This window comes from Magnolia sinica, chromosome 12 (assembly GCF_029962835.1).
Source record: "Magnolia sinica isolate HGM2019 chromosome 12, MsV1, whole genome shotgun sequence".
In the NCBI taxonomy this organism is placed as follows: domain Eukaryota; kingdom Viridiplantae; phylum Streptophyta; class Magnoliopsida; order Magnoliales; family Magnoliaceae; genus Magnolia; species Magnolia sinica.
In genome coordinates, this window is record NC_080584.1 from 47,957,820 (window position 1) to 48,029,908 (window position 72,089).

A 72,089-nucleotide genomic window follows, 5' to 3' on the forward strand; every position below is an offset into this window, starting at 1 on the left:
GGAAACCGTGGGGATTGAACGCTGATCCTTGGAAACCTCGGGAGGGCTATAGAATTTTTCTTCATCTAAGTCCATGTGATCTTATAATATAAACTGGTTGTATGGTAAATAAACATCACACTGAGATATAGGAACGTTTCAACGCGAGTCTCGTTGTCACCGCTCCTTCATTTGCAGTAGTCCACTCAAGTCTTCGATCCGTCTCAATTTCGTCGCTAAGTTGTAAAATGATCCCTAGATATAAATGAACCGCATGGATAAAACATATACATAATAATAACGGTATACCATGCGGGACGGTACCACGACCGCCATTTCTAGCATTGCCAATCCGGGCGAGAAATTTACTACTGTATGATCTGTTTACGGCCCGTTTACCTTTTCAGGTCCACTTCTTTTACCTCACCAGTATAAGCCCTAGCTGTAAAGATGACTTGCCAAAGGTCAGGAGCTTTTTCGGCTTTTTGAAAAAGCTGGTGCTTCCTATCGCTACGAATTCTAACCGTAGCAATAAGCTGGCAAGGGAACACCAAGCCAGGGTTGTCTAGGTCAAAGCTAGGCCTATGGCTATGAATTATAACCATAGCCATAGCCTTAGTGCTATAAACTTTTTTCTCTTTTTTTTAAATTTTTATTTTTTACATGGAGAACTTTATTCTACCTACATTTTTCTCTCACACATATTTATATAAATATGTAATATGAGCATGCAAAAAAAAATTTCTCTTTTTTTTTTTTTCTCATTTAACAGGAATATCTTCTAAACCAAAATTAGTTACTTAACATACCACATGATTTTGGGGTAGGAGAAGCTAGTTTAGCCAACCAACCTAATTATTTTCCAAGATTCCATCAGGTCGATGGTCAAAAATCCATTTCATTCACTTCGCAATCAATTTCAATCAGTTTAGGGTCAATTTCATCATTCACTTCGCGATCAACTCAATTCATTTCACGGTTAATTCCCTTCATTTCACGGTGAATTCCATGCATTTCGCGATCAATTCCCCTCACTTCATGGTCAATTTCATGCATTTCACGGTCAATTCCCTTCACTTCACGGTCATTTCCATGCATTTTACGGTCAATTCCCTTCACTTCACGGTCAATTCCGTGTATTTTACGGTCAATTCGCTTCACTTGACGATCAATTCTGTGCATTTCACTGTCAATTCCGGTGATTCCTCTTCACTTCAAGATCATTTCCATGCATTTCACGGTCAATTCCCTTTCTTTGAGGGTCATTTTCATGCATTTCATGGTCAATTTCGACGATTTCACTTCACTTCACGGTCATTTTCATGCATTTCACGGTTAATTCCCTTCACTTCATGGTCATTTCCATGCATTTCACGGTCAATTCCAGCGATTCCACTTCACTTCATGGTTATTTTCATGCATTTCACGGTTAATTCCCTTCACTTCACGGTCATTTCCATGCATTTCATGGTCAATTCCGACGGTTCTTCTTCACTTCATGGTCATTTTCATGTATTTCACGGTCAATTCCCTTCACCTCACGGTCATTTCCAGGCATTTCACAGTCAATTTTGGCGATTCCGCTTCACTTCGCGGTCATTTCCATGCATTTCACAGTCAATTCCCTTCACTTCACGGTCAATTTCGTGCATTTCACGGTCAATTATGGTGATTCTCCTTCACTTCACGGTCATTTATAGGCATTTCACAGTCAATTCAAGTGATTCCGCTTCACTTCATGGTCAATTCCATGCATTTCATGGTCAATTCCCTTCACTTCAAGGTCATTGTCATGCATTTCACTGTCAATTCCAGCGATTCCACTTCATTTCACGGTCAATTCCATGCATTTCATGGCCATTTCCCTTAACTTCACGGTCATTTCCATGCATTTCACAGTCAATTCCAGCGATTCCACTTCACTTCACAGTTATTTCCATGCATTTCACTCTCAATTCCCTTCACTGTCAATTCCATGCATTTCACGATCAATTACGACGATTCCCCTTCACTTCACAGTCATTTCCATGCATTTCAAGGTCATTTCTCTTCACTTCACAGTCATTTCCATGCATTTCACGGTCAATTCCCTTCACTTCATGGTCATTTTCATGCATTTCACGGTCAATTCCCTTCACTTCATGGTCAATTCCATGCATTTCATGGTCAATTACAGTGATTCTCTTACACTTCACGGTCATTTACATGCATTTCATGGTCAATTCCCTTCACTTCACGGTCATTTCCATACCAATTCCCTTCACTTCACAGTCAATTCAATGCATTTTACGGTCAATTACAGCGATTCCCCTTCACTTCATGATCATTTCCACGCATTTCATGGTCAATTCCCTCCACTTTATGGTCATTTCCATGTATTTCACAGTCAATTCCCTTCACTTCACGGTCATTTCCATGCATTTCACGGTCAATTCCCTTCACGGTCAATTACAACGATTCCCCTTCACTTCACGGCCATTTCCATGCATTTGACGGTCAATTCCCTTCACTTCATAGTCATTTCACGATCAATTCCATGCATTTCATGGTCAATTACGACGATTCCCCTTCACTTCATGGTCATTTCCATGCATTTGACGGTCAATTCCCTTCACTTCACAGTCATTTTCATGCATTTCATGGTCAATACCCTTCACTTCACAATCAATTCCATGCATTTCACGATTAATTACAGCTATTTCCCCTCACTTCATGGTCATTTCCATGCGTTTCACGGTCAATTCCCTTCACTTCATGATAATTTCCCTTCACTTCACGGTCATTTCCTCAATTCCCTACACTTCATGGTCATTTCCATGGATTTCACGGTCAATTCCCTTCACTTCATGGTCATTTCCATGCATTTCATAGTCAATTCCACGCGATTCTACTTCACTTCACAGTCATTTCCATGCATTTCACTGTCAATTCTGTTCACTTCACGGTCATTTCCATGCATTTCACGGTCAATTCCCTTCACTTCATGGTCATTTCCATGCATTTCACGGTCAATTCCGGTGATTACCCTTCACTTCACGGTCATTTCCATGCATTTCATGGTCAATTCCCTTCACTTCATGGTCATTTCCATGCATTTCACGGTCAATTCCCTTCAGTTCACGGTCATTTCCATGCATTTCACGGTCAATTCCAACGATTTCACTTCACTTCACAGTCATTTCCATGCCTTTCACGTTCATTTCCCCTGCACTTCACGGTCATTTCTATGCATTTCACTGTCATTTTCCTTCACTTCACAGTTGTTTCCATGCATTTCATGGTTAATTCCGACGCTTTTACTTCACTTCACGGTCAATTCTATGCATTTCGTGATCAACTCCCTTCACTTCACGGTCATTTCTATAAAAATGCATAGAAATGATTGTGAAGTGAAGGAAATTGACCATGAAATGCATGGAATTGACCATGAAGTCAAGGGGAATCGCTGAAATTGATCGTGAAATGCACAGAATTGACTGTCAAGTGAAGAAAATTAACCGTGAAATGCACAGAATTGACCGTGAAGTGAAGGCAAGTGACCGTGAAATGCATAGAATTGACCATGAAATGAAGGGAATTGACCGTGAAATGAAGGGAAATTGATTGTGAAATGGTTGGAAATGACCGTGAAATGAAGGGGAATCACTGGAAATGACCGTGAAATGAAGGGGAAACACTGGAAATGACCGTGAAGTGAAGGGAATTGACCGTGAAATGGATGAAAATGATCATGAAGTGAAGGGAATTGACCGTGAAATGCATGGAATTGACCATGAAATGAAGCGGAATCGCCATAATTGACCGTGAAATGCATGGAAATGACAATGAAGTGAAGAGAATTGGTCATGAAACGCATGAAATTGACCATGAAGTGAAGGGAATCGCCAGAATTGACCGTGAAATGCATGAAATTGATCGTCAAGTTAAGCGAATTGACCTTGAAATGCACGAAATTGATCGTGAAATGAAGGGAATTGACCGTGAAATGCATGGAAATGACCGTGAAATGAAGCGGAATCGTCGAAATTGACTGTGAAATGCATGGAAATGTCCATGAAGTGAAGGGAATTGACTGTGAAATGCATGAAATTGACCATGGAGTGATGAGGAATCGCCGGAATTGACTGTGAAATGCATGGAATTGACCGTCAAGTGAAGCGAATTGACTATGAAATGCACGAAATTGACCATGAAATGCATGAAATTGACTGTGAAGTGAAGGGAATTGGCTGTGAAATGCATGGAATTGACCTTGAAGTGAAGGGAATTGATCGCGAAATGCACGGAATTCATCGTGAAGTAAAGGGAATTAAATGTGAAATGAATTGAGTTGACCGCGAAGTAAATGAAATTGACCGCGAACTGATTGAAATTGACTGCGAAGTGACTGAAATGGATTTTCGACCATCGACCTGATGAAATCTTGGAAAATAACCAGGTTGGCTGGCTAAAGCAGCTTCTCCTACCCCAAAATCATATGTGGTACGCTAAGTAACTAATTTTGGTTTAGAAGATATTCTTGTTAAAAGAAAGAAATGAAAAAGAAAGAGAGAGATTTTTTTTTTTTTTTTTTATATGCTTATATATACATATTTATATAAATATGTATTAGAGAAAAATGTAGGTAGAATAAAGTTCTCCATGTAAATTTTTTTTTTAAAAAAAAAAACGTGCATAGCACTTCGGTTATAATTCGTAGCCATAGGCCCAGATCTTCTTCTTCTTTTTTTCCCTTATTGTAATCCCCACCAATTTTTGTGAGTCCGATTATAAGGTATGTGTTATATCCAAAATGTCCATCTATTTGGCAAACTTGTATTAAGGCTTGAGACCAAAAATAAGACGAATCTAGCTATCAAGTGGACCACACTATAAAAGGCAATAGAGGATCGAACATCCACCATTGAAACCCTTTTAAGGGTCACAGAGTTTTGGAATATTATGAAATTTGTTTTTCTTCTTCATCTTAGTCTTTGTGACCTTATGAATAGATTGGATGGAAAATAAATGCTATGGTGGGCTTTACAAAAGTTTCCACGGTGAAAATCAAATTTTTGCTACTATGTGGTGTGGTCCAATTGATCTTTGGATTTGAATTTTTTTTACTATTATTTTATAATACTCCAAAATGATCTCGGAATATGGATGAACGTTGTGGATATAATAAATACATAACTATGGGGCCATATAACTTTGCTCTCTTGTGAACCGGTCGTACAACTCGAAGTGGCCTTCGAGCAGCAACCGTGCCACTTGTAGGAAAAGCAGGGGCATTTTGGACCTAGAAAAAGCTGTCCATACAGCTGGGGCTTATTCCGGTGAGGTAAAAAGAAGCGGGCTTGAAAGGTAAATGGGCAATAAATGAGTCACACAATGGTATATTTCTCAATCCGGACCGGTCAGATCCCGCCAAGACTGGGATTGCGTCCTACCCCTACCATCACTATCCGGGGAGGACTACGTGGGGTACACTGTGATGTAAGTGTTTTATCCACGCCGTTCATCACTTCTAAAGTATGATCTTAAAAATGAGGCAGGTCAGCAGCTGTAGCGGAACATATCAAAGGAAGCTGAAGTGATACTGACACCCACAGCTGAAACCTTTTTACGGGCCGCTGTGATATTTGTTTACCATCCGACCCATTTATAAGGTCACGTATACAGGGATGAAGTGAAAACACAAATATCAGCTTGATACAAAATTTATCCATCTCCTAAAAGGTTTTTAACGGTGGACGTTCAATTCACACTTCGTGGGCCACTTAAGATTTAGACTTACCTCATTTTTTATATCATACCTTAAATTGATCCGAAAAAAACAATGAAGGCGCGAATAAAACACTTACATCGTAGTGGGCTTCACGTAGCCCTGTTTGGACCGATTACTGTACGCGCAGGAGTAGGACTGCGACCGCGAAAGCTAAGGTAGAGAGGGACGGTCCTGTCGAGGACCACATGTGGCCGAGATGATGTATGTGTTTTATCCGGGCATAGACAGGAAGGGGAGGTAGATTAAAGGCTCAAGTTAATCACATCAATGAAAAATTAGTAGGATTGAAAGATAAACGTCCAAAACTTCTCGGAGGCACGGATCAAGCTGTGTATGTGACCTGATGAACAGGTTGGATGGCAAATAAACATCACGGTGGGCCGTAGGAAGTTTTCAACGGTAAGAATTCAATCCCCCATTGCTTCCTGTTGTGTGGCCAACTTGAGCATTCAACCTAATACATTTTTGCATCGCTAACTAAAATGATCTGTAAAAATTGATGGACGGAGTGGATAAAAAATAGAAATCACGGTGGGTCCCACAGATCCTCTGACAGAACCGCCCGTCTCTAGCTAGGTCCTGGCGGGGGCACCCAATCAGCGTCCGCCTCTGACACGCTTGTGGGTCAGCAAAACTCTCGAAGATGATATCAGTGCCTGTTTTTGGCTCGCTCACAAAATTCCAGACTCTCTCTCTCTCTCTCTCTCTCGAATTCAGAAAAATCCGTTTTTTTAACTCTTTTGGAATTTCCTATAATTTCCACGGGCTCTCTCGTAAAGAAATTACTGCAGTTCTAATTCAGAAGTTTGGATTAGGGTTAGGGTTTTGTTTTGGGTTTCTGGATCTTCTCTGCAATGGCTCAAGCTGTTGAAGAATGGTACAAACAGATGCCGATAATCACGCGGTCCTACCTCACCGCTGCCATCGTCACCACCGTCGGATGCTCCCTCGAGGTATATCAATCTCCACCGGCGATTTTCCTTTTCCTTTTTCAATTAGGATCTTTTTGATTTTTCTGTTATCGATTTTTTTTCTGATTGTCTTTATAGAAATTACATGGTTTTGGAAATTTTTTTTCTTCTGAGAAATTTTGGGTTTTTAAAACCCCATTTAAAAATAAAAATAAAATCTGGACCTGATTTTCTGCAGTTTTGAATTGTTTTTATTTCCGATTCTTCTCTCTCTCTCTCTCATGAGTTTTGAGCGTTGAAAAATCGATGTGGACTAAGATATATTCATGATTTGAATTGGGGAAATTTTGTTTTGATTTAGGGTTAAAATATGAGTTTTGTATTGGGTACTCTTCTGGATGAAGGAATCGGGTAGCGTGTCAGCCTCAATCGGTGAATTTATGGGTCCCGCCTACACATGTTCAGTTGGTGACATACGAGTGGGCCCCACGGAATTTGATAATTTGGTTCTCTTCCACATTAGATTGAGCTATGAGGATCATGTGTGATTAGCCTTAGATGCAGATCACTGTTGGAGATTTTACACACGGTTTTAAGTATGGAAGTGATCAAGGTCTCTTGGTTAGGGAATGGATTGAGAGGAATTATATGATCCTTGACTGGAGGATATGCAGTATATACTTGGATTCTGCTTGTGCAAGTGGGACCCATAGTTCAGCAATCAAACCGTTGTGTGTTGGGTCCTATTCTGGATGGACTGTCGTTTGGATCAATGATCGATGGACATTATTACCCGTACAAAATGAAAAGAGTATACCATGCATGTGCTTTCGCAAGTCAAGGATAATTAATGATGTCATTGGTTGATCTGGCCAATAAGCAATTCCTCCAAAATCGCGGTGTGGAACATCTCTTTATACCAAGGTTACCTGAATCTCGGGTTGCTTTGGTACACGGTATAGAAATAGGTGTATGGTACGTTACTTCCATAGGTATGGGGTACTCTAGGGTTGGGATAATTTCGGTTGCTCTAGTAGATACACTAAGTAAATGCAATGTGGTTTTATATATGAATTGATACGATAAATGTGTATTCTCTATATGAAATAATGAGTATTATATAGGTCCTCATGCATAGATTATACTACACACATGTTATTGCATATATCAAAGTATAAATCTCTACAATTTACATTATGACTTGATGAGCACTAAGAGTATAACACCAAAATTTTGGATAAAAAAACAGCCAAATCTCAAATGATCCATAGTTCGTCGGTGCAATTTGGAATGGAAAATGTGGGGGGTTGGCGGTTTAGGTAACATTGCTTTCTACCATTTCTCCCAACTAAATTGTGATGGTTGGGTCATGACTTTTAAGCACATCGATGAACAAGTCATGAGTGTGTCCATAAGTGGTTAGACGCCAATGTTGTCAAATCGCATATGCAATTGCATGCGATCAGCATATGTTGTCACATATGCCATGGCACATATATATATTTTAAATAATTCAAAATTTGAAAAAAAAAAGAAAAAAAGAAAAAAAATTGAAAAAATTCTTAAAAAAAAAGAGAGAAAAAACTTGTCTAGTTAGTACACATGATTGGATTGGGTTATTTTACTTATTTCATTATAGTCTGAGTGTTTCATTAATTGATATATTTAATTACTTATATTATATTATATAAATTTTAACAAAACAATCAACAAGCTACATTAAAAGATAACTAATTATTATAAACTTCGAACAAAGAAATTTTACTGATAAATGGATAACTTGAAACAACTTACAAGTCATAACTTACAACTTAATTTACAAAAAGTAAGCACAACTTGTAAAATACAAAAAAAAACATAATTGAAATAATTGTAGAGAGATTAGAGTAAGAGAGAAAGAGGTGTAAGAGAGAAAGAGTAAGAGATTTAGGGCTTTGGAGTAAAGAATAGTGAAAATGGAGGGGATATGAGTGCCTATTTATAGCCAAAAGTTCTCCAAATTGGAAAAAATAAAAAATAATTTTTTTTTTCCCGCTCTTGGCTATTGGGAAATATGTGATGCATATTGGTCGCATATAAAAGTATGCCATCCCATACTTGCCAGGATCACATATGTCATGGCATATGTGATTTGATCAACAGTATGCGCATATGTGATCGCATTTGACAACAATGTTAGGTGCACAAAGCAAACACCTGTGATGTCAATGCAGACCTGTATTTCATTGATCTGTGTTGGAAAGTCAACCCCTTTAGCTCAGTTTAATTAAGGGAAATGATACAATGGGACTTGCTAGACTTTGATTTCAAGTGGTTCTAGTTGGCCCCTTTGTTAGGTCCTACCCAAGTTGCATCAGCTACTTTTTGTGAGACTCCACTGTAGATGCTTAATCAGTCCTATTTATTCAATGAAAGATGGGTACGTGCTATTGTGCTATCATGCCACAGCTGCCTTTTCTGTTGCAAATTAATCTATCCGGATTATGGGCAACTTATCATCTAGATCTCTACTTTACCAACTCAAATTATAGTTCCCATTGTTATTGTTGATTACACTGTGATTTAAGTTTTTTAATGTTGAATTCATACTTTCATTTATGAACATCATGTCATCATCATCATCATCATCTAAGCCTGATCTCAACTAAATGGGGTCAGCTACACAAATCTTATTTTGCCATTCCACTTAATCAAGGACCATATCCCCAGTTAAACCATAGGCCATGAAGTCTTTTCTTACTATGCCCACCCATGTCCTTTTGGGCTTTACCCATGCCCTTTTAGAGCCTTCAACCAACTCACTCCTAACTAGTGCAGTTCTTGGTCTTTGTTGCACGCGGGCGAACCATCTAAGTTGGCCTTCCTTCATCTTATCACCAATACCTATTAGTGCTACTCTCTCAAACAGTGTTTGTCAAAATCCTATGATTTACGATTTACGATATACGATTTTAGTTGAATCTTAAGCAAAACAATTTGAATCCCAACCTTGAATCCCTTTTTATATGAATCCTACGATTCTATGATTTGAATTCTACGATTTACGATTCAAATCCCAATTTATGAGTCAAATTATACTTGTTCTCTTCTATTTTAAGCTTCACTTGGCTATCATTATTTGTTTTTAAATTGCTGGAGGCTTTTAGAGTTGTTTAGAAATGGTAAATTATTTTATTTGTTCTTTATAAGATATTAAATGATATATATTCTCATCAATGTTAAATCATGTAGCTTTGTTTTGTGATTTCTTGCTTCTTAACTAGTCAAAGCACCAAATTGATGTATTACCTATAATGTTTTTATGGATGGTTACAATTATGTTAACTTATATGTATTATGGAATGATGTTTAGAAATCAAAATAATATATTTTTTCCCCTGCTTGATGATCCCAACCCCCATGGGGCTCATGCGTACCTTTTCTAGTTTTATGGGATCTTGCCTAGAGCAGTGGCATTCACTTGCTTGGTTGGAAGGAAACATGTGCTCACGATTGATAGCCTTCAAAAACAATCAATGCTGATTCCCAACATGTGCTGCATGTGCCTTCAAGATGCTGAAACCATTGATCATTAATTTATTTTTAGTCCTTATACCCAATTATTGTGGTACTGTATTTTGGCAATTTTTGATATGACTTGGGTAATGTCGGGCTCAGTTAGCGATCTCCTTTGGGCATGGCATGGCGGCTACGGGGTGAAGGAGATGAAGATTCTTGGCTCAGGGTGTACCTGGCGGTGTGGTGGGCTGTTTGGGGGAAAGGAATAGGCGTCGGTTTCAAAACTCTTCTATATTAGTTGACGCAATTGTGAGCCAAGTTAAAGGGTGGATTGCGGCTTGGAAAATAGCTGGGTGTTAGGTCTTTTCAGGGTGACCTGTGCGGGTCTTTTCCTTTTTTTTTTTGGGTTGTATTCTTTCCTTGTTTCGTTGTTATGAGCATCCTTTAATAAAAATTCCATTAATCTTAAAAAAAAAAAATCAAAATATCTTTTTTTTTGCCGGTCTATAGTATCAAAGGTAGCTTTTCCACTGTGATTCTACATTCAAGAAAGGTAACAAGATCATAAATTGTTAAAGGACCCTTGAATGTTTTTTTTAAGAGAAATTTCTTGAAAGACAAAAATAATGGAATAAGATTACTTTAACATTACCACAACATGGTATTACTTGTTGCACATTCATGGCAAAAGGAAGATTGATGAGTTAATAAAAAAATCTGATTTATTTATATTTTTCATATTTTTTTTTTCAAAATTTAAAGAAAATTGTAAAAAATCTTACGATTAACGATACGATTCAACCCATACTACGATTTTCAATATGATAACGATTTTGAAAACATTGCTCTCAAATACGTTCATTTCTAATTTTGTCGTACTTGTTCTTATCACTCATCCATCTCAATATCCTAATTTCAGCTATGCTATGCTCATCTTAAGCACATTGGCATGCGCTGTTCATAGGAAATTCCTGAAGCACATCTCCACTTCATCCACCTCTATGAACAACATCCTTCTCAATCTCTCCACGCTTCTGAATTATTGACCCAAGATATAGAAATGGCCTTTTTGGGACACTTCTTAATCGTCAATGTTAATTAACTCTTCATTTCCTCTCTTGTAGTTACTAAAATTGCATTATATATACTATGTTTTAGGCCCACTAATTCTAAAAGATTCTAAAGCATCCCTCTATTGTTTTAACTTTGCTTTTACCCCCTCATCTCATCCATTAAAACTATGTCATCTACACATAACGTACACCACGAGATTCTAAGACATTCCTCCATATTATTAACTTTGCATTGACTCATCCATAACGAATGCAGAAAATATGGGCTCAATTTTGAACCCGAATCTAAGCTTGCAGTAATTAGAAACTCACTTGTCTCTCCATGAGAATTTGTTGGAGGTTTGAGAATTTGCCGGAGCTGTTTGGCTAGAATAAACCAATACCTCTTGTGCACATCCAAACATCTAGTGTACTTCATGGTCTTAGGGCTTTTTTGTCTCCATCTTTCACAAGTCTTCTTTCATTTTAGAAATCCTAATCCTACGAAAGCATCTAAGTCTCTAGCCGCATGTGAGGTTACAATTCCTTCTATCTTCAAGTTCATAACTTCTCCACTTCTCATTGACCTCATCATCCTTAAATAATGCCCCCCTTGGCTATCACAGTATCACTGTTAATGCATTTAACATGATCTATCCCTAACCTTCATCTCTCTCATTTTTGCAAGTTTGAAGACATCTTTTTCACATTCTCTTATCCGTAATTTATTGTACAGACCATCATATGCCATAAGTTTTGCCTTGTTACTTTCTTAACATAAATTACAAACGTCGATTTTTTTATATATTCTATAATATTTGTGTATTTCAATATATGTACTGGAGTGACTCACACGACCTTACCCCTAGCATACCACATATGGGAGGAAGTAGCATATTGTGTACTTGTTCCTCTAGTACATACTAGAGCAACCCATGATCTAATAAGCTTGCATGAGATACATGCTAATTATGGACCTTCCAAATTATGGCCCCATTGTCGATAGAGCGTAACCTGAATATCACATGATTAGACAATCTTAACAATCTGATTTTTCTTGTTAATTTGGATTATTGACCAATTGGGCAATTGGAATTTTTTCATTAGTCTGGTTTGTCTCGAACCATTCTCTCTAAAACATCAAGAAAGCCTGCCTACTATATATGTCTCCTCTTCCTCACTTTGATCGGCAGAAGTGAGGAATATGGTTGGATTAAGAATGTAAGTACCCGGATACAATGTAGATAACATTTGGCTGCTCCATCTCCTATTTATAATATCTAATATAGGCCTATAATCAGTGTTCAAATTATCTCCGATATTATTGAAATATCTTCGATATTATCTTTATTTCCAGCTCGGCGATATCGATAACACTAGTAGCGATACCGATAATGTTGGTAGTATCAGAAATTCCAGGTATTAGCAATATCGCTAAGTATCGCCAACGTATCAATATCGCTAATGTAATCATCAATATATATATATATATATATATATATATATATATATATATATATATATATACACACACACACACACACACACACACACACACACACACACACACACGGAAACGCTCACCTGCGAACCAGTTCGTACGTACTACGTACGAACTTTTTTGAGAACCCATCCTACGTGATGTGGATCCAAAATCTGAACCGTTCATGTGAAGCAGCACCTCGTGAAACCCCCCGGGCCCAAGTTTTACTTTGATCTAAAACTTTGATGGCCCATGAAAAACGAAAACATTTTTCTCCCTTGATTTGCATTTCTCTTTGCTATGGCCCAACAGAATTTTAGATCAGGGTGAAAATTTATCACATGAGGTTTCATGGAATTCCGCATCACATGGATTGCTCAGATTAGACACCCATGACACGTGTGCAAAGGTGCGCACGTGCGTAGGTGCGCAGGGGAGCATGACTCTCTCTCTCTCTCTATATATATATATTTGAGAGATAACAGAGACTTTCATTAAAACGAAAAAGGAAAACAGGTAGGAAACCAACCCGCTGAGATAGCGAGTTCGTTGTCTCCATATAAAAGCAAGTTACAATCTTTTAAAGGCATTACATTGGAGGCCCACTCGAAAATATAAAACTGAACTCTTTTCACAATGGAACCCATCGAATTAGACTCCTCTTTAAAACATCTCCCAGTCCTCTCTTCCCACACTGCCCACCAAACTGCCATAAGGGAAATGCTCCAAACCATAGATCTTTGCTTTCCAAGGGAGACGCCGTGTGAAGCTTTTAGCAACCGCCTCGTCGAATTTGGGAATACCCAGGAAACATGAAACTAAGAGAGAATAGAAGACCAAATCTGGGATATGAAAGGACAATATTGCTTGTATTGCCAATGCATCAATTTCACCAATGCATTACCAATATTTTTGACTATGTAAATTCTAGGTAATGCTTGTATTATAAGTGTATCAACGATATTTCAATAATATCGCTAACGTATTGATATAATCAAAATTTTGTTTATTAGAAAAAAATTATTATTTTTTTCATGGGCACATGGTTGTTTATAGTGTTCAATTTGTCATTAATAATATTGATAACAACATCTCGATATTATCGATATCGCAACATACAAGATATTGAGACCACAATCTTTTGTTTCCCTTCCAATTGTTGATGATTTCTTCGTGAAAGATCATGTGGTGTTGATATTTTGCAATATCGATGGATGTTTGGATGGAAGGTTGGATGATTAAATAGGCTGGAGGGGATGGTTGGACTGATTTCTTACAACAGCACATGCTTTTAAGGTCCCATTAAATGGAAACTTGTTAGGTATGCAGTCTTTTTGCATTTAAAAAAAAAAATTAATTTCTAAATATGCAAACATGTATATTTTAACATCTCCTAAAGTTTCGTTGAAAATTCTACCGTTTTCCCTATGTTTCCCCGCATTTCCGATTATCAACGATATTATCGGCGATATAGATATTATTTCCGTATCCCTGACCAGCGAAACTTGTAGCGATATCGATACTTAGAACACTGCCTATAATTATATTCTCTAAAATTAAATTGGTCCATAATTTTGTTTATAGCCCTCTCCATCGCATCATAGATGTAACTCATTGGTGGTGGCTTCTCATCATTGTTTACCAATCTTAACACATTTATTAAGAGTTCCAATGATTTTAGTGCCTTTAGCACTTGTGTCCAAAATGATTGCAAAAGGAGGGTTTATTAGACTAACTTATGTTCTACCTTTTTTTTACTAAGGTCTATTATTCTAATCGGCCGAAACTACAAAGTTTTTAAGCTTAGTTTTTTTCCCTTTTCTTTTCATACAACCACTGTATTGTTAAAAAGGCCATTGCGAATTGAGTGCTTGTTGGATGAAGTAAATTACACCTAATGTGTTTTCTTATGTGATGGAGAAGAAGGGCATGCTTATATATAAAGATAGTTATTCTTTTAAACCTAGCAATCACTTTAATATATGGGAAAAAAGTTGCAAAAAAAAAAAGAAGGGTCCAATGGTCAAATATCTGGCCGTTGGCATTTATGCGTATGCAATGGCATACTTTGCAGATGGCTTATGCTATAACCGCATATGCAATTGGAGGGGGAGTATTCCATTGTGTGATTGTATAATCGCTTATGCAATTGCGCATGCCAACACTAGTGCTGGTTGGCATGTATACATGCCTCGTGTTTATGGGTGGGTATTAGCAACTTGGTAAGGTCCAATAGACATATCTCAACTTTTTCCTAAAAGATAACATCTTTATAAACAAGAAGAAGAGAAGAGGAATGAGAGTGGGGAGACTTGTATTTTCCCCTCAACGATGCACTAGCAGAGGAGATTACAGAATGAGTAATGTATTTACCATACAAGACTCAAAAGATACAAATGGTTTTAGAGAAACTAATCCTAATATAGGTCTAACTCGTCTTAATCACATATGGTACTCTACATGCGTACACAAATCTGTGCAGAGTGCAGGTGCATTTTAATCTTTGTAAACTAATACTCCCCCTCAAGCTGGTGCATGAATATCATTCATGCAAAGCTTGATATTGATGATCTTGAGGTGCATTGTTGATGTGGCTTTGGTGAAGATATTTGCTTATTGATTTTTTGGATGAACAAAGGGTGTATATAGAAGCTTGGTAGTTAATTTCTGTTGAATGTAATGATAGTCGACTTCAATGTGCTTTGTGCATTCGTGGAAGATTGGATTAGACACATGTATGGCCGCTTGATTATCGTAATGTAGTGGAATTGAAGAAGTCATTGTGAATCCCATTCCCATATCTTAAAGAATGGCTTTTACCCATAGTAATTCACATGTTGCATCGACCCTTGCCCGATGTTTGGCTTCGTGGATGAGCCGGCAATAATAGATTGCTTCTTGCTTTTCTAAGTAAATATATTTCTTCCAACAAACGTGCAATATCCTGTACTAGAGTGTCGATCAAAGGAACCAACCCAATCAACATCATAAAAAAAATTCAAATGACCATGATTTCAATAGAGAAGGCCATGACCAGGTGCAACTTTCAGATACTAAAGAATTCGATAGACTACTTCAAGATGACAACGGCAAGGTCGTTGCATAAATAGGCTTACAATTCCAACCGCATAAGAGATGTTAGGACGAGTAAAGTTGAGATAAATTAGTTGATTCACTAGTCGACAATACGTGTTGGGATTGTCAATATCGTTTATTGTCTTTCATGTAACTTATGATTAACTTCAATAGGTATGTTAATAGGATGAACACCCAGTAAACCAACTTCAAAGAGAAGATCCAACATGTACTTACGTTGGGATAAAAAGATTCCTTGTTTTGAGCGAGCTACTTCAATTCCAAGGAAGTAATTCAACAACCCTAAATCCTTCAATTCAAAAGACAAGGCTAAGAATTTCTTAACATTGTATATTACAGTTGCACTTGTACCAATTAGAATGGTGTCATAAATATATATAACAATAGGACAGATAAAAAATAACACGACAATTTAGTTGTTTGGTTAGAGAGCTTACAACAAGAAGACTAGATGGAAACGAGGGAACAATGAACATGGAAAAAATAGATAAGAACTCAGAAAGATGAACAATTCCCTTTCTGAGGCTTTGGAATTGGAACCATCAGCCAATCTAATATTACCAGAGATAGGTGAGTAGGAAGTATATCCATCAATCATATCCATCATGTGATTAGATGCCCTTGAATCAATGATTCAGAATGTCTGATGGACGTAGTGTGTAATTGTAGTACCTGACTATCTTATCTCTATCTGGTTAGTAGCAGAGATGGAGTCTTGGAGAGCCGCCACTTGTTGCAAGTCATTGACGGTCTTGTCCCTTAGGTATTGGTTACTATGGATGGTATCTTCAGTAATGCTCACATTAGTAGAAGACTTTGTTTTGGCATCCTTTGGTTGAAGAAGAGGATGAAGGACCCAACCATCCTTTAGATGTTATCTCTTTCCACAATGTCTACATCTATGTTTATCTTTATCCACGTTTCGTCGTCTTGTTCCTTGCCCCTTAGCATTTCTGGAGTCTGCAGTCAAAGCTGACTATTTTGGAAGAATAACATGGGAGACATTCCCTCGTCTAGCTTTTGTGCGTATGTAGTTATATACAGATTTGATGGCAGGAAGAGATTCTCCTAAGAACCTGTATACGTTGAGGCTCGAAATCTGAATAGAGACCAATAAGAAACTTAAGGATTCGGAGTTGACATATTTGATTTTTTTAGATCTTTCAGGTCAAGAGTGGTTTGACAATTATCCAATTCTTCCCATTTTTTGTTCAAGTTAGAAAAGTACTCTTCAATGTTTCCATCTTCCTGTTTGAGATTGTTCATCTTTGTATGGAGTTGGTAAAGGTTGGTTAAGTTTTCTTGGTGAGAGTAAATTTTGGCGACTTAGTCTCATACATCCTTCGTGGTTTCTAAGAGATAAAGCCCACGACTAATGTTTGGTTGTGTGGGATTTAGTAACTAAGACATTACAAGCCAATTTTCACTTTCCCATTCATCATACATGGGATCATTAGGATTGGGTTGTTCCTTGGTTCTTGTAATATATCTCAGTCTCTTACGAGCTCCAATATACATTTGGGCTGCCTGGGACTACTCTAAATAATTTGTGCCATCTAGTTTTATTGTAGTAATTGTAAGGCCGGGGCTATCCATTTGTCCAGATGAAAGGGTGTGTTTTTTTTATTTTATTTTATTTTTATTTATAAATCTCCCATTTAGAAAATAAATTATCATCTCCCATTTTGAAAATAATAATAAAATATTTTAGAGATGTTAAAGAGTACCATTGGAGGGTCTTGGAGGCAAAAATCCAATGCACGACGAAGGACCGCAAGTTAGATTTGCCACCAATAGTCGGTCTTGGTGGTTCAAGAGGCAGATTTAGTGATGGAAGAAGACACTTACGCCAGATCCAGTAGCAATAGATGGTCTTGGTGGTAGATAGAGTGTCTATCAGAGGACTGCATGTTAGATCCAATGGCAATAGGTGGTCCATGACGACGTCAGAGACATCTGAACTTGAGTCCGACGACATCAAGGGCTTTCAGGTTTAGATTCAGTGATAGAAATGATGACAAGACTGGATTCCGGTGATGTCAGAAGCTTCTAGTGATAGATTTGGAGCTGGAAATGGATATAAGGCTGAAATCTAGCAACAACTAGGACTCCTAATAATGCGGGGGCATTTTCACACCGATCTTGAGTGGAGTGGCCTGTGGGATGTAGGGGCACACTCGGGGTCAGCGGCCCATGGAACCCATTGATTTGGGGCCCGTGTGAGGCGGAATCCATGGATTTGGGGCCCACGAGGAGGGTTCGTCCGAGGACCTAACCAATGAATTTGGGGCCTGGGCTATGAGATAAAGGAATTAATTTGCCATGCTCTATCAGTTTGAGCTTTTAGAGCAAGTGGTTAATTATCTTACATCAAATTGGTATTGGAGTGGGAGGTCTCATGTTCGAGACTCCTCACCAGGGGTGATTAATGCAGGGGGCATTTTCACACCAGGCTCGAGTTGGGTGGCCTGTGGGATGTAGGGGCACACTCGGGGTGGGCGGCCCGTGGAACCCATGGATTTGGGGCCTGTGTGAGGCGGAACCCATGGATTTGAGGCCCACGAGGGGCGGAACCCATCATGGATTTGGAGCTTGGGCTATGAGATAAAGGGATTAATTCGCCATGCTCTATCAGTTCGAGCTTTTAGAGCAAGTGGTTAATTATCCTACATCACCTAATCCCAAATCTGGTGCCGATGATCGAGTCCTGTAGGAACTTCTGGTATAGATCTAGTGTCGGAAAAAGGGGTGGAACTCAAATCCGGTGCTCTAAAAGGGGGATCAAATCTTCTTTGGTGAGATTCCTTCTTCCAGAGATGGTAGCCAGTGGTGAAATCGCTTCCAGATGCTTGTAGGATGGTGATGGAGATAAATTATCCCTCTTTCACCATTTAACAGATTGAAGAAAAGAATATAAATTGCTAGACTCTCAACACGATTTTCTTAGAGAGTCCCCAAATACTTTTAGAGAATCAGGAAGACAACCAATAAGAAGAAAGGAAATTTTGGATCAACATCAGTAAAGCTCTCTTACCATGATAAACAAGAAGAAAAGAAGAATGAGAGTAGGGAGAGTTGTATTTCCCCCCTCCTTAATGATGTATTAGTAGAGGAGATTACAAGTTGAGTAATGCATTTACAAGAGAAGACTTAAAAGATAAAAATGGATTTAGAGAAACTAATCCTAATCTAGGTCTAACTCTAATCCTAGTCACATATGGTACTCCACATGTGTACACAAATCCATGTACATTGCAGGTGTATTTTAATCTGTGCACGCCAACACATCTCATGAAAGGTTGCGGATAAATTTCTTTTCATAAGATAGAAGGAATTCAATCATAATCATTGGTTTGCATATTTCCAACATTTTTTAAACTATATATGTGTGGATTTGTTCTTTAACTAGAAGATATGTGGATTTTGTGCTTTGGGAGTTAGTTGATATGCTTTAGAGCATGACAGTTATATGCATGCACTTAGGAACTGTAACACATGGCACACGTTGAACTCATCTAAAACTCTCCAAACTATGGGCCCTGATGTAGAAAGTTCAAAATAAGAAAATCATGCTGATTGGATGATTCTAACTTTAAAAAATAAAAATAAAATTAATGAACAACTTTTGTTGAATTAGCATGGTTGACTGTTTTTCATTTTAACCATCCTTGGATGTTAACAAATTGTGTCATTTGGTATAGTTATAAATTTTGGTTCATGACCCATTTATGTTTGTGCTTCACTAATTGGACGATTAAATTCAAGTTAATGTGTACAATTGCTAAGTGTTTGTGAACCATCATACTCTGCTGGAACTTTTTCTCTTGTGCCTTTATTTATATGAGTTTATGTTTAGTTTATGGGGATTTTGGTTCTTCAGTTGAATCTTCAAAGACATTTTGATTTTCAGATCTTTTTTCTAGCTTTGGTTTAGGGCCAGTTGAGATAGGAACGTGTGACAAAACTAAATTGCGGCATGTGACGAGTAGGGTGGTATTAGTGCAGGTCAGCATGTGGGTCAACTTCCCCGACCCACTTTTGAAGTGGGCACAGGCCAAATTAAATGGGTGAGGCTTGGGTTGAACCCTACCTAACCCGACCTGATATGATACGACGCAAAACCTGAAACAAAGTAAAGAAGAAATGTAGATGATTTATTTATGTATATTGGGCCAAGTTGTGGATAGCTATAGCCTTATATTCCACTCTTAAACCTGAGTTGGGTTGTGGTGGGTCGGGTTGGATCAGTTGAGCTCAATCCAAATACAATTGAATAGTTCGGGTTCGCTCGGGCTGGGGCTTGATGAGTTTTAAGTGGATTGGGTCGGGCGATAGGGTAATTGGTCGTGGATTTGGCTTGGGCTACAATCTTGATCCGTTTATCGTAAACAGGTGAGGCTTGGTCTAACCCCAACCCAGCTTAAACCTGATCCATTGTCACCCTTACTGACGGGGTCCTCAACGCCAACTTTGATGCCTGCTTGTTGTTGCAAAAGAGAAACCTTGTATTTTCTCCCTTTTGTAAAAGTAACACAGTTTAAGTTTAGCTAGATTCTTTCCGCATGAACCCAAGTTATTATTGCTGTGACCCACCATATTCTCTTTTTTTTTTTTTCAGCAGCTGCTTTACAAATTGGCCCTAAGCTTGCGATTGAGCCTGTTTTTCCTGTTATGTTTTTCTATCATCTTTTCTGTTTGTATTCTTTAAGAACTTATGTTTTCCTGTTGTGAGCAGTCGAGGGTTCTTCTTATTTTGTAATTTTTTGGAAATTCGAAGAGGGAGAGGGTTTAGTTTCTAGTTGTTATTTATTTATTATTATTTTTTATGGTTTTTGCAGATAATCTCTCCATATCATCTGTACCTGAATCCCACGCTCGTGGTTCGCCAATATGAGTTTTGGCGCCTCATCACGAATTTCTTATACTTCCGCAAAATGGGTAAAGTTGCATCTTGGATCTCAATAGTGCTTTCCATTTTACATATGATAAATGCATGTATATATGTTGGTTTTAATGTTGATGTTGCGCTTTATAAATGGTAGTATAGTAGGGGTTCTTATTTTGAGTGTTTTGAGTGCTGGTCCTCTCCACTTTTGACCTGGAAAGCCTGCATCCCAGTCCACCTACCCAGTGTTCGAAATATCGGTATCGCGTTACGTATCGCACCCTTGGGATACAGATACGTATCGGTTATCGCACAGGATATATTGTTTATATCGGGTAATTTATCGCACGTTTTGGGAAACATGTAGAAACATTGGGAAAATGGTTGAATTTTTCAATGAAACTTCGAGGATTATTAAAAAAAGACCTTAATACACACTTTTAATTCATAACATCTCAAAAAAGAACTGCACATAATAGGTTTCCTTTATATGGGGTCCTAAGCTATGCATTGTTTGACTGAACGAATGCAACTATATTCAAATTGAATGCATAACATTTAGAGTGTATCCAATGATCATTTCATCAAACAACTCCTAAATACTTCAAAATTAGTCTCAATTGACAGCTAGTTGAAGAGAAATTTCGAAAAAAAAAAATAATATTTCAATATTTTTTTATATTAAAATTTCCATTAAAAAATGATTTTTATTTTTCCAAAATTGACAAGGACTTAACAAATAAGTAGATTAGCACTCATACATGCTTGATTTCATGTTTGGAGTGCGGCATTTCAAGCAATTTGGGAGAAATTGAAAAAATTCTGATTTTTTCTCAAATTGGACCACCTACACTCAAATTTCAAAATTAGAGTGTATGTGATCAAGGTGTCCTGTATCGGTATCGGTTGGCATAACGGTGACCTCCAAAACCGATACAGATACGGGGTCGTAACGACGATACGGGGGCAGGCGTAAAATTTTTTTTTTGCCGAAAAAAATATAAAAAAATATGTATTAAATCCGGAATATTCTAAGCATTCCAAATATGCATTCGTTTATAAATTGGAATATGTTTATGGTGGTGTAACGGTCCACTCTTTGGTGAGAATCTGTATCGGACTGTCTGATTAATTTTTGAACCAGGTAACCTGAATTTGACTACAAAATGTATATATTTAATTTTCTAAATATCTAATTTATATATTTAACAATTTAATATCTTTCTCCCAGTAGTTCTTTAAAAAAATGAAATTAAATTTAGGTAGATGGCGTTGCCAATTTCGGACTGACTTGGAGGACCAATCTATGCCCCAAATTAGCCTCAAATTCATGCAATTTATTGTCATTATCCCACTTATGTATTAGTGGACATTTATTGGATAGTGAATCATGAAAAAAATCAAAGGGCCCTATTTTAAAAAATAAGAATACACAAAATAACAATTAAAACTATTCAAATAATTTGATTTTGGCATTGTGAGTTAGCAATTGCAATTTATAATTTAATTGGTAAATTTTAAGTTAATATGTCTTTCGTATAATTTTTTAAGGGCTCAAATTAGGCGGGACTCGGATTGTGAAGTGTAGCACACACGTCAAAGTTTTTTGGGCCCCACACATGATGAATGTGTTATATCTAAACCGTCCATTCATTTGATGAGATCGTCTTAAGGCTTGACATGAAAAATAATACTGATCTAATTATCAAGTGGACCACACTGCAAAAAGCAGTGGGGGATTGAACGTCTACCATTGAAAACTTTTTTAGGATCACAAAACTTTTAGAGTGATATGAAATTTGTTTTTCCTCTTCATTCAGGTCTTTTTGACCTTATGAACAGATTGGATGGAAAATAAATGTTACGGTGGGCCTACGAATTGTTTAATGGTGAAAATCATCATCTCCGCTGCTATTTTTGGTGTGGTCCAAACGATCTTTGGATATGATTCATTTTTTAGGTAATGCTCTAAAATAATATTTAAAAATAGGTGAACGGTGTAGATATAATAAATACATCACTGTGGAGCCCATAAAACTTTGATCTCCTTTGAACCGTTCGTACAACTCAGAGCTCGAGGAGTGTCAGCGCTCGTCTTAGCGTGACACGTACCTACAGCAGCTTACGCCTGCAAAAAAAAAAAAAAAAAAAAAACAAAAAAAAGGAGAGAGGGAAACCGAAAAGAAAAAAGAGGGAAAGAAGAGAAGAAAAAAGAGGGAAAGAACAGAGAGAGAGAGAGAGAGAGAGAGAGAGAGAGAGGAGGAGGCAGCAGCCGCAGCCGCAGTCGCAGCAGGGCCGTAGTCGCAGCCGCAGCAGGCCGAGAAGAGGAAGAAGAAGAAGAAGAAGAAGAAGAAGAATAAGAAGAAGAGGAAAAGAAAGGAAAAAGGTAAGGTTTTTTTATTTTATTTTATTTTATTTTTTTTCCAAGGCCTATAACAGCCGTTATGGGTCAGTAACGGCCGTAATGGGCCCGTAACGGCCGTTATGTGTACAAAAAAGGGACTCGGCCGATACGGCCCCGTATCGCGTAATGGGTACCACCGTTACCGTTACGTATCGGCCGTTACGGCTAATACGTAACCGTTTTGGGACACATTGTATGTGATAATCATTTCATGAAATGCTCCTAAATACTTCAAAATTAGTCTCAATTGACAGTTGGCTGAAGGAAAATTTTGAAAAAAACCATAGAGAACATGAAAAACTAATGGATATCAAAATAAAAGCTCCAACTCGATGATTTTTCATGCAAAACATGAAGAACCAATGGATTTGTAACCATTTGACACTGATTTAACATAATTTCAACAAAAAAAAGGGATAGAAAATTGAAAATGTTCGCTGGATCGAACATATGGGATATATCAGCAATACCTGTGAGTTTCATATCGAACAGGTGGGATACATGATATATCGGCCGATATCGTTGATACTTAAAACATTGCACCTACTTGTCCTCATTCTCATGCTTGCCAGCCTGCCTTCACAACTGGCTCGATTTGGATTATTGTCCGTTGTCTTATTTATTTCATTGTTTATTTTAATTTTCCTTTCCTTCTCTCCTGCATTTCTTAAGTTACATTGTTTTGATCCTAGCTGTTTGGTTTGCAGACAGTCAGAAATGCTGTTTTTGCCAATTGTAATGCTGACTACCAGTGTTTTAAATAGCGCTTGTAGCGTATGCTACAATGCTACATAGCGCAGCAAAATAGCGTAATTCCCATGAAGCATACGCTATTTTGGGTGCAGTGTATGCTATGCACCATGTAGCATATGACGTAGTTGGTGTACACTACCATGGAAGTGCATTTTAAAGCTTAAAATCTTATAAGTTTTATGTTGTAATACTTTTATTTTAGTTAAGCATAACTGGAAAAATGGTAGCGACGCATTTTCCTCACACATGGCATTGATTTACTTCTACCCAGACCATCTAAACTAGGGTCCCTGTTGGGGATGGAACATATCTCTAGAATCATACATATCAGGCAAGCGTAACAACTCCCAAGTATATGGTTGAAGAGTTGCAACTGGTTTTATATGGTGTAAAACTAGCACAGTATGCTAACACATTAAAACAAATAATTTTCAATTTCCCTCTTTGGAAAGCACTATTCCCTCTCTCACTGAAAGCCCTATTCCCTCTTTCAAAAGCCCTCTTTTGGTTATGCCAATCCACACAATGATTGAAGAAAAAAGACTGAGAGAATCAATCGACCACACAAGAATATCTCTTGGCTAAATTTTGAGGAGCATAGGGATACCATCATGCTACAGTAATGGTGGTTTTTGAGTGGTCATGCATTGTTTTCTATGCTGTGGCCCTTGGATAAAAAAATAAAATAAAAATGGTGGCTGTCCATTGTTTTCCATTTGGCAGTCTAGCATCCAACCCATTGAATCCTGCAGCTAGTTACATGACTTTTACATGTTTTGTCATTTAGTGATTCTTCACTACATTTTTTCATCATTAAAGCTGCAAAAAAGAATTATGCATGTATGTTTATGTTATTTGTTTGCTTTTAAGTTGTCAATGTGATTTGTTCTGGGTTGAATACAAGTGGGTTGGCTTTTGAGAACTTGTCTTGAACATGCTTTTACTTAAAAATGATGTTTTTTTTTTTTTTTCATAGGCCTTTATTTGCTATTTTTATATTTAATTTATTTTTACGTTACCATATTTCCCTATTATTTTAATAAAAAAAATAGAAGTATCGTGTAGCTTATGCTACACTCAATGTTGCTTAGTTTGAGGGGTTATGGTGTAACACATGTGAAAGAGTTAATTTTGGAATGATTATACAGTATAAAGCAACTGCATATCATCTCTACATGCAATAGAAACTATTTTCGGGAACAGGACATTGTTGACATATTTAGCACGGTTAGAGCAATCATATGCAACTCATTGTAGGAGTAGATATGCAGTTATTGCAGTTGTTGTTCTCTAGCATTTTTCTGTAGAGAGTTTATCTGTACATGAAATAAAAGCTACTAGTGGAAAAAAGGAAGAACAGGTTGACATATTTAGCAGGATTACATGGAACTGTATCCTCATGTAGACCCATATGGTTATGTACTCATTATAGAAGTAGATATGCAATTTTTAATTTTTAATTTTTAATTTCTTATTATTATTATTTTTTTTATAAAATTGGTTGTTCTCTAGTATTTTTCTATACTTCTTTACAGTGTTTCTCTGGCAATATATGGTTGTAAAAAGGGAATCTGGAATGTCTAGAAGGCCGCACACAACCTATAAAAGAGCTTGCGGCCCATTTGAGGGAAGGAATTCTAAGATTGTTCAAGGTGAGTCTCATGGAAGTTGCCTCTCACTTACAGTTCGTGGTCAACACAGTTACTTTTTGCAAGGCAGGCATGAGTCAGATTTGGGTTATCAATATTATTCTGAAAGACCATAGAAGCTGACAGGACAGCTTCTCGATCATCTTTTGATAGAATTGAAAAATTTCGATGAAATATCCAGGCTCACCACTTCGTGCTAATCCAAAGGCTCCAACTGCGTGGGATTGGGTGGTAGAAAGGGTCGAGAAAAGATTAGTGTCGTGGAAAAGATCTTATGTGTCTTTGGGAGGTCAAATTACATCAAATTAAATCAATGCTGTTGATAACAAATCTTCTGATTTATTACCTATCATTGTTCAATTGTTCAAAACCCTGGCTTCGGTTGCTAAAAAGCTTGATAAGATTAATGGGGCTTCCATATAGAGGGGAAGCCTGGAAGAATTCCATCTTGTGAAGTGGGTAGTAGTGCAAAACTAAAGGAATGAGGAATTGGAATTGGAAGGGCTTGAGGAAAAAGTTAGGTTCACTTATTGAAATGGTGGTGTCTTTTGGTCAAGAGCAAGGGATGCTTTACCATGAGTCAATAGCTAATTAAAATGGTGAGTTGGAGGTTGGGACCCAGGAAGGGCTTGAGGAAAATGTTAGGTTCACTTATTGAAATGGTGGTGTCTTTTGGTCAAGAGCAAGGGATGCTTTACCATGAGTCAATAGCTAATTAAAATGGTGAGTTGGAGGTTGGGACCCAGGATGGGTTACAAGAGGGAAAGGTTCTCAAATTTGGAAGGTGATTTCTTAATTTGGGGGGATTCTTTTGCTGTGTTCAAGAGGATTCTTAAAGAAAATCTCTTGGCTGGAAATAGGACAGATCTGTTTTTGGGATAATGAGTGGGGACTGAGGAATAATCCTCTCACTGGAGTTTCGTGAGGCTTCATTCTCTTGCCTGTCAAAAAGGAAAGGTCTAACACTGCTTTGAAATTCTTGGGAAGGAAACATTAGGAGGAATCTGTGTGATTAGGAGATTTAGATAGTTTAGGATCTCTAGCGGAGCTAGAAGAAGCAAATGCAGGCTCCAGCTATGGATTAGTCATTTCCTCTTAAGCCCTTTTCAAAATGATACACCAGAAATTCCCATCCATTGCATCGAACTAAATTGTGGGGATCAAATGCTCCTCAAGTCGAGCTGTTGTTTGGTTGAAAGTTGCAAAAATGATCCTCATGTTGGATAAATTGAAGAAAAGGAACTGGCAATGCCGAATATGTGCTTTCTTTCTAGAAAGGTGAAGTGACTGTCAATCACTTTTTCCTCCAAGCTTTCTTTGACCTTTTTGAGTTCAGTTGGTTCATGCCAAGGTTGGAGGAGGATTTGTTTAATGGGTGGAGAGGGATCTTTCAATCAAAACCAGCCCATCCTTCATTGCTGTGATGTCATCGAGGGGTGGATTTTTTCAAGCTGTGTGATTTCTTCTATCCGGATTCCTGTAACAACATGTTGGTTATTCAGAAATGCCTCCTAGTAAGAAACCATGTAATTAATCAAATAATGAGATGAGGACGAGTGAGGCATGTGGGGAGATGAGGTCATTAATAAAAAAATGCATAGAAGATTTGCAAGAAATGCATGGAATGGTCTAAGCTCATTTAGATTATCGACAGAGATGGGAAGGACAGAATGTATCTCATTCTGAGGCATCTAAAGATCCAACAGGGCATATAAGGATCCAATGGTTGATGCACCTGATGAATTCACTTCCAAGATGATACCGAGATTCATCATTGGATTGATTGAGGACCCCATTAACAGATCAAAGAATGGATTAGTTGCTGGAAATGATGACAAATCAATGGTTAGATAAGTAAAACTCGGACAAGGAGTATGCTGAGGGTCTTTTTATTTATTTTAAAGATAATTAGTATGCTTATGTTGAGTTGTTTATGTTACTTGCATCCCAATGACGACAAATCCAACAGATCAAAGATGGAAAAATGGAAGAAACAATGACTCTCTCTCTCTCTCTCTATTTTGGGTTCCTGCAGCGGTTTGGTTAATTCACGGAAAACCAGATTTGCAGCAATAATGCCAGGCACTTTGATTATCACAAACCAATCTGATGGTTAGGCCTTCATCACCAGCTGATGCTTAGGCCAATAAGGACATTGGTGACATGTGGTGAGCTATTGGCTTCCAATTTGATGATGAGTTATTACCAAGTCATGGGGGTCGCATATCAAGCATATCTATGTCAAAGCGGCCGAAGGGTGGACCCCATATGTCATCTGGTTATAGCATATCGATCATTCAATTTGTTCAGATGACCCAGATTGGTGATTGGTGGACTGTTTGTATTTAATTTGTTCGGATGACCCAGGTTAGTGATTAGTTGGACTGTTTGTATTTGTCAACCACAAAAAAAAAGGGATGGAAAGTGTCCCCCGTAGATCTAGAGGGGTGCCAGTTTTTGCTCCACATTTTCTATCTTGGCATTTATGATTGATTTCTAAAAGGAGATACTCTATTTCAAGAAGGGGATGTCTTCTCGATGCCATGTTTAGAAGTGCCTAGAAATACCTTGCAGCTTTCTAGTCCTCTTATGTCTGTGATGTGAAGCCAATTTTCGAAAGATTATGTAGTAGACGGTCACTGTGTTCGCCTTTACATGCAGTAGAAGTTTTTTTTTGGAAAAAAAAAAAAAACGATGACAGGTTTTCATATTTAATAGGATCGTAGCAACTGTATGTTCATATAGACCCACATGGTTGAGTATATAGCTCATCATAGAAGTAGATATGCGATCTTTTTTGGCAATAGTTGTTCTTTAGCATTTAATTTAATGTTTCGGAGTTATTATAGCAGTTTTGGAGATCTCTACTTGTAATAGGAAGACAAAATCTGTTACATTCTTCAACGCTGTATGCTGCCCTATAAAAAGGCCGGCAATCCATACACATGGGGATAATGATGAATGATTGATAAAATAATGCTCTAGTCAATTGTTTGATTCCTTTGATGGGAGTTTCTGGATGAAATGTGTTTCTGCTAGTATTGTGACTCCAGTAGATAACCCTTATATGCTGACTCCATATATAGATTATCAATAATTTTCTATTTGTTTCTTTCATGTGGTTTGTTGTGAGGCGTTTTGGACTTCCGTCTAGTGGTTCATTGTGAAGCTTGCAGAATTTGTTTGATTTGAAATCTTATTGCTTCATCAAGAACTCATTTTCTTTAGTTGTTTTCCCCCCTTATCTACTCTTTCTGTTATATAATTCCTGCTTGGCTAGAAGGCATGCAGGCAGGATTGCTTTCTTTTGATTCTTGATTTTTCATGTCAAGTTTCTTTTCTATTTTTTTTTTCTCTTTATTTATTTACGTCATTCTTAGCCCACGTGCCCTTCACCTTCATCCCTTCCGGGTTCCAGTTGGCCACTGAACCATAGATTCAAATTTGATTGTTCTAACCAGCAACAAAATCTTCTGGGTTCAAATAAATTTGGAAATCATTTTCTTATGTTCTCTCTCCCACCTGTCCTTCTAAGTTCCATAGTTTTGATCATAGCAGTTGTCTCAGCAACCATGCAAATGCACTGAAGTAGTTGCACTTCGTTGATTCTTTTAAGTCTCTCTCTCTCTCTCTCTCTCTCTCTCTCTCTCTCTCTCTCTCTCTATTGGCGGGTTGTGGCTTGGAGTCTCTCTCTAGTACAAAGAGCACTTCATGGAATATTCACCCCTAGGTGACGACTTCCAAGTATTTGGTTCTTCACATTTCTATTGATGAAGACTAATTTGAGCTGTGTGTGAAGTTTGTTCTCTTCCTCGTAAAGGTTTTTATGCAACATGATAATCCCACTAGGTTTTGTAACAATTATTCACCCGGACCTCCGTTTTGTCCTGCTACTTCGTAGATGTGAGGAAAAGCAAGTACCTAAGGTTCATTTCCCAACCACATAACCTTCTAGAACCTAACCATGTTGCCGCTGCCACCTTATTCTCCACCCCTCCTTGATGGTTGGCTCCATCTTGTTTGTCACTTCTCCCAGCTTAGTGCTCTACACCACTAAAATCCCTCACCCCATTCCCATCCCTTGACTATACCTTTTTCCTGTAATCCCATATTTGCTTAGGGCCTGTTTGTTTAAACCCTTTGCCATGGTAAATGCATGCAAATGGGTAATGATTATTTACCAGGGGAAATTCATATAATATGGGTTTTTGACGTTGACAGTTTCACAAAAAATGGAGGTGGGAAAAAATGAAATATGTAAAATTGATGGGGCCCACGTGGACCACACTACACACTACAGGGGAATTGAACACCTACCATTGAAAACTTCTCAGGGGCACAAGTTTTGGATCAAGCTGATATCTGTGTTCATGATTCATCCATGTCTCTCAGACCTTATGACCAGGTTGGATGACAGATACAAATCACTGTGCGTCCTACACAAATTTCCACTTTTAATAGTGGACGTTATTATCCCCCATTTTCCTGCAGTGTGGTCCACTTGAGCTTACAATCTGCCTCATTTTTGGGCTCATGCCCTAAAAATGAGTTGGTAAAACGAATGGACAGCATGGATCAAACACTTACATCACGGTGGGACCCACAAATTTTGCGTAGCTAATTGATACAATGCAATCACATTTCGCGAGACATATTTACATCGTCACTTCCATCTCTCCAAACATAGATTAAAAGTAATCATTATCTATATCCCAGTATCTACCGTGGTAAAGGGTTAAACAAACAGGCCCTTAGGCCATGTTTGGTAGACACCTAAAAATGAATTCTTTTCATTTTAGTCAAAAGTAATTATATATTAGAGATTTAGTTGCTGTTAACATGAACTCATTATTCATGAGAGATCAAGATCTCCAATACATATTCTCTTAACTAAAATGACATGAACTCAATTGTAGGCATCTGCCAAACAGGGCCTTGGAATTAACTTTCTTCACAATGCCTCCTTTTCACTTCAAATCACTACCACCATTAGATCACCTTCAATTTCTGAATATCACTCCAGCTAACAAGATGATACTGCCATCTTTCTCATCTACTTTTGTGGTCTTAATTGTTTCTAATCTTTAGCTATCAAAGTTGGAATTTTGTATAGGGAGAGAGTAAATTGGAAGATTCACCAAAGATGGTTTAATAAGTGCAATTTGACTTGTAAGAAACAGAAAGCTATGTTTCCACAGCATCAATCTGTTCGCAAAATTTTCTAGGATAGGGACCGAAATAGCGGGAGAGTGGAATCTTACACCCAAGGATTGAGGCAAGCTGGCCTCAAGCATTGCATTAATTCCCAAGTCAACCAAAGCACTTTTCCATGATTTAAGCATAGAGATCAATTCACACCATTTGAGTATTGATTTGAGATTCATGATTTCTGAAGCTTCCCATTGTAGGAATTAAGGATAAGACAAAATCATCATCATCATCTAAGCCTTATCCCAACTAGTTGGGATCAGCTACACGAATCCTGTTCCGCTTCATCATCATCATCATCATCTAATCCTCATCCCAACTAGTTGGGATCAGCTACATGAATCCTCTTATGGGATCAGCTACACAAATCCTGTTCCGCTATTCCACTCTATCAAGGGCCATAACTTCAGTTAGACCATAGGTCATCAAGTCTCTTCTTACTACCTCCACCCATGACTGTTTGGGTCTTCCCCTTGCCCTTTCAGAGCCTTCAACTTGCACTCATCACTTCTAGCTGGTGCAGTTCTTGGTCTTTGTTGCACATGACCAAATCTACGAGGATAAGAAAAAATATAGAAGATTTTGTAGTGGATACTTTCCCGATTTTACTGCAGCAGACATAATCTGATCAAACCTTTTCTTGGCAATAAGTGTGGTTTTTGTTTGCTCCATGCATAATTGTTCCATTGCACTTAATCAACATTATCCTCTTCTTAGTCAGCAAGATTCCCCAAATACGAGATATTCTAAGATAATTCCGAAGTCTCTTGATTTAGCTCTCTCAACTAAATAAATCTTGGTACTAAATATAGAAAATAATAAATTTCAAAATAAGGTAAAATTGGAAATATAGAACTAGGAAAAAAAACTTGCCTCAAAGATGAATCTTTCCATTGTTACTTGTTTGGACGAGAAAAGAAGCAGAATGGTGAAGTCATTAGAGCAAGAAATAGGTTGCATGACAAAGTGTTGGGTGCGCTCTTCTTCTATGAGAGGAGCACACTTGGTTGCCTTGACCATGAAGAGCGCCACTGGCACTCGCCTTGTGATTGAAGGGCACAATTGGCACTTGGTTACCTTCTGATTGAAGAGCGCGGCTGGGCTTCGTCTATACATAATCAGTCTTTAGATTCTCGGGTCGAGAATCATTCTTTAGTACCAAAGTGTTGTTGGTGTGATCAGGGGTTGCGCCCTTCTCTCTTTGCAGGTTCAGACTGCGCACTCTTACAATAGCGTTTGGACCACAGTGGTGCCAGTACCTTCACAGCTTGAAGGTCACAGCGTACGAGGAAGTGGTTCTCATGGAGGCCAGGCGTATGGTTCACGCTCTGTGCGAACCATTCCTTGTACTATGGAGAGCGTGAACCATTCCTTGTATTTTGGAATTTCCCAAGTTTGTTCATCGCAGAGTCATTCTGCTGGGCTCTTCTTCTGAAAATTGATTAAATGAAGATTCATTTGGGATGTCATGATCACGCTTTTCTAGTCTGGGAAGGTGCCTTGCAGCAGTGCGTGCAAGCCTCACTTCAATGTTAAGGACTAGTGTCCATTTGGCCGCACTCTTGGCCTGCCGGAAGACATTTTCATGAGCCCGGAGGACCTCTCCTTAATGCATTGGCACTATTCTAAGCCTTCTGGCCTCTCATTGATAGATGATGAACATCCCTTTGCATCCTCTCATGTAGAAAGAATGCTCTGGTCACTATTTGGTGCTCTCCCTCATGCGCGCTCTCAAGTACAACAAATACCACATACTTCTTAGCAACTCGGGCTGCTTTTCATTGAATCACATGGCGCGTTCTATGGAAGCATACATCCCCGCGCTCCCTGTTCTCTGAGCTACACGTGCTATTTGTCATGTAGTCTGTTTCCCCTTCCAACCAATTCTATACTCAACGTGCTAGAGGCTTTACATGAAGTAGAGACTTGTATAACACCCTTCTCTACATGAAGGGGTGCGAACCCTCCATCGCCTACCAACGAAGGGGTGTGACACTTGTACCTGCATTGATAGTAACTTTAACCTTTTATTCTAAATTAACTACTTTGTCATCTATTATTGTCTTATAATCAAAGGTTACTATATATAGTATAATTAAAGGGCTTGTGGTATTTCATGGCCTGGAATGTAATAAGAACCCAAGATAATAACAAAAGCCTTCTAACAACATGCTTTTGTTTCTTTTTTTATGGATGTGGCAATGTCTTGTGAATGTCTATGGATGTGAACAATGTCGTCAAATCACATATGCGATCGCATGCGAAGAACAACATATGCTATTCGCATATGCAATTGCATAATTGCATATGCCATCGCATATATATATTGAAAAATAAAAATTTTGAAAAAAAAAATTGAAAAAAATTCTAAAAATTCTAAAAGAATAGGAAAAATTGCCTAATTAGTACACATGATTGGATTTCATTTTTTTACTTATTTCATTGTACTTTGAGTATTTTAATGAGTTATATATTTAATTAATAATATAATATTTATAAAATTTTTAACAAAACAATCAACAAGCTACATTAAGAGAGAATTAATTATTAAAAACTTCGAACATAGAAATTTTACTGATAAATGGATAACTTGAAACTACTCATAAGTTACAACTTACAACTTAATTTACAAAAAACAAGCACAACTTTCAAAATATAAAAAATAAACATACTTGAATTAGTTGTAGAGAGATTAGAGTAAGAGAGAAAGAGGTGTAATAGAGAATGAGTGAGAGATTTAGAGCTTTGGAGTAAAGAATAGTGAAAATGGAAGGGATGTGAGTGCCTATTTACCGACAAAAGTGCACCAAACTGAAAAAAAAAATAAATAAATAAATTGACTGTTGGGAAATATGCAATCGCATCTCGGTTGCATATTAAAGTATGCCATTGCATACTTGCCAGATCACATATGCCATAATGGCATATGCGATCTGATCCGCAGTATGCGCGTATGCAATTGCATTTGACAACAACGGATGTGAATTTTCTTGCCTTATTTATTTCCTTGATACAAAAATGAGTTAACAGTACCATGTTGCAAATTGTCAAGCTATCTTCTTCTTTTTTCTCTCTATATTAGCTTAGCTTCTTGATAATCTAACTGATTAGAAGTTGTGCTTCATGACTTGTTATTTGTAAGAGGTTTAAAGCTAATTTGTCTTTTGGAAATGCATGTTGCTGAAGAGTATGTTCATGCAATTGAGCAGCTGTTTTGCCAGATGTAATGTTTTTGGTTGATCTTTGTAGAGGTTGTCTATTGTTTGAAAATTTGAGCAGCTTCTTACACCCTATGTGTATTGATAGAGATGATTATTTGTTGGTATTGACAGACCTGGACTTCCTATTCCACATGTTTTTCCTTGCGCGATACTGCAAGCTACTGGAAGAGAACTCGTTCAGGGGACGGACAGCGGATTTCTTTTACATGTTGTTATTTGGTGCTACAGTTTTAACTGGGATTGTTCTTGTTGGTGTGATGATACCATATGTGTCAGAGTCTTTCGCGAAAATTTTCTTCCTCAGCAATTCTTTGACGTTCATGATGGTCAGTACAATGGCCAAGTTATCTTGTTTTCACACAATAGCTTGATAGAGCTGGTTTACCATCTATTTTTTTTCCTGGAATATGTTCAGATGGAAGCACGTGATGTATGATAAGCATGTTTTTCATCACCATGCCATCCTCTGAGCTACCTGTTTTCACTTCTCTGTCCTGCAGGTGTATGTCTGGAGCAAACAGAATCCTTTTATTCATATGAGTTTCTTGGGCCTCTTTACTTTCACAGCAGCTTATTTACCATGGGTGAGTGAGCGTCTTCAATCTCTTAAGCGAACTGAATGTCTCCTGCAAATAGAGCCACTGTATTGTCTTGTCAAGTCAAATCTGAAGCAAGGATCGTGGTGCCTTAACTCCCCACGATTTGAATCGATGCCATAACCAAACTAACTGCATCTGCAAGCTCAGTGAATTTATGAGATAAATCATTTTCACTGGGAATCCATGAAATACAAACTGTGAACCAAACGAATTAAACTGATAATCTGACAATTACAATGGTAACTTTTCTTCTATGGCCAAGATGGTCCTTCCACTGATTGGTCTTTGTTTCCACTGTTTTTATGGATAATTTCTTGTTGATGTTCACAAGGAAATCCCACTAATGTTTGGATTGTTTTCACTTTGTTACAGGTTCTTTTGGGATTCTCAATACTCGTAGGTACTAGTGCTTGGGTTGATCTTCTGGTACGTTTCTTGGCACTTTTAGCATAGTGTATGAGAACTTGTAAATGCATTTTGAAAAGTTAAAACCCTACTAAGGCCCGTTGTAATTCTTGCATTACTAATTAGAAATTATTGACCAAGGCCTGTTGTAATTCTTGCATTTCTAATTAGAAATATTAACTAAGGTCGATTGTAATTATTGCATTACTAATTAGAAATTGTTGACTAAGGCCCATTGTAATTCTTGCATTACCAATTAGAAATTATTGACTAAGGCTAGTTGTAATTCTTGCATTACTAGTTAGAAAGTATCGACTAAGGCCCATTGTAATTCTTGCATTACTAATTAGAAATTATTGACTAAGGCCCTGTTTGGATAGCTCATTGTACAGTATATAACGAGTTTGGAATTACATGTAGTATAATGAGTTTATGGCTGAAATTGTTTTGTGAGTATAATATGTTGAGACACCAATAACTCTTTAAATGGAGAACATGAAAAAACTATTTTGAATTATAATTACGAGTCATTATACTGGAGGCCCTTCTCTCCCCAAGTCCACCTTTCCTCCCTCAATAATGGGGTGCAAGTGATGGACCACCTTAATTATTAAGAGGCACAGGCAATCAACCTTGGGCCCTTGCGCTGATGGTCCAAATGCACCTTAACCATAGTTGATGGGGATCATTCATTTTGTTGGCAATTAATCAACTAGATGGCCATAGTTAAAGTGATTCTTGAGAGGCACATACAATCAGTAGTGGGACCCACATGAAGGATGGTCTAGAATAATGATTGGACCTTTCCCTCTATAATCAACCTAGGCCATACAATAATGATCAGGTGATTAGACTCTTCTGAGTAAAGCCAAGTGATTCCCAGGAGTCGTGGGTAATGAAAGTTGGGGCCCACATCATTGACAGTTCAGATTAATAGTCAGATCTTTTACGGTGTAATTAGTCTAGACCATCTAACTTCCAGCTATTGGGTGAATGGCTAAGATGATCCAGTCAAAGTGATTCTTAGTAAGTAAGCACAAACAAACAAAGGTGGGCACCCACATGCTGGATGGTCCAGATTGATAAGAAGACCTTTTACAATATAATTGTTTGGGATTGTCCATTTTCCTTCTCATTGATTAGGTGGAACAATGGATTGGATAGTCTGAGTTAAGTTCTCTTTAGAGGCATGGCAATCAATGGACCTTTTCCAATGTAATGCATCTAGACCTCCCATTTTCTTTGCAACTGATCAGATGGTTAGGATTATTCAGTCAAAATGATTTTAATGAGGGATGGACAATAAAAAAAATGGGGCTGGATGGTCTGGATCAATGATCTAATCGCTTCCAATATGGTTAATAGGGACCGTCCATTTTTCTTGTCATTGATGGAACGGTAAGATTCCTTTGGTGGAAGTGATCATAGGGAGACATGATCAGTCAAAGATGGGATCCATATGATGGATGGCCATTGATGATTGGTAGGACCAATTTGATCCGTACATAAGGCAATAATAATGACTCAAACAATCTATAAATTAATACTTCTCTAAATTAGTACTAAAACAAGTTATAAATTTAGAACTTTAAATTCAAATCTTAAGCAGGATAACCAAACATCTAATAATCTGTTCAGAGTGCAGTAAATTAATGGGTAATTATTGAAGTGGGTATTGGATTCTCATTAGAATAGAATAAAAAAATTTGTCCAAACGGGGCCAAGAACTCATCAGAGGTTACAAATGATATGCTTATTATTGATGATGATCTTTCTATGCTTTGATCCATATGCATGACCAATTTGATCCTTACATAAGGCAATAATAATGACTCAAACAATCTATAAATTAATACTTCTCTAAATTAGTACTAAAACAAGTAATAAAGTTAGAACTTCAAATTCAAATCTTAAGCAGGATAACCAAACATCTAATAATCTGTTCAGAGTTCAGTAAATTAATGGGTAATAATTGAAGTGGGTATTGGATTCTCATTAGAATAGAATAAAAAAATTTGTCCAACCAGGGCCAATAACTCATCAGAGGTTACAAATGATATGCTTATTAGTGATGATGATCTTTCTATGCTTTGATCCATATGCATGCCCCTTCACTGTTCTACTTATGCTAGATTTTGTAGGCACAAGTATAAAAAGGAGAGGGTTTTTTTTACCCCAAACAGTTGCTATCCACTCTTTCTTCTTTCCGATGTGCCCTTTTTTTATCATTATTATTATTTTTGTATGTTCGGTGGTCAACACTGAAATCTTTGAATGTGATGGGTGCAGGGTATGATAGCGGGCCACGCATATTATTTCCTGGAAGATGTCTATCCACGGATGTCGGGCCGTCGTCCACTGAAGACCCCTTCATTTATCAAATCACTGTTTGCAGATGATACTGTGGTGGTGGCACGCCCAGCAGATGTGAGATTCGCTCCTCCGCCAGCACAGGAACCTCATCAAGATTGACGTTCATGGGGAGTAGGATTTGTGGGGTACCATTCACTTGTAAACAGACACCAAGGCACACAGGCACTTAAGCTGAGGTATCAATCACCCGCTCTCTCACTCGGGTGAGCAACTAGATATTTTTATACTGCTCTTTCTGGCTTATCCCATATGAATAATTCTTACTAGCATTTGTATCTCTCTCCTCTTATAGATTTGAGTAGTTGGATTTGAATCTGGATAGTCTTGAGTAAATGGTTTGTCCTGTCCTTGTACAAACTCGCCTCATAATCAATGTGTATATTGAAGGTGAGTGATTTTCCTTGCTCGGGAAATATTTCTTTTGCTAAATTAGGAGTTTTATCTGTTTATTTATTTATTTGTTTAATTCTTCCTCTTGCAAATGGACTACCGTCTTCAGGCAGATCAGTCCGTTGACAATGTCAAAATGTCAGATGTGCCGTGTCTGACCCACTGTGTGCTGTGTTTAGGGTCTGAAATGTAGGCTGAGTGGTGGCTGTGGGCTTGAAAATTGGTTCAAAGCCAAGTAGGTGGCAATAAACAGCTCAGGTCCTGGGATCGGATCCGGTCTCAAAAGAAAGTTTCTTAATGTTGGTTTGGTCTAGCTTGCATATTTTTTCTGCCCGAGACTTAACCAGGTCCTGAAAATAAGCCGGACCCATGGTTTGGTTATACAGGCAACTTTGATACAGCCCTAAACAGCCAGGGTCTTTGGCTTGGATCTGCTCCCAAAAGAAAAGTTTTCTAACATGGGTATGGTTTGATCTTCTGGCAGGCTCCATTACTGCTAATGCCGAGGGCCATCTCTACCACTACTGATACGTATAGGATGGCCGTGGTAGTTGTAAAGCTGATTGATGAGTGCCTGAATATCATTCGTCACCCCATCGGACATCATGGGCAGGATTTTGACAAGATATCTTGAATTACTCTAGCAAAAGTGTAACGAATGATACACGGGCACTTAGAAATTGCATACGTGGTATATAGGTAATCAAAATTAAACAGCCCAAATTATGGGTCCCAGTCTAGATGGTATCATTAACCAAAAATTGACATTTATTAGACGGTTGAAAGTATAAAAGATCCAGACGGTTCAAAAAAAAAAAAAAAAAAAAAAAAAAAAAAATGATGGGCTCTCATCCAATCTGATTTTGGAAGGGCCTTAGGGACGGTGGGATCTACAGTTTTAGCATGCATATCATACTCTGCCAGAGTATTACATGTGGGGCTGTACACGAGCGAAGTTAGCTCGGTAGCTCGCTCGACTCGACTCGAAAAAGCTCAATTCGACTTGGTTCGAAACTGAGTACGAGGTGATTTTTTGAGCTTGAAAAAATTTTGAACAGAGTTTGAGTTTGCCCGAGCTCGACTTGACTCAGATCAAACCCAACTTGATTCGAACTCGGATCGATTCAGTTCGGTGACTCGGTTACTTTGAAATTGCTGTTGCTCACCAAGTGTTTGATGAAATGACTCAATGAAGTGTGGCTGGTGGCAAGGAAGGTAAGTATATGAAACAAATATCCTTTCTTTTTTTCTTGATTTTTATGTTGCTAACAAGGTGTTTGATAAAATACCTGTAAAACCATTGTTGTTATTTTATATACAGTGAGATTTTGAAGGTGCATGCCATGTGTTTGTGAAAATACTGCACATAAGAACTCGGCTCGAACTGGCTCGAGCTGCTGATCGAACTGAGCTGAGCTGGTCAGTCAGGCTCGGGGACTGAGCCGAGCCGAGTTTGAGCTGGGGTCAGCAAGTGGCCGAGTTCGACTTGTGTACACCTCTAATTACATGAAACTCAAAGTAAGTAATCTAAATTGTCATAACCAATTGCCCCGGACCGACTTGTGTACACCTCTAATTACATGAAACTCAAAGTAAGTAATCTAAATTGTCGTAACCAATTGCCCCGGACCGTAAGATCAAATGGTCCACTTTGCCCATACCAACACCTTCAAAACTTCTAAAAGTGAGATCCAACCGCATAATTGCTCAAATACCAACAACTTCAAAACCTAGAGATCAACAGTGAGACAGGTTAGATTAACACTAATCTAACAATGATGGATGATAATTGGTCCGATCTAGATGGGTGAAGACCAATTGTTTGATCCAGCAATAATGGAAGATCAGCGGCTAGATGTACTGTTAATAAACGATCAGCATTGAAATCATGCAGGATGAAAGCTGTATTGTCAGATGTAGTGATAATAGAAGATCAGAGGTTAGATCTAGCAATGTTCTAGGAAAGGTAGGATGTATTGATAATTCAAGAAAAATGGTTTAAATGAATAATCAGTAGTTGGATCTATTGGTAATGGATGATCGACAATAGGATCTTTGTTATACTGGATTCTTCAACAGTTGGATCTAAGAATAACAGAAATACCAGGATCCAGCAAAAATGGACAATCAATTGTCTAGTCAATGATCACGGTTGATCAACAGTATGAACTAGCTATCATATGGCACAAAGCATTTTAATGGTGCATCCTACCTTCTGTCTAAGGCAATACATGCAGGTGGTGTTGGTTTGTGAAATAATCTAGTGGTATATTTTTCAATCAAGATCAACCAACATATTTTAGTTTAAGAGCTATGTCTACCCCTAAATAAATGGTTTAGATTGCTGATGAGGACATCCAAGTGCCATACCAAAGGAGGGTTGAGCCAGTTTCTTTATGGCTAGACAACCATTATATGGAGCCTACTTGGCCTAATTCACATTTCTATCCATGTTGAAAACCCCACATGCATGTTCGTACATCTTTGAACACTCCACTGAGATGATGCACGTGCACTGTATATAAGAGCTTGATGGACACATCGGACCGTTGGATTGAGTGGACAGGATGATCGGACCGTTAAATCATCATCATCAGATATCTTGATCGTGGACCCCCATGGGCCACAAAATAGTTTAATTGTTTAGTTTGTTTACATGTTTTCTTATTTTTGGTGTAACTCATATTTGTGTTGAGATTAGGGAGTCGGGAACAACTTTTAATTTATTAAGCGTCTTTATGTTGAGAATCTTATTTGAGAGCACATTTTTCTAAGACTATAAAAGGTTAGATGTTCCCACCCTAGCCATTATGCATGTTATGAATGAAAGAGATTTATTTTCTTTTGCTTTGAGATTGAGCAAAATTTCATCATGTAATTGGATTGGTGGTGCGAAATCATGGGAAGCATTTTCCTAGTTATTTTTTCTCTTCTCGACAAGGTTGTTAGTGCACTGATTTGTGCATCTTGTTTGTTAATAACGCGAGTCCATGTGTCATGTAGTTGGTTGAGCTTTTGGAAGCTGAAAACCGAAAACACAATAGAACAAGAGCATTAAGGAGTAAAGGACATGTAAATGAGGTACTTTGGTGACCCTAACCCTTGAGCTAAAACAACCCTTGAACCTCTAAATGATCTTGACTTAATAGGTAAACCTTGTTGATCATCCCTTAGCTTTAAAAACCTAATTGGAATATGATAAGTAAGGTTGAAAGAAGTGCAGAGCTGCTGTGAAAACATACGCCCAAAACAATAGATTTCGAGTGGTGCTTTATCTCATTAAGCAGATCTTGAGGGGTCTTTGATGACATCAAGTAGAAAGTTAGATCTGTTCAGCAAGAATTGATAATTTTATTTAATTTTCTCGATGGCATCAATGTCTCATTTGATAGCATCGGAGGTTCACTTCGATGGCATCGAAGACCACTTGATTGCATCGAATAGGCAACTCAAATATGTTTAATAAGAACAAATCATATCATCTAATTTTCTCGATATCATCGAAAGTTCACATTGACGGCATCAACAAAGTTGTTATCTGCCCATTTTCTGACTGTTGGAACTTGAGCTTCTTATAAAGGCCATTCGGTTCTTGAGCATTTGCATGAATTTTTAGTGCAATAAAAGCTTAACTAAATCTATGATTATATCTCTCATCTCAAGCCTCTAAACTGATGAGTTCTAAGTCATCTTCCTTAAGATTAATATTAATGAGATTCCAACCTCCACCTTGAAGATGTGCTTCAACTCCTACATTTTTTAAAGATTAAACTCAACTCTATAAGCATGTCTAATTTTTCTGAAAGACCCATCTAGGTGAATTTCCTAAGAAATACAACTTCTTATTAGTTATAAGAGATTCAACCAACCTTTCATCACCTTGGTCACCTCAACGGAGCACTGCATTCAAGATGTTTGATCTTGAAGCTGGAGCCTTAGCAAAGTATCGACATCACGATCAGGGGAGCGAATTGAAGCACGGGAGAGTATCGATCAAGTAACCAGAGACGACGATATAAAAGGGACTCAATTCGACAATTAAGTTGTCCAGTGTAAGAGTCCGTTTACTCTCTTTCCTCGTATAGGATTGATGGTAAGAGTTTGTGACCCAGACTCTACCAAGTTATTGTATAGGACCTTGACTCTTGTATAGAGCCTAAATCTAGGTTCTTGTGTAAGACCTTGGATCTCGTGTATGGCTTAAATACAGGTTCTTTGTGTGTGACCTTGAATCTTGTGTATGGCCTAAATTAAGTCCTTGCGTAGGCCACCAGACACGGGTGCATACATGTCAGTCTCCGTAGGAGCCTCCAATGGGAGTAACCGTAGGTCCTTAGATTACGACCGAGGTTGTTGGTTAGCTTATGAAAAATCAACTAAAGTTTCTTATATGAGCCTCCGATGAGAGTAACCGTAGGTCCTTGGATTACGACCGAGGTTGTTGGTTAGCTTATGAAAAACCAACTAAAGTTTCTTGTGGGAGCCTCCGACGAGAGTGTATGTCAGTAGGTTCTTGTGTATGACCGATATTTGTAGCGAGTTTATAGAAAATCACAAGAAGTCTCTTAGGGGATCACTTTCTTGTGTAAGATTGTAAATGTTAGAGGTTAACCGGATTTAAAACCTCCGATAGTGAAATTCGGTACACTCATGGGTTGAGTGCGTCCGCCGGGAGTGGAGTAGGAAAATCAAACCACTATACATACTTATGTTTGGGATTGAATTTGCGCACTTATTTAATTATGCTTATGTGATTGATTGGATTATATGTTTACATGATCAGATGAATGCTAAGAGTTAATAGTTAACATATATATCCCACACACAAATGCACACTATCATATTTATAAACTAATAGCTTAATTGGCATATTATTTGCAGTCGATGTGATTGGACCATCTATTGGCTTGGAAGCTTTAGAGTTAATTGTGTTGCTTAGATTAATTTACATATTATCTTAACTAGGTAATTGTGGTTTAAAAGGTAAAAATTTTAATTGATCCTAATTATCCCCCTCTAGCACATAACTTTCATTCCTTAACTCCGCCAAGCTTCTGCACGCGCAGCAGTGGTAATCCTATTACACCATAGGTGAGTTTTCAAAGGTATCATCTTCTCCCATCTTCTTCTTTTCTTCATTCTTCATCTCTTTTTTTTTTCCTTCTTCTTTCTTGTTTTAAACATTCATTCTTTTCTTTTTTCTCTACAGCCTCTAATCCATCCAAAACCCTAGTTCTCAAAACCCTAAATCCCTAAAACCCTAACCCTGAATCCATAAAACTGTAACCTTAAATCTCTAAAATCATGATCATAATTTTTCAAAATCTCCTAATTTCACAAAATTTTTTAATTTTTCTAAACTTACAAAATCCTAGTTCTTAAGCTCTTTAACAAACCAAGAGTTTCCCTTTAAAATTAGATCAATTCCTATGTTAAGATAGGGGTTCTATCTCCTATAGGTCCCGATTAATAAAAAATTTATGAGATTCGCATTGTGGAATTGTCCTAGGCTTAAATTTGGACATGTCATAAATATGAAATTTCTGAATTTATGGTAAATTAGTTTTATTTTGTCGGTCCATTGCTTTAGTTAATCCATTTTTTAATTTCATGGCATCATATTAGGTTAGACCTATATATAATACTCTAGTTATTAATTTGAGAGATAACTAAGAACATAAAATGATAGAGTAAGCTTAATGTTTATTTAAAAATAAGCATACAATGAGTGGGCTTGTTAAGTCACGAACTACATGAAGATTGTAAAGTTGACCATGACTAGGTTGCCATCTTTAGGACTAGCTTTGCCACACAAGTGCTTGAGATAGCAAAAAAGTAGTAAGATCAATTTGCCCACCATAGAAGTGTAACTCTAATTATGGTTGTATTGCTAGATCGGACCTAGAAATTTACGGTAGCATTAGTTGCATAGGAATTTTAGAGAGAGAGAGAGAGAGAGAGAGAGAGAGAGAGAGAGATGATGATGATGATGATGATGTCAAGATTTTTTACTATGTTTTTTGTTCTGGTTTTCGTATAAAGGATTTGAATTTTTCTTTTCTAACCAATATGGGACAAAAAAAAAAACCCTACTTAAATGCATATATTTTGAAACCTCATAAATATAACAATCTCATCCTCCCCACCCCCACCCCAAAAAAAAAAAAAAAATGTATAAAAAAATTGTGTAACCAAGAAAACTATTATTATATATAGGTATCTGATGTTTTAAACATTATTTAATATTAATGAACCGAGTCTTAAACTTCATATTATTTTACTATAAAAATCAAAGGTAATTTTTACTTGTATTTTTCAACCACTAGATTTTTGTATAAAGCCTGCATGTTTGGTCATATTCAAATATCATGTTTCATGAGTGCTTTATAGATTTCACCTTTGAATCTCATAGGAAGCAACCCCTCTTCCACACTCATATAGATGGGTATATCAAGGATATCTTGTAACTCATATCCCACTATAATAACTATAGATCGATTTATTAAAAATTTTAATTAAGCTTTAATGGATGTAATTTCTGCTAGTTGAGGATAATGCCTATTGAGGCAGTAAAAAAAAACTTTGATTTAAGGTATAAGTTGTACAAGAATAAAAATATCTATTTGAAGAATTAGTTGTATGACCACGCAACTAATAGGTGTTGTGCAGTCATGAGGAAGTGAGTTGAGAGGAAGGGAACGAAGTGGATTTTGCTGATTATTAATAAGCAAGAAAATTGCTCTTGCACATAAGTTGGGGCTTCACACGTGTGAATGCATATAACTAACCCTCTCTGTTCTCTCATTTGACACTTTTTTGAAGAATTTGGAGCCATCAGAAGATCTTGCCTAATGAAGAGAAATGTATCAAGGAAGATTCGCACAATAACTACTCTTCGAGAGTTATGCACTAGCCATAGTCAATATACCCCATAAATGGAAGAAATTGAAGTTAAAGTAGTTGAAGGCGAGTGCCAGGTTCTTCACATTATAACTTGAGTTAAGGGTCACATATCAGTGCGTGAAAGATACATCGCATTCACCTTGTCGGGGTAGCCATCATGATATGAGTTTTGGGTATTTGTGGTCGTGTTACTCGAGACATGCTTTTTAAGCACTATAGCAGGTCTCATTGAGTATTCGGGCTGTATACATGGGTATTGCATGATTCTAATTCGGAAGATGAACCCAACCTATCCAGTAGTTAGAATGAAAAAAGAGCATAAGATTAGTTGAATGTACCTATATGCTAGGTCGAGTATGATAGAAGTTGCTTTTGGATTCATTGGATTTTAGTTAGAAAGATAAAATTCATTGATGCAATCAGATAATTATCTACAGATTGACAACATGAGTATTAGATGATGTGATTTGGAATATTCATTGAGTTTAATCTAAATTAATGGTAAATTTTTATTTAAAATATGTATGGATGTTGATTTGAGATGAATGAATGCATGCGATGAGATAGATGCGAATATAATAACTTACATTCTCAGGATTCGAGCCTTGAGTAGCCTTACTCGGGTACTCGGATTTTGGGGCATGGCATTAATATTTACAATAAAAATATCAATGGTTGAAATCCTTTGAAAAAAATCCATTAAAAACCTTGTAAGTGCTAGGTGCAATATTAAACTTACAAGCTGAGTCTTGATCTAATTAGATTTAGCCATATATATGTATTTAGGTAAACCCACTGGATTCTTTATTTGCTTATGTAAAAATTTATAGCTCCTAATGGAAGAATCTAACTACGTATACTTTCAATGACCTTTGACCCTTGAATGGACTTTGTTAGAAGAGCTAAAGACAAACAATCATGATCATGACCCTTACCCTCGTTCAAAATGACACATATATACTCCTATGTCATAAGGAACATTATAAGTGCTTGTATTTGAAGCACACTTAGAGTTGTCAAATTTCGTAGACAAAGTTCCGGATTGATCACAACTACACTCCAGTAGTCTTCAGCAACTCATGAAGATCAACTCAAGATTGGCTCAACATCTCAAGCCTTAAAGAAATTGCATGGTTCAAGATTAAAGCTCTCTATATATGTCAATCATCATGTGGTATAACCCTAGAATGATCCTAGGTTAGGTGATTATAAATTATAGCCGTAAATATAACATGGATAGTGTAAATTCTCTGAAGTTCGACCAGCCTAACCAAATTCGGTTAACCTAACAAAATTCAAGCAAGCATATAACAACTTTCAGAATTTCTGTTATAAGTTTGACCAGCCCAACATTGGGCTCTGCTAGCCGAACTTCGAAGATTTGTTCGGTCGAGTTTCTAGCAATGAATTTCTTTGAAATTTAGGGAGATTCAGCCAGTTGAAAATTTGAATTTTTCTATCCTGCGAAATTCGAGAGCCGTTGGATTACAATCTTTGAAATTCGACCAGCCGAACCAAATTTTGGGCTAATTGAATTTTCAAATCATTTGGCTATAAAATAGAGGCATTCTCTCATTCATTTCAACAATAAAAATTGCAGAAAATCATTCTCAAAGTCTGACAAAAATTCAGGCCATTTTAAAGTTATTTGTGTGGTAATTCCAATATTTATTTAGCTTATTCTATTTTCTTTCTTAAGTTAGCTTTAATCATATTTAATAGAGTAATCCATACTCTACTTGAGATTTAGAGAATTGAATTTGCAGCATTAGAGTTTTCTTTTATTCATTGAAAATACATTAGATCCATATACCCTTTTTGGTTAAACGCATATTGCTTCATCAAATTTCAAGAAAAAAGATCGTTATAATTAATTTTCATTTATATCTTCGAATCGGCATTTGAAGATAAATACTCTATATTTACTTTTGTTTCATTTGAGTTTTTTTTGAGATAGCCGATAAATCTTAGTGGGTTGTTTTGTGGTAAGCCCGTGAAAATCACAAATGAGTTTTTGTTATGATAGCCTGTGAAAAATACAAGAATTGTATCAGGTTGTTAAGGTAATCTTATGAAAATCTTGAAATAGTGAAAGCCAAAATTACGAGGGTAGTAATTTTGAGAGTGGAGTAGGCGTGAGTTTAAGCACCGAATCACTATAACTCATTGTGCATTAATTGTGATTGTTTATTTCATTATTTGTGAATACTATATTTATTTCATTGTCTATTGCTAGTTTGAAAGAGTGATTTCAAAGACGTCAGGAAATAAGGTTGTCTTGCGTAAATATTTTAGGTGAAGGTTGTCTTACGAATTATTTGGAATCAAAGTTTCAATACTTTAAGTGATTGAGATTATTATTATTATTTATTCCGCATTATCTCGAAGAATTTGGTATTGTCCTATTCACCCCTCCCATTAGGACATCGATAGCTCATCTTTCACACATCTATACCAAGTTGGTCCTGATGGTGTAGATTAATCCTAACCAAAATCCTTCCACTCAAACAGGATAAATATATACTTTAAAATCCAATGTCCACAAATATATCCTAAGTATTTATGATAATCATGGTACATTAAGGTGTGTTTGGATGCGATGTTGTAATGTGATGTATTGTAACATTGCAATGATTACTAAAATTCAATATTTATATACAATTACGTAAGAATTTTGACCAATGAAGTTCGTATTTGGATAGCATTTACGAATGGGAAAACAATATTTTTGGTAGGAGCTAGAAAAGCTCCGTGGGCCCTACCATGGTGTATAGGTTTTATCCACACCACCATTCCCTTTTGTGAGCTCATTTTAAGGCATGAGCTCAAAAATGAGGTTGGCTCACAAATAAACATTACAGTGGACCCATTGAAGTTTTTAATAGTGGGCGTTAAGTCACTACTATTTCATGTGGTGTGGTCCACCTGAGATTTCTATCTGCTTTATTTTGGACTCATGCTCTAAAATGAACTTGCACAATGGATGGACGACGTGGATAAAACACATAAATCATGGCGAGGCCCACAAAGATTTTCCAATTCATAGTCAAAACACCTGATTTTTGGAGATATTATCTAATTAGCTGTAAAAACGTTATGATGACAAAGAGACAATTGTGAACGCCACTCATGTGCTTGCCCCTTCCATCCCGCCGCTGTCTATTGTGAGGAACATGGAAAGGAGTCTCACACGCTTGCCACTCTTTGGTTATGGAGTGATGGTGTATATGATTGAATTGATTTCACATCGTTTTCTTGGTTATGAAATTCCTTTCGAAGATGACCGAAAATGGTATGTTTGAATATTTAGATTCACCATTAGCCGATTAGGCTTCTTCTCATTTGTGGTCGGTCGCAAACGTACCTTAGGGTCAGGAGATTGTAAAATCTCCTGACTTGAAAAAACTACCATGATTGGCATATGACTGTAGAAGTCTAAGTAAGGTTCGATTAGACACCACCTCCTGCCTGTACTTTGTACGATCTCTACTTTAAGGGATATGCGACTTTTATGGAAACTTCAAACATGCAGTAATTATGTATGTTTAGCCATACTTCGCTTAACTCTGTAAGAGGACCAGGAAGGCAAAAATAAAACAATCCTTAGAGTGACCTCGGGCAAGCGAATAAAGTAAATAAATAAATAAGTAGAAGGAAATGCAGCTAAAATACATAAGATATCAGATGATGTGCTGTAATGTGTGGAATAATCACATTCTAAGCTTGATTAAAAATGTGAGAATGAAAAATGGAAGTTAGACACCCTTTTTGGTCAAACGGGATGGCCATATGTCCCTAAATTTGACACTACTCTTAAACTGACTGGTTTTCTATTAACTCTTATAGTTGGCTACTGTTTCAACGGAATCTATCCACATGTGTGGCAATTTCTAGGCTTCCTAGTGGCAGATTCTCCTGTTTGATGGATGTTTTAACGTAGCTTTACGCCTATTTGGGATCTCTATTGCTTCTACTCTTTGTTTTAATCGGGCACCGGCGGGTTGAATTTATACATGGACAGTTAGCAAAATTTCGTCATACAAGATCTGTGATAGGGTATCTTTATCAATGGTTGGCAAAAAAAAATGGTGCTAGGTGTCCGTTGACATGCGAGGGGCCAATGGTCTCATTTTCTCAATTTTGAATCAGCAACAATGTTCCTCCCTATTTCCTTTGGCTTTCAATAGATGTTTCAGCATCCAATGGCTAGGGATCGGGGAATCTAAGCCATTCATATTCTTTGGGGGAAGGTTCAGCCCTAATGTTTACCTTTTGGCTAGCTTTCAAGTCTTCTTTTGGTAAATAATTACGATTTTATTAAAGTGCTGGCAGGATAGTGAATTTTGGGCGGATGTAATCAGGGGCTCCTATTGCGAGACCAGGAGTAAGAATTCTCGCGATTAGGTCCAATAACCTTGCCCCAGGCGACTTAGGGGTTCTACTTCTAAATTTATTTGAGTGTTTGAAATTGATTATAGATTTTAGGTCTAGTTTTATAGAGGTCCAACCGATTGATTGTAATGTCTTTGTGATTTAGGTGGGGTGTCTACAACAATATAATATATTTCACCGCTGCAATCCAAACATGCCCTAAGGGTCTCTTTGGGCGATGGGATTACAAGGGATTAGGTGAGATGAGATTCGAAAAAACATAATTATTACCTATGGTAGGTATTGTCCCCGTTGCTAAGGGATAAGATTAATGCCCTGCTTTGTTGATAATATGGTGGTACATTGAATGTATATACCCACCATCAATTGAAATTACTGAGAATAACACACGTGTTATATCTATACCGTTCATTTGTTTTGTAACCTCATTTTATGGCATGGGCCTAAAAATGAGATAGATCCAAAACTTATGTGGCCCCAAAGAAGTTTTCAATGGTAAGTATTCAATCCTAGTTGCTTTCTATGGTGGGGTCCACTTGAGCTTTAGATTTACCTGATTTTTTAGCCCATGCTCTAAAATAATCTCGATAAATGGGTGGACGGTGTGGATATAGCCCACACATCATGGTGAGACCTACATAACTTGCTAACATTGAGTGAAATTGACACGTGATCCAATGTAATTCCATTTAATGTAATTTAAAGCTTTTCCATTTCTTCCCAAACATGGAGTGGAATTGGCACGGAATCATATGAATCCCATCCCACCGCCCTAACACGGGCGGTGGGATTTGAAGGTATCAGGTGGGATGGGATTAAAAAACATAATTATTACCCATGGCATGGCAGGGATTGTCCCCTGCTGCCATGGGATAAGATTAATGCCATGCTTTGTTGCTAGTACAGTGGTACATCAAAATGGATATATCCACTATCATTTGAAATTCGTAAGAATAACACACTTGTGTTATATCTAAATTGTTTATTTGTTTTGTAACCTCATTTTATGGCATGGGCTTAAAAATGAGGTAGGTCCAAAACTTATGTGGCCCTAAAGAAGTTTTCACCAGTAAGTATTCAATCCCTGTTGCTTTCTACGGTGGGATCCACTTGAGCTTTAGATTTACCTGATTTTGTAGTCCATGCTCTAAAATAATCTCAAAAAATGGGTGGACGGTGTGGATATAACTCACACAACATGGTGGGACCTACACAACTTGCTAACATTGAGTGAAATTGGCACAAGACCCAATGCAATTCCATCAAATCTAATTCCAAGCTTTTCCATTCTTCCCAAACATGGAGGAGAATTGGCACAGGACAAGATGAATCCCATCCCACCTAATCCCTTCTAATCCCACTGCCCAAACACGCCCTTAAGATCATGGATTATAATTTCCATCCGTAATCAACCGTGTCTCCAATCTCAAGTTCCCATGGACATCTCATCAGCCAATCGTCTTCTCAACTCATGCATGTGTATTTAAGGTGACATCATTTATTAATTAAAGCATCACAAGTTGTCCTCCCAAGATACATGACTATCATGATCTATTGCATAAATTATGCTCATCACATCCATACAAATAGCATATTTAGGCTCACCTAAGTTTTTCAAGGCACCCATCCAACAAGAGAAGCCCATTGTAGTAACAGCTTGGGCCAATGGACCATGGACCCACTTGTATAAACTTAAAATCCAACCATACTATATACAACATACAAACATTCAGTGTGGGTGCTCTATAATTCTCTCATAAAATTTAATGGGTCTTTCTATTTCAAGGACCCACGGTAAGACCAATAAATGACTACCGTGGATGCCTACAAATGTGGTCACATAAGCCACAATTTCCATAAGTTTGATGAACTAGTTATGTGGGTCCCACTATGATGTATGTATTGTATCCACACTGTCCATCCATTTTTAGAGATCGTTTTCGGTAACGAGCCAAATAATGAATCAGATCCAAAGCTTGAGTGAACCCCACCACAGAAAACTGTGGAGAGAGTGACGCTCACCATTAAAATTTTTTAAGGGCTGCAAAAGTTTTTTATCAAACTTATATTAGTGTTTTCCATTCTTTAATGTCTATGTTAACTTATGAACAGGTTGGATCTCAAATAAACATCACGGTGGACCTAAGGAAGGTTTCAACGGTGGGTGTCACTCTCCCCATTGTTTTCTATGGTGGGGGTCCACTCCAGCTTTCAATCTGCCTCATTCTTTGGCCCATGTTCTAAAATGATCTCTAAAAATGGATGGACGGCATAGATACAACACATACATCATGGTGGGGTCCACTGAACTTGGTGACGTCAATTCAGTAGCAATTCACGCAACTCAACTTGTCAGTAGCTAATCCGCGTCCGATGAACTAGTAAATTTCTTGAAAACGTCGTTTTCATTTTCTTTCTTTTTCTGAACCACACAGAAAACATGGTCCCACCAAAACAACCTGCATCCCCGCCGTTGGTTTGTGGCAGTCAATATTTGAAATGTAAAAGTCTATCAATTTGAATGCTGGATTATTCAATGAGAATGAAATTTGTGACGTGGTCTATGCTTAATTTGGACGGTGCAGATTCATCCACCTGTGCCACGTGCACACATGTGCATGATCACGGCCTCTCGGGTAGGGTGATATACTCTTGACGGCTTCAATCTTACACACGCGTGACATTTTGTCACGTGTGTGCCGCAATGCTCCTGTTCATATCAGAAAGTGAGCAGGGAGTCACTTGATAAATTCGGTGTATTGCGTCAGATGCGTCTGGACCTTAGTCGTTGAATCTGGGCATATCTCCTAATGATCCAAACCGTTCATGTGATGAATCTGACTTCTTATGGTGGAAACTGAATATATAAAAGCTCTCAATGGGTATGATTTCAATCCTTTGATAATTCTCCTCTTTTACTTTGACGATCAAAGGGTTAGAATGTTCTATGTGAGAGTTTTCTTAGAGAATCTTCCGTCCGCGGGGAGCCTATCAAATAGGACGCGGTTTGGCTAGTGAACCCAGCATCAGCCAGCCAGGTAGCTGGTGTCAAAGCTCTGTGGGCCCCACCATGATGTATCTTTCTTACTTATCCATTTTCTTCAGCTCATTTTACGGAATGAACCCAAAAAATTAGGCAGATCCAAATATCAGGTGGACCACACCACAGGAAAGGAAAACAGTGTTGGTTGAATGTCCACCGTTAAAATGTAATGCTTATATGCCATCCAACCTGTTGGTAAGGTCATACAGACCTGGATGATGGCAAAATACAAAACTTCCGTAGCCCTCCAAAAGTTTTCAACGGTGAGTGTTCAATCACCACTGTTTCTTGTGGTGTGGTCCACCTGAGATTTAGATATAGCTCGTTTTTAGGCTCATGCCTTAAAATGAGCTTGAAAAATGGTTGAACCGCATGGATAAAACAGATACATCATGGTGGGGCTCACCGAGCTTTGACATCAGCTACTTGGGTGGTGTTGGAGTCACTACCCAAACCGTGTCCCATCAAATAAACGCCACGGGTTATTAAAGAAGGGAAGTGAATTGCCAGGTGGCCCCATGTGGCAGGATTTGATTTAGCCACGTATCTCATTACAGATGAGCCTGTACTGAATTAGATTATGTGAGGCTGGGAGACACCAGTCGAGCCTTGACATCGCAAGAGTTGAATATTGGTTCAGCTATGCTTTGCATGGCTTCGTGTAATCAAATCTCACCACATTAGGACTTAACATATGTAAAATATGTTTGATAATTATTTGGGCCAACAAGCACTCAATGAACACCTCCAAAGCAGCACATTATGTTAATCAAATCCAGACCGTCCAGTTCAGATAATGTCTGCCTTAGGAGAGAGGATTGCATCCTCCCCCTACATAGATAGAATTGGTCCAAGCAAAGGTTCTGTGGGGCCCATTGTGATATATGGGCTTTATCTATACTGCTCATCCATTTTTCGATCATTTTAGGGTATAAGCCCAAAAATTAGGCTAATCCAAGGCTCAAGTAGACCACAACATAGGAAGCAGTGGTGATAATTAAAGACGCCAACTGTTGAAACCTTCTTAGGGATCATTGTGATGCACATTTGCTATCCAACTTGTTCATAAGGTTATAAAGACTCCGGTAAAGGGAAAACACAAATGTAGGTTGATCGAAAACTTTTGTGACCCCCAAGAAAATTTTAATGTTGAGTTTTCCTACTGTGTGCTTCACGTGAGGGTTGGTGTTAGCTTCAATTTGGACACATGACCGCACGTGTAGTCCTTGTTCGGGATTTGATCATGCGTCCTTTGTGTATGTATATGCCAGGGGTGCCAGAGTTGAAATATGATTCAAATCGAACCAAATGCCTTGTGAACTTAGTCACTAAAATAATTGAATTAGCATTGAATTTGTGAAGATCGGCATAACTGCTCACTTATTGATTATAAGGAATCAAGTGATTTGTGAAGGGAAGGGTTACTCCTTCAAATGGATTCCTTACTCCTTCAAATGGATTCCTTTTTTTTTAAATTTTTTTTTTTTTTTAAAATTTTTTTTTTTTTTTCTTTGGAAGTAAATACTTTTTGTCACGGTGGTAATAACTTATATCATTTAACAAAAATATAGTAATCAAAAGTAATAAATAAGACCAAGCATTGATTTTATTGAATTAATGTAGAATGTAGTACAATCGACAAATAAATAAAAGCAGAGAAATAAAAATTACCAATGACAATCTGAGCGGAAGAAGCAATTGTGGATGGTTGATGGTCGTCTAAATTTGAATGGTTGAGAAATGGTTATGGTTTGGCTAATGGGGTATAACTTGATGAAATTGCTAAGTAAGAACTTAGGGATTTGAAATATAATGATAAGGTCATGGATGAATAGCTAATTAAACTAATTCCAAGTTGCTACAATGATATAATAGACAGAAGTAAATGAAAACTAAACTAAACTATGCTATATGCTTATTGCTTCAGAGTTGTTGCAACATTGTGGTGGATAAAAATAGAGGGGCTAAATTAAATTAAATTAGAATAAGCATCCATATAAGAAAAAAATTAGATAGGCATTATTGTACTGAATAAGATATTTGTATGTTTGAAATGTTAAGTGATTAGATCTCTTGATTCTTTATTGCTTTTATAGATTTGGATAAACAATAGCTTTGTGCATGATCTCCTTAGCTTGTGGAATTAATTAGTAGTCTCGGTCTATTGTGATTCTAATTTTTGATGGCTTTCCTTTCTCTTCATACCACTAATTGGTTTCGGGTTGTGCACGACCAATTGTGTGTACTCATGTGTTAGTATTCATCACTTCCTTAATATTTTGATGGCTTGCACGTTATTCCAAGAGTTTTGCAAATGCATGGCCTATATCCTTTAGTGTTGTGTCGTTGGAAGAATGATCGTCTCTAAAGTTTTGATTGTGCATCCATCTTCATGCTATTTCGGGACTTATACACACCCCAAAAAAAAGCCAAAAGCTACGGATAAAAGCGAATATAGCTGCGGTTATAGTCCGTAGTATCAATGTGCAATACTTTCAACCAATCGTTACGGATTTAATTCATAGCTATAAGCTAATAGCTACGAATATAATCCGTAGCTATATTTCTGTAGCAAAATTTTCAGGCAGTCATAGATAATATCTGTAGCTAAAAGTAGACCGAGATCTGTAGTAATAGGTTGAAGTATAGCAACTACGGTTGCAAAACTAGGGCTATGGCTAATATCAGTATATAATGCCTATTTTCTTAAAAAAAAGAAGAAGAAAAACGGTGTCTCTTACCATTGGTAGTACATGCCCTGATAGATCAAACTCATCTAAGCTAATAGAGATAAAGAATAATAGAAGAAATACATCACACTTAGAAATAAATTATCAAGATTTGCATCAATAGAAGATTTATTTAAGTTATGAGTTAGAGGAGAACTGGATGAATCTTTTGTAGAAGATGGTCTAATACATTCATGAGATGATCTAGTTCATCCATGAGGTGGATTCCATTGCAAAGATGGCCTTATCCAAAAGCAGAGATGGCTCACTAATCAGGCCAGCCAGAGTTTATGAAATAAATTAATGGTGGAAACAAACTTGATCAGGTTTTTATAGGGCATCCATCGTAGTTTGTAACTTTACAGACTAGTTAATCAGTGGAGAAGGCAGATTACTATTTTAGGACACGTATATTGATGAGATCTACTAGATAGATAGCTTGGATGAAAAATTATGGAAGTATCATTAACTTACCAAAGAAGTAAGAGAAGGACTTGAACAATCTCATGAAGCCAGCAGAGACGAGTATAGGTCTTGGAAGAGAAAAAAACCCAACTGAATTCTTCATTTTCACACCACTCATGCACTCTCTTTCTCCTTCACACACCACCATCAAAACAAAACCATTATAATAGAAGGAAACTTCATCAATATCACTGTACCAAATAGAAACCTATTAAATGAGGTAAACTTCATCAATAGAACTGTACCTCTCCAACAAATAATTGAGGTCTCACGCCAAGAGAAGAAAAAGGGGCATCAAGGAGAAGAAAAAGAACTTGTGAGCAGCTATACAGCAGTACATTTGAACGATAGCTGCAGGCATATCCCTAAGTTGCGCTAGATTAGGAATAAGACCTCTTATGTAGGCCTCTATTTCTTGTAGAGAAGGCAAAAAGGAAAAAGCTAATATCATACAGGTTGATTCACTTGGATAAAAAAGCCATAGAATCAACAGCAATTATGGTAAAATAACCAATATCTTATGCAAATAAATTGGTACAAAATCTTAAGGCCACACACTCAATAAAGTGCAATGATTACATACATGAGGTTGAAGGAAACCATCAGAATCCTCATCAAGCTCACTCATGTCAATTCTTGCCTGGGTAGGTGAAACATGAACAACGCCAAACAAAAAATCACAATAGCATAACATTTTTTACGTAAATAGATAATGGATTGAAGTTCTTTTCAAATAATATGGAGCCAAATCAATTATTTGCAATAAGAGAGTAGCATAAAACTCATCAATTCTTAGTCAACGGAGTAAAGAAGAGGCTAGTTTAACCCAACATTTCAATAGAAAAACCAACTGGATTAGTGCCATTTCAACTGAAACAGGACGGTCAAGTATCTAAGTGGTCCAAAAGTGGCCATTCATATGCTACTATCCTGCTCCAGAAAATTACTTAGGGGCTTTACTTTTTGTCCTCTGTCCTGGTTTTTTTTTTTTTCCTAGAAACCCACCAAACTTTCTCCTCATTAGGGTTCGGCTATTGAAAGATTGAGAAGTTACTTTTCAGAAAGAAATTAAGTCATAACTGTTGGGAAGCGCGGAAGGTGAGCCCTCAAGATCTGACGGTCTACACGAAGTTTGGAACCCTCACAAAGCAGACGAACGGTGCTTCAACGGCCCGCCTATCTACTACTGGAGCAGATGGAATTATTCACACCTCTGATCCTACGGTATATAGTGGCCCCAGATTGCTATCTATGGATCAGATCGTCTCAAGGACAAGCTAAAATGGACAGACTATAGTGCTCACTGTATCTCTCTCAATATACTCTCGGTTTATCGTATATATACAATGCGAGAGAGAGCGCATCCCTTTTTATAGGAAAGGAGGGAGAGATCGGATGAGATAGGATGAAACCATATTATCCGGTCAAATCCCTATATCTTATCATATTTCAAATTCAAAGTTGAATTTGAAATCTCAACCGAATGGAAAAGGCCGGAGAAAGCCTAAACATGTGGGACCCACCCACTAGTGATTGCTCACCAGTGGGCCCCACTGACCTACATCCAACATCTCCCACTCAATCACACTGTGGGATAGGCACAAAAAATTTATCCATTTAACTCGCCTAATAACAATCAAAGATCAAACATCGCGATCAAAAGAATCAGAGGCATGGGACCAGCTGGATTACCATAATCTTCTCACAGGTGCTTAAGTGCTAAGTGACCACCTGACTAGTACTCAATAACCCAAGCTTTGCAATGCCTGTCCTAGTCCGCATGACCACACCGGATGGAGTTAACTCCCGACCTGGAGTACTCGGCCAACATACGCACTTATCCAACTTATCGAGTTATTCTAAAAACTTGATTTTTCACAAACTTCGACTAAAACCAATTCAAAGCAATACTTATATATATATGCTTTTTAAGAAAAATACTGTTTATAAAAGTCTAATAAAAACAACTCGATACTGCTGGCGGATAAGTCTTCAAGTGCGTATTTATAGTTCTAGAAACTTGGTGTAGCTGTCACGGGATCTTCCCCACGCAGATGCATAATTTGGAATTAATCAAGCTGCTTTCCTAGCGTAATTGAGTCTGGCTAATCAAGGACCTTTTGTCATAGTACACTAAAGTAGCAACACTCAATCTCATCCTCATATACACAAGAGGAGGGTAGCTAAGGACACAAAGAGTCACCTACGGGACTGGCTACTCGCACGTTGCAATGATTAGATCGAATCAAAGCAATCTGTAGGTAATAGGTCCAAGCATATGGCTACAATCCACGTCGTAAAGTAGACAATACTAGGTGAATGTTGGGTCTACAATACACAGGTCATTCTACATAAGGTACGACTCATCTCATAACCTCATAACCTGGCTTTAATTTCAGGCCATAACATTGATCGCACGTAACAGAATGGTGCGATTATATTATTCGACTTTATCAGTCTCATCTTCAATCTTTATAAGATTGTAGGCGGATACGACTCACTCATATCCTCATCCTTTATTATTCACAATAAAGGGAAGTTCATACCTCAATGTATAAATATAGCTCCAAATGTACCTCTCTTGTACATTCAAGGTTGGTCAACCCGTGCGAGTGGGTGACCGGCCTGCCAACAAAAAATAGAAATCCTACATGATTTCAAGGTAAATGCTGATGATCTTCATACCTAGTTATATTAGTGTTCAATATTGAATAAAAAAGGAATATAATATTCATTAATGAAAGATCAAAGGTACTATAAAACAAGTACATCAGTCAAGCTTTCCTCAATCCCATCTGCCTGACGTGAACCTGAAATAGATCTCTAGCTATAAGTTTCATCATGGGATCAGCCATCATCTTCTTAGTAGGAATGTAGCTGAGGGCGACCTTCTTATCTCTCACTTGATTACGGACGTAATGATACTTGATCTCAATGTGCTTAGATTTCTGGTGGTGTTTAGGGTCCTTTGCCAAGTCAATGGCAGAAGTATTGTCTATCTTTAGCAATATAGGCTGATGAACACTCGGTACAACACCCAGACTCAATAGAAATCTACGAACCCATACACACTCCTGAACTGCAGCACAACATGCAATGTACTCGGCCTCCATAGATGAAAGAGCTGTGGATGTCTGTTTCTTACTCGACCATGAGATAGCTCCTCCTCTGAGTAAGAATACATATCCTGAAGTAGACTTTCCTCGTCGGCATCATTACCCCAAGCAGCATCTAAATATCCTTTGAGCTCGAGGCTTGTGCCTTCATAACACAACATTAGGTCTTTTGTTCCTCTAAGATAGCGGAATATACGTTTGACGGCTTGCCAATGAGACTGTCTCGGGTTACTCTGATAATGGCTGACTATGCCAACTGCATAGCTAATATCCGGTCTGGTGCAAAGCATAACATACATTAAGCTCCCTACTGCACTTACATAAGGTACTGAGGACATAGCCAATTTCTCGGCTTCAGTTTGGGGACACGATTTCCTGTCTAGCTTGGTAGCTTTATCCATAGGGGTTTTAACAGTTTTTGAATTTTTCATCCTGAACCGCTCTAAGATCTTTTGTATATAGGTTGCTTGAGACAAGCCTAAAAATTTCTTAGGACGATCCTTGATGATTTTTACCCCAAGAATAAAGTTGGCTTCACCGAGGTCTTTCATCTCAAAGTTCGAGAATAGCCAATCTTTAGTCGATATCAACAATTGCATGTCATTACCAGCTAACAGGATATCGTTTACATATAAAGATAGTATCAGAAAAGATCTTCCAGACCGTTTCATGTATACACAATGATCTTCTTCACTCATGGTGAATCTAAAAGTGGTGATGGCCAAGTGGAACCTCACGTACCACTGTCTTGAAGATTGCTTCAGCCCATAGATAGATTTTAACAACTTGCAGACTTTCTTTGGATGCTTTTTGTCCACATAACCCATGGGCTGTTGCATGTATATCTCTTCATCTAAGTCATCATTCAAGAATGCGGTCTTTACATCCATCTGATATAACTCTAAGTTTAAACTTGCGCAATAGACAAGATCATGCGAATTGAGGAGAACTTTGCAATAGGTGAAATGGTCTCCTTGTAATCAATGCCTTCTTGTTGTATAAAACCTTTAGCAACTAATCGTGCTTTATACTTGTCCACTGTACCATCTGTCTTTCTTTTGATCTTAAGTACCCATTTATTACCTATTGCTTTGCGATTGGAAGGCAGATCAACAAGTTCCCAGACTTTATTCTTCTCCACGGAAGCGATCTCTTCGTCCATAGCATTTACCCAATCGGCCGAGTTAGAAGATAATAATGCATCCTGATATGAATCAGGTTCATCATCATCAACTGCAACGCAAGAAAATGTTTGCCCCTCAATATCGAAGTATCTTCGGGGAATCAATCCTCTTTCTCTTCGACGTAACTCAGGAGCCTGCTAAGATGTCCTCACACTGTCCGGATGAACTAAAGGAGCATCTTCATCTTGAGGAGCAGAACTCCCACTCTCCTGAGATACATCGGGTATTTCAAAAAGTTCTATTAGAACCTTTTGCTTCATTCGGCTTGGGTATCTATCTTCAACGAAAGTCACGTCTCGAGATTCTATCTCAATCCATCGTCCATGGTCCTCATAAACGAGAACGGATCCCTTTAAATGCATAGGGTACCTAATGAACACGCATTCAATGGTTTTACTATCAAGTTTACCTCTATGTTGAGTAGGTAGCAAAACATATCCCAAAGATCTCCAAGGGCGTAGGTTAGCTAAAGAAGGAGGCCTCCCAGACCACATCTCATATGGAGTCTTAGGAATGGATTTGGATGGGACTCTATTAAGGACGTAGACGGCTGTTAACAGTGCGTCTCCCTAGAATGTGGTAGAGAGATTGGCTTGTGCCATCATCGATCTAACCATGTCCAATAGTGTCCTATTCCTTCTCCCTGCAACATCGTTTTGTTGTGGAGTGTAAGCCATTGTATACTACCGAACAATTCCAACGTTTTCATAATATGATTTAAACGTTTCAGATGTATACTCGCCACCTCTATCAGATCGAAGGATTTTAATCTTTTTCTCAAGCTGATTTTCCACCTCAGCTTTATATTTAAGAAAACAATAAAAAGCCTCATATTTGTGTGAGATGAGATACACATATCCATAGCGCGAGTAATCGTCAATGAAAGTGACAAAGTATTAACATCCGTTTCTGGCATGTACATTAAAGGGTCCACAAATATTTGAATGGATTATCTCTAGTGTGCCCTTAAACCTAGCCGCTTAGGGAAATGGTTTCTTCGATGTCTTCACGGACACACAATGTTCACAAAATGGCAAATCAACTTTGGATAAGGAGTCTAACAGACCAGAACGTACTAGTCTTGTCATACGATCCTTTCCGATGTGACCTAACCTTATGTGCCATTTTTGAGATTGAGATACTACATTTTTATTCGACATAGCAGATAAAGCAAGAGGGGCATTATCACAATGTACGTCTAGAATAAATAAATCTGAAATTAAATTTCTCCATGCAAAGATGAGGTTATTCAGTCTCAAAGAAACTCTAGTCCTGGAATATCGAATATCAAAACCATCAAATAATAACCTAGAAACAGAAATTAAATTCTGACGCATCCCCGGTGTAAAAAGATTATCACGAAGGATTATTGTTTGCCCTATGCATGTACGGAGATGGAGAACGCCAATCCCTAGTACGTCTTCAACAGCGTTATTGCCCATGTACAGCTTGTAACTTCTTTTAGCTACAGGCTGGAATTCCTCGAGTCCTTGACGACTCTGTGTCACGTGCTTTGTTGCACCTGAATCCAAAATTCACTCGTTAGATATAGTATCAATGGAAAGGATTTCAGAACAAACGCCTACATACAAAGTATCTTGTGACTGAGAAATTACCGTCTTTTTGTGGGCACACTGCCGAGCATAATGGCCGAAATTTTCACAGACAAAACAGATTATTTTTGCCTTTTTCTGCTTCTTCTTTCCATTCCCCTTCTTGAGATTTGGAGGAGGTGTTTTGGTCTTCTGTTCTTCATTATTCTTCTTCGTCTTCTTGTGAGCTTTGAACCGTTTATTGTTAGCTTTTCGCATATGGGTCTTTGCTACAAAGGCCTTGGCCGAACCTGGCTGAATTGCATTCATTTCAACCTCACGTACCAAGTGACCACAAAAGTCTCTGAACGTAGTGATAGAATCAGTATGGTTCAGAATTCTTTTGATTTGGGCCCAAGATTCAGGCAAGGAATGGTGCATGGCTATAATCTTCTGATTTTCAGTCAATTTGCACCCAACATTCTTAAGGGCACCTATCATTTGCTCCATCTTACGAATATGATCTTTGATGGGGCAGCCGACAGGCATCTTGTACTCCTGGAATTCTAATTCCATTGCCCTAACTCTCGTATCTGACTTCTGAGTGTAGGCATCTGTCAGTGCTTCCCAGATTCCCTTAGCGGTTTCATGCACTTCATACGTAGGTATGAGTTCTTTGTGCATAGTGCTAAGAAGGACATTACGGGCTGAACGATTTTGTTTTCGCCACTTATTATAGCGAGTCATCGCAACCCTATGTTCTTGTAAATTTTCATTTTCAGCTAGGATGGGTTCCTCTTGAACTACATCGAGTGTGTGAGATATGTCATCCTCGTCCAGAAGGCATTGCACCGCGCGGGACCAGTCTTTGTAGTTGTTGCCGTCGAAATGTTTTCAGTTGTTCAGCGATTAACGCTTTGGTGACCATCTATACATTGTATGAGTATCACTACTTAGCTATGATCTAAGGTATTGGCACTAATCATCAGCATTTCTACATGTTATACAAAATTTCAAAGTATAAAAGCAGTTAACACATTTTAATGAGATCTGAAAGTCCACATACCCGAATGGGCGGTGTAGAACAATCAAGTTCTCTAATTAAGATGAGATTTAATGCTTTTATAAGAATAAATTTATATAACGTGCAACCTTTCATTACATGGTTGCATGCATCATTTGGTGGAGGAGAATAAACTCCCACTCAGGTTATGCACAACCTTTATTTGTGTATAGGGAGTATCTAAGTATTAAGTTTTTCTATATTTTCCAATGAAAAATAAGGGGGCTTTGATCTAAACACATTAAGCCGAATATTTTCATGCATATTAACATCATCATCAGAAAGGAAAAATTAAGTGCTTAGATATAAAGAGAGTACAATCTTCACCTGTGATCATGACTATTAGTGATGGATCCGATCATTACCGATAATGATCATTGTTGATGATGGATCCTTTCATCAACATTGATCATCATAGTTGATGATCGTTTCGATTACTAATAAGCTTTAGATCAATAGTGAAGAAGATATAATAAAAGAAACAACATTCTTGATATGTGTCCATCATTCATAAGAAATATATATGATCAAATTTAAAAAAAAGGATATCACATTTAGGTTGCAACATATCTAAATGTGGGCTACACAATTGTTTTGTAGATTAAGCATGAATTCATCATATATGTGCATTCATTTTTCAACAGATCTACACATGTGGAATTGGCAAAACAAAAACATAGTTGTTGTACATGTACATCAGCCAATCACGTGTACATCAACCAACACATGCAACCAACATGTGCACTGCAGCTTTACAGATGTACATTATACTATCATCCAACACGTGAGATTTACATGAGCCAATCTGCTTCACACAGCAGCTAGGCATTTGAATTTGAGAGGCACTAGTAACATATGTGATATACACGTGTATATCATACGACATGTTAACACATGTGTACACTTGCACATTGACCAAGTGTTTTTTTTTTTTTTGTTTTGTGCTTCTCTACCATAAATCCAAGCTCATTAGATGGATGGATGGTTTGGATTCAACACATATATAGTGAAGAGATCTGTGTTATACACGGATCAGATCTACATGTGCGGCTGATGTATATTACTACATGTGTTGTAGTACAATACGGATTGCCAATGAGTGGTACGCACATGTGCGGCTGATGTATATTGTAGAGAACAATATGTGTTTAACCAACATTTGCGGCTGATATGTACACATGTGTACAGATAGCCAACACATGTACAACACGTGTACTTTAGCTATTTATAACACACGTGTGTACATTAGCCAACACGTGTGCTCATCAGCCCATTCAAGTGCACATCAGGCAATTCAATGTACAATTGATACTGGTGACGTATGTAGTTGAATACAACAACAATAGCTGTCATGTGTTGTAGTTGAATGCAACAACAATAGCTGTCTAGCATCTATCACGTGATGTAGTTGAATACAACAACAATAGCTGTATGTGTGGCGAGATGTACATGCATGAATTATAATACAACATTTTCTGTACATTATCTTGTCACGTATACAGAATAAGGACATCAGCCAACGTGTACATGTTATATACATATAGCAGCTATATATATATATGTATATATCAGAAGCTATCTTTCAGAATAACCAACACGTGTACAGCCAACACGTGTACATGTGCGCCTCATCCAACAGGTGTATAGACATGTATATGTGCACATTAGCCAACATGTGTGCAGAATGTGTACATCTGCATAGCAGCCAACATATATACAGGCGTGTATGCGCACATAAGCCAACATGTGTATTGACATGTACATGTGCACATTAGCCAACATGTGTGCAGAATGTGCATGTATATAGGCGTGTATGCGCACATCAGCCAACATGTGTGCAGAATGTGTACATCTGCACAGCAGTCAACATGTGTACAGACGTGTACATCTGCATAGCAGCTATTGAGTATGTGACATCTCAATACAAGTATGGAGAGAGACATCACTTGCAGCTATATTTAAGTGGCGGAACGCTTACCTGCGAACCAGGTCGTACATACTACATACGAACCTTTTTGAGAACTCATCACTTCTTAAGAATCTAGAAAATCTGAACGGTCCACATGAAGCAGAATCTCATGAAATCCCCTGGTACCAATTTTTTACTTCAAACCAAAACTTTGGTGGGTCAAAAAAAAATTCAAACAGTTTCTTCCCTTGATTTGAATTTCTTTTTCCTATTGATGTTTTATTTAAACCAACATGATTTAAATGATTTTTAAACTCGCAAGTATACGAATCAGATGTAGATACGGTACGTATTACGAGATCGTTCCCACGAGGACTGGTCGTCACAATTCAAATCTATGATTCTCCTTAACTAATCCAACAAATAATGGAATGAATTACTAAGCACAATTTTATGAAAAACAATTAATTAAGAACAGGGAAGAAAATTCAATCAGAGAGAGGGCACTAGGACTTTCGAATCCACCCCTAATTATCCTAACCCTTGTTTTGTCTGTTGATTCACCTTGATCTAGATTGATACCACTTAAATAGAGAAAGCACAATCTGTGTCCTTAATCGGGCATACAAACTGTCTAATTCCTTTAAACAATGCCATGAATGACATATCCCATATCCTTGGTCGGGTACATGGAATGTACATTCATTAAAGCACCCTGTTTCTTCCTCTATAGGAAACTTGTTCTTGATCAGACACAAGTACCTATAATAAGCATCCAAACAACATCCATATATATACTTTAATCAAGTTCATAGATGGAGAAGTATAGAATTTAAACCCATAAAGCCCACTTAAAGAAAGAAACAAATTAATTGAAATTCAAAGTAAATCAACCAATACAAGAGCTAATCAAATTAGGGGCTTCATCTCAGCCCTAGCTGAGAGATTAGTGACCCATAAAATTCATGAAAAAATATTAAATAAAATTCATAAAAATTAAACACCAAACCAATCGATCTCTCTCTTCTTTCTTCTCTTTCTTCTCTTTCTTCTCTTCCTTGCTCCAGATCTGGAATCCCCTCGTTCTCAATGACTTTCCCACGTCCAAAACTCCCCTTCTATAGCTGCTGGATGGCTGGGGTCGGTGGCAGAGTCGTAGAAGGACTCGAAGTGCAATTTTTCGCAGCCGTGATCGGTGGGGCCCACAGAGGCATTTTCTGGAAAATCTACCCCGTCCATTGGATTCAGGACGAAATTTCAGTCAAGAATAGGTGGTTTTGAAGGTCCATTAGTGCGGCCCAGAGAAGAAAATACAAAAAGATCAGTTTTGAACGTCCCGGGGCAGTCTACTTTTGGCCTCTGCACCGCACACGTGTGTACGCATGGGTGAGGAATATCAACATGGTTTTGAAGCTCTCGACGCCCTCTACACGATGGACGGATCAGATCTTCCATCTGATCGAAGATGGTGGGCCACAACCGCCCGGAAGTCAGCTCTTCGCGGACGTGCGTAAGCCTTCGCACGTCCGGCGCTGTGATGCTCGGTGGGCCCCACATAAGCATTTTCGGGGAAATCCACCCCGTCCATTGGATAGAGGACGAGATTTCATTCAAAGATGGATGGTTTTGAACGTCCATTGACACGGCCCAGAGAAGAAAATACAAAAAGATCAGTTTTGAACGTCGCCGGGTAGCCCTTTTGTGACCTCTGTAGCTCACACGTGTCCACGCATGGGCACAAGATGAAAATATGGTTTTGTAGTTGTCAAAGCCCTATACACGATGGACGGCTTGGATCAACCGTACGTGCTACCGGTGGGGCCCACAGCGGTCCGTAAAAAACGGTCTTTCCGCCCGTTGCGGCGCTGGAAACGGACTTTCCGTTTTTGAAAAGATGAAGTCGGGTCAGCGCTGCTGACCGACTTATGCTCGTTCGGTGCACAGGCAGTGCACATGTGCACCGTGCACATGTCACCCAAGGTGGGGTCCACTGTGATGCTTTCGAGAAATCCAATCCATCCATCCTGTTTCTCACCTTATTTAAACCGTCAATACTAAGGTTGAGGCAGTTCCAAATATCAGGTGGGCCCCAATTTAGAGATTAATAGGCTGATCTGTCCGTTGGACCACTTCCCGAGATCTTCTATGGCTGAAATTTAATATGTACGGTTAATTTACGGCCCTCATCCCATGTATGAAGTTTCGAACTGGTTGGATAGCGGGAACCATGTGATCTTGCATTCTGGACCCTTTTCGGGCCCCTTTGGCTTGCTTTCCTCAGATCTCAGGCGTGTAAAATCTTCATTATTGGTTCTCTGGAGTCCATCCCGTGCTCTGGAGACTTTGGATCATGAAATCCATGCCTTTAACATCAATTTTCAATTAACGCTCCTGACTTCATCCTGTAACAAAAATACAATTAAAATACTTCATTAAGCATTATCATATACGTAAAATCTGGTAATTACTGGGGTCTGATATGCAATATTTGACCCTGATCAGCTATGGCCCACTATAATTTTAGATCAGGGTGAAAATTCACCCCCTGAGGTTTCATGGGATTCCACATCTTATGGATCGTTCGGATTCGTCATCCATGACACGTGTGCAAAGGTGCGCACGTGCGTAGGTGCGTAGGTGGGCATGCCTTTATTTAAGAGGTGTAGTTCAATGCAACAACTATTGGTATACATAAGGTGTATGGAATCATAAAGGTCTACATGATCACCTTGGTTCATCATAATTGGATTTACATGTTTGCAAAATATAATCTACCATACACATGGATTCCAATCCAAAAAGAAAGGATGGGTTACTTACCTTTTTAGATGAATATAATTGGAGATCCGCCGTTCAATTGCTTTGATACCACTGTTGGGAAGCGCGGAAGGTGAGCCCTCAAGATCTGACGGTCTACACAAAGTTTGGAACCCTCACAAAGCAGAAGAACGGTGCTTCAACGGCCCACCTATCTAGTACTGGAGCAGATGAAACTATTCACACCTCTGATCCTATGGTATATAGTAGCCCCGGATTGCGATCTATGGATCAGATCGTCTCAAAGACAAGCTAAAATGGACAGACTATAGTGCTTACTGTATCTCTCTGTATACTCTCGGTTTATCGTATATATACAATGCGAGAGAGAGCGCATCCCTTTTTATAGGAAAGGAGGGAGAGATCGGATGAGATAGGATGAAACCATATTATCCGGTCAAATCCCTATCTCTTATCATATTTCAAATTCAAAGTTGAATTTGAAATCTCAACCGAAGGGAAAAGGCTGGAGAAAGCCTAAACATGTGGGACCCACCCACTAGTGATTGCTCACTAGTGGGCCCCACTGGCCTACATCCAACAATAACTAAACCTTCTAAATATAATTTTTTCTCCACTTAAAGATAAACTTCCTGCTCAGCTCCACTATATTCTTTTTAGAGTTTGTGCTGAAAAATCCATAATAGGTTTTCAAGTTGTAAAATCTATTATAAGAAATCAAGAAGTTACATGTGTTTTCTCCTTTATCAAACCCCCTAAAACTACCCACAAAACTTGGGATGTTTGTCCAATGAAACAAATTACCCACAAGGCTTTTGATTCAATTCAATTTTTGTGAATGTATATTCCTTTTGCTTAAGAGTAAATGATCTAACAGTGGGTCCAGGGTTTAGGGCGTCAACATATTATGGGATTTAAGTTCTACAACATTATCATGAAAAGGTTCATAGAACTTATTCTCTTAACAGAGTTACAATCTAATCAGCCATAAGATCTTCCCTCTATGAATAAAAGAAACTCTTTACTAGAAGACTACTGATGGGAGAAGGCATTCAAAAGTTACCTCATTTCAAGTGGTAGACTGAGTGAAGAACATAGCTCAAGTGGTAGACTGAGTGAAAGATACCTCGTTTCAACACTGAGGTCTTGGTATCGATTCCCTAGTGGGGGTGGCTAACAGTGAAGTGTGAACTGACTGTGGGTGTACTAACAAACTAACAACAAAAAAAAAAAAAGAGTAAAGGGACTAGAACAAAAATCCCCCAAATTCAAAAAAATAAATAAATTATGTTGCAAGTAGGGCATCACTTACTAAAAGTGAAATCCTCGGTGAAATGGTTAAATTTGTGAATGTCCCTAGTGGGGGTGGCTAACAGTGAAGTGTGAACTGACAGTGAGTGTATTAACAAGCTAACGAAAAAAAAAAAGAAGGCATTCAAAAGTTAGTTAAATTTTCTCAGTTAGTTATTTTTCTAGTGAAGAAAATACATAAAAAGGGGAAACTCTTTGAGAACAAAGGAGGAAAACCCACTGTGAAAATCACGTAAATATAAAATGGCAGGATAGCTATCAGCCGAATTCATCTTTCCTTTTTTTTTTTTTTTGAACTATGTTGTCTATACATGCGTGGCAATTGATGACAATGGCAACATTCAATGCTTACACCACTGTGGACCTTGCTAGATGAATGATCAATATTTCATAGATGTACCAGATTGGCAAGTAAGAAAGAAAGATCCAGTTACCTGCTCTCATGTGCAGCAATCACCTTTTCCCCTATTTAGTTATACAGTGAGGTTACTTGACATAGTAGCATGCCCATTCCCAAAGGGCCATTGGTGACTTTTGTCCCAATTGATTGTTGCACTAGAGGCCGGAATCTGTCACCCAATTTTTTTGACAAAAGTGAGTCAGGATTCAAATATTTATATCTAAAAACCAGATAAGAAACTCCTGATCAATGAGAGAAGAGATTGCTATTGTTTATAACATTGGCATGGAAATGTTTTTAATCCACCAAAAGGCCAAAGAAGCAAACAGAAACAAAATAAAGAAAATGTGTTCCTCCCATAGATTGTTTTGCAACATTGCTCATTCAGATTCATGTCCATGAATATCTCATTCTACAACAAAAACCAACAAAACTCTTTCATGGTCTTCGTACAAATCACACCCATCAAACTCCTTGTTTCTAAGTGCAAAAATGGAAACGAAACCCTTTACAACAAGATTGGGAAACCTGAATATATGTAACTTGGAAATTTTAATAAACATCCATAACAACACTGATGCAGCAAGACACACATCTAGGCTGGCCCTTCTAGTTAGACCTTAATAATTTTGGCCAAAAAGGGACAGCATTATACTTTCCTAGCAAGGTAAACCCACTGGAGCACTGGTATTTTTTTCTTTTTTCTTTTTTACAATTTATGTTTAAGCAGCCACAACCTTCCTCCCATCTTCAATGAAGTAAATTGCAGTTTTTGGCACCTGAAATAAAAAAGCAGCGAGAAAAATCAGACTTAGCTTCTGCAAAGTCGCTATCTAATATCCCTTTATAAGAAACAATATGAGATGGTTACTTTAAAATATATATTCATGGTAGGTATGTCTAGAATTTTCATTAAAAAGTAGTCCAGTTAGGGTGCATTTGGACACAATTGAATTGAATGGATTATCAGTCAAATAAAGATCAAATTGTAATTTCTTAAATCATCATTCATTTTGAGGATCCGGGCTCCAAAATGCAATTGCAATTTTCAAACTGGACCATTTTTCAAATTAGATTTGAAAGGAATAATCTACAATAGAATAAGAGGATTAGATCGGCTCAAGTCCTTTTGTAACATTCAACTTGAGCTAGTTTCAAATTATAAAGGCTTTTTATCTGGCTTGAAGAGCCCAAATGGGTAGGAACTAAACACTGCTTCAAATTGCTCCTCATTATGAATACTAGAAACAAAATCATAACTCTAGGAAGTTCCTCTGAATTAAATTGAATATTTTCAATTCGATTCATTTGTGGATCTAAACGCAGAATTAGCTTCTTTTTTCTTTTTCTTTTTTTAAATGGAGTAGTTCATATATTGTATCTTAGCTGAAGTTTCAAAATAAACAAGCATTTTCTGGCTTGTAATGTATAAATAGAAATTAAAAAGGACTGTTACTTAGAAAAGAAGTTCTAATTAAGCCTTCAAAATCAAGCCTATGTGAGAATCATACCTTTAATAACCTTTGGCTGAGAATACATCTTGACTGTAATCAGAGCATGGTAGTGGCAATTATGCATAAACAAAAATTAAAAAGGACTCAATATGCGTAGATGTCAAAACAACAAATGGTCTTTTATCAAGAACTTCAACAATTATTTTACATTACATCAAGCTTGAAAGCACCAAATAAGCTGAAGTACTTTGCATTATGAGTAAAAGAAGTAACTTTCAACAAAGCCAGACCAACATTCTCTACTGATCACGTGAACATTGAATGAATTCATAACCAAGCCAACATTAGCCAACATTAGCCACCCTAAAAGTGTAAGTCCTCCCTTCAAGCAAAGTTGTTGCACAAAGCTTTTAGATCAGAAAATCCTCCCTTTAAGTACAACTGCTACCTGTACCAAAGGTGGAATCATTACAAGTCTTCATTCCTGTTGTCTTCTTTTTTTGTTTAAATTTTAAAGATTCCATTCCTAATGTCTTTAAGCACTTGGCATAAAAAATAATGGAAAGAAAATTAACATACTAGATTCAAAACCAAAACCATTAAATGAGAATAAGAAATCACAAAAGCAAACATTTCTACAGAAATCCACCTAATAGTAAAAGTTGATCTCCTGAAACAAAAAAAAAGGATCAAACCATAAAAACCAAAGCATAGACTCCAGAGGTCTTGGTAAATTTTCTCATCTTTCGAAAAAAAAAAAAAAACCTTGAAAAGGTCTATTCCATAAAAAACACTAAATGGTAGTTCCAGGTGTGGGATCTTTGTAAATTTTCTCATCTTAAAAAAAAAGGTCTATTGCATAAGGTATTAACAATTAGGCCCATCAGATTAACAGTTTAGATCATGGGATCGACTTGTAGAAGCTCAAAATCCAGACATACGGTGCAAAACCTTGGCCAAATCATTGCATAACTTCAAATAAGGCGATATGGATATTTATGACATTGGATAATGCCTTTCAACAATCCAGACCAACCATCTGGTGGGACCCACAGAGGATAGGTAATGGACTTAAAATCAGTCCTAGTTGTCGGTTCTTTGAAATAGTCAAAAAATAAAATATAGATAACAACCAATTCGCAATTGGAAAAGGCTGACCAATCAGATGGCTGAGATCAAAAAATAAACTTGCAGAGATCAAGATAGGATCTCAAATATCTTGCATTAAAAGCATAATAAAATCTGATAAATCAATTTTAGGGGCATTAATCTCAATAAGAACTACATAAAGAAAGCGTAGGACACGTCTCAAACATAAGAAAAGACATCCTCCATAAACTTCAGTTTCAAAGAGAAGAAAAAAAGACTTCAACAACCACACATCCTCTCTTTTATATGGGATTTGCTAACTAATGTTATTAGAAGGTACTTGATTCTGTTTGGGACTTGGGTTGCATTCTATAATCTATATGTTCCAATCTTAAAGAAATATTGTGCACTTATAATTGCAAAACATGGAGAATATTGAGCAGTAATTAATGAACAAAGAAACACTTTCATTACACTTACCTGTAGTTGAACATACAAATATGTAAGTAGATCTGCTCCTCTGGGGAAGTCGTGAAGCTTTAAGGTCATTTCAACCACCACATCCTCTCTAAAAGTTACTCTCTGGTAGCTGTCCTGCGTCATCAATCTCATGGTTACTTATCTATCATATTGTGGATATAGTAACACATGCCTATCTATACCATAAAAGTCGTGGAACCCATGAACCATCAAGCTGCATAGTTAATGGCATGTTTGGATGCTCAATTATATTTTATTGAGATAAATAAAGATTGAATTGCCAAACTGGCCATGGAACCATTCTAATTCATAGTAATGAAGGAAGCCCAAGTTGCAATTCCATGCATTTGAAGTTTTGTTCCAAACAAATTTAAAGGTCATAGCGGTAGATTTGGGGCCCAGTTCCACATTGGTTAGTTCCCTCTTTATCAGCTTGATTTATTGCAATTCATTTCGATTGAGCATCCAAACACACTAAAAAAATGTCACTGAATATGTGAGATGGTTACAAAGACCAAGGATACCAAGCAGTTTGTACTGACTCATTGAGCTTTTTTATTGCGTA

General features: G+C 37.8%; 1 protein-coding gene across 1 annotated transcript; it reads left to right on the forward strand.

The window, feature by feature from the left end:
- Positions 1-6,388: 6,388 nt before the first annotated feature.
- Positions 6,389-37,692, forward strand: LOC131221328 (derlin-2.2). The gene is made up of 6 exons (XM_058216545.1): positions 6,389-6,702; positions 20,628-20,727; positions 34,021-34,235; positions 34,410-34,493; positions 34,881-34,934; positions 37,203-37,692. The coding sequence occupies exons 1-6, from the start codon at positions 6,604-6,606 to the stop codon at positions 37,383-37,385; spliced, it is 735 nt and encodes a 244-aa protein (XP_058072528.1). The 5' UTR covers positions 6,389-6,603; the 3' UTR covers positions 37,386-37,692.
- Positions 37,693-72,089: the final 34,397 nt, after the last annotated feature.

Coding starts and splice junctions, on each gene's coding strand:
- LOC131221328 (XM_058216545.1), top strand. CDS start 6,604: ATGGCTCAAGCTGTTGAAGAATGGTACAAACAGATGCCGATAATCACG. Junction 34,236..34,409: donor ATTCTTTGACGTTCATGATG/GTCAGTACAATG, acceptor TCTGTCCTGCAG/GTGTATGTCTGGAGCAAACA. Junction 34,494..34,880: donor CAGCAGCTTATTTACCATGG/GTGAGTGAGCGT, acceptor ACTTTGTTACAG/GTTCTTTTGGGATTCTCAAT.